The sequence below is a fragment of the Pongo abelii genome, chromosome 7 (assembly GCF_028885655.2).
Source record: "Pongo abelii isolate AG06213 chromosome 7, NHGRI_mPonAbe1-v2.0_pri, whole genome shotgun sequence".
In the NCBI taxonomy this organism is placed as follows: Eukaryota; Metazoa; Chordata; class Mammalia; order Primates; family Hominidae; genus Pongo; species Pongo abelii.
In genome coordinates, this window is record NC_071992.2 from 6,844,358 (window position 1) to 6,915,507 (window position 71,150).

Sequence of the window (71,150 nt, forward strand, 5' to 3'; positions counted from 1 at the left end):
GGGGTAAGTGGGTGGGAATGGGAGTGAGTGGGTGGGAAGGGTGGGGATGGAGGGTGGTTGGGTGGGAAAGGAGGGTGAATCTGGTGGAAATGGAGGGTGAGTGGGTGGAAATACCGGGAGAATCCGCACCCTGCTCACTATGGACTTGGAGAGTTCTCCCACGAGTATGGCTTTGCCTCGCATACTCCCTGCGTTGGGGAAAGGAGGAGGTCGTACCTCTCTCGGGACAGACGTGGTGACTCAAGCGGGAGCTTCTCACGCACTGGACGTGGCACAGCATGGGCAGGGCCGGCCCCTGTCCTTCCTGCGGGCCTGTGAGGAGCATCCCGCTACCTGCACTGGCTCAGCCTCGCCCTCGGGCAGGTGGGTCACAGTTGTGTGACCTTGGGCTTCTGTGATAGACACGGCTGTTTCCGCTTTCTCCGGACGTCAGTGTACGCTGTGGACAAATGCAGCCAGTCTACGTGAGGTCTGCTCTGCACTAAGGACGGGAAGGGCTGAAATGCAAACTCGGGTCCAGACATAGCTGGAGGATGAGTGAGCCGCTGCTGGGACTCAGGAAAAGCTACTGTTTCGGTTGTGATCCAATAGATAATATTTAGCCTACCAAACATCTACAAAACTACCACTAATCTAATGAAGAAAAGAGCAGTCCCTGAACTCTGGGACCTGGTCTGATGCTTAAGGCCGGCCCTGGTGTTCTCCTATTGGCCACAAAGCTTCTCACAGGACACCTCTGTGAGAAGCCTCTGACGTGGCCACTGGAGACCGTGACACAGCAAGACCAAAGGTCACCATGCAGCCACAAAACACCAGGCTCCCCCTTTCCCACTAAGTGGGTGATGACTGCTTCTTTACCCATGGCAGCTTTATGCTTGCTTGAGTCCCTCCCTACAGATGCAACTGACTGCAATACCCAGTCACAGCATTGCTCCCAACCCTGAGTAGACCTGGCTTCCCTAGACCCTCCCCAGATTCACCCAGCAAAGCCCAAATCCTGTAAGTCCTTTCCAATCTCCTTTCACGAGTGGCCCCACAGTCCCCCATGGCGTGTGTGCTTCTTTGCTGAGAAGAATCGTAAACCCAACTGGTTCAGTTACAGGGGGTTCCTGGTGGTGTTTGTCTGAAGGGCATTAGCACAGCTGTCTCCAAATGTCATGGTTGTGCTCCACGGGCCCAGCCACAAAGTTCCACATGGGGGCTAGTGAGGCCCAAGGCACCACCCAGTCCCTTCTCCCCAAGACAGCAGTGAATATTCAGTCCTGGGAGCTGGTGACAAGGAGAAGGCCCTTCTTCCATCCCCACTGAGGTCCTCTGTGTCCTTCCACAGGCAGAGGCATGAGTTCTCCTGGGGTGAAGCGTCATGGATACTCAAGGCTGGTTATCTTGGATAATTGCAAAACCTGACCCACAGAGGCTCCATGAGAGCAGGAAGCCGACGTGCTCGTCTTCAGGTCTCTCCCGATGCACTGGTTTTCATTCTCTGGTTCTTCCCTTCTTCTCGATAGTAGAAAATGGGCTGGGCACAGTGGCTCATGACTGCAATCTCAGCACATTGGGAGGCTGAGGTGGGTGGATCACCTGAGGTCAGGAGTTCAAGACCAGCCTGGCCAAAATGATGAAATGCCATCTCTACCAAAAAAGTAAAAATAAAAATAAAAGAATGGAAAATGTCCTGGAACAGACCTTAAAGTCTCCACCTGCTGTGTGCCTCCTTGCTACCCATGCCCAGCCACTGAAGCTCCAGGTCAGGACCTGGAAAGTCACTTTCAGCTGCATCTTCTAGTCCTTGAGGTTCCTTCTTAGTCATTTCACTAAGGGGCTGTTCTGGCTTTATGCACTCATCTCCAGGGACAGCCTTGTCCACCTTTGGGTAACTCTGTCTTAAAGATCCTGTCTGGAGCCCTAAGGAGTTTCTTCATGGCTCATAAGAAACTGCAGGAAGAAAATAGGATCTCTCCCTACAGAACAGTGTCAGGTCCCTGAAGATGACAATCATGCCCTTGTTAAGCTGACCTGCTGCGGGATCCTGCAGCTGTCTCAGAGGGGACTCCATAAAGCTCTCACCTGCTTCTCCCACTGACGCCGTGGGCACCTGGCACATTTCTTCTGTGTAGCTCTGTGATCCTAATGACTAGCATTCGATAGGTGCTCAGCAAGCATTTTTGAATTAAGTGTCCATTTATTAGTCTTCTCTAATAAATATAATGTATATTTTCTGATCCTTTTCATCACCGGGCAATATGCTTTCTGGAGGCATGAAGTGAGGAAGCCATTTGAGAAGCCCATGATGGTCCACGGGGCCTCGAACAGCAAGTACATGCCTTGATTTCTGCATACTCAGTGCCTGTCATACTCAACTAATATTCCTTAAATGAATGAATGAATGAAGAGTATTTCTAGCTTTCCAGGCTATTCAGGGCTAGAAAGTTTGAAAAGAACGAGCAAATTCAGCATATCTCACCCTTACTTTTACCCCATAACACAAATGCCGTTGAACCAGGATATGCACTCAAGCTGAAATTCATGCCCACAGCCCCGCTCGTGAGTGAATTCATGCTGTTGAATGCCCTAACGCCTACTTTTGCCAGACACTCTGCTGGACCTTGGAGTTAGCCCAGAATGAGGACTGCAACCGTTAATTAGCCTTCAGGGAGGCAGGGCTTCAAGTTTAGGAAGAGGTCACCAGAGGGCAAAGGGCAGTGGAGTACAACCTGGGGACAGAGGGTAGGTCTGGGACAGCTGGAGCCGGGGAGGGCCCAGAAAGGCACCAAGAGGTGATGTTTGAGTGGAGTCTTGGAGGACAAATGGGGAGGGCTGGTGAGGACTCAGGGAAGACGCTCATGCTCTCACCTGGCTGGGCAGGAGACTGCATGGAGGAAGGACTGAGATGCTGGGATAGCACAGTGAATGGAACTATGAATGATTTTGTTCTATTAACAAACTTTTTTTTTAGATAGAGTCTTGCTCTGTTGCCCAGGCTGGAATGCCATGGTACGATCTCAGCTCACTGCAACCTCTGCCTCCCAGTTCAACGATTCTCGTGCCTCAGCCTCTCGAGTAGCTGGGACTACAGGTGTGTGCCACCACACCAAGATAATTTTTGTATTTTTAGTAGTGGTGGGGTCTCACTACATTGCCCAGGCTGGTCTCGAACTTCTGGCCTCAAGTGATCTTCCCGCCTCAGCCCGTCAAAGTGTTGGGATTACTGGTGTGAGCCCCTGCATCCGACCCAAAGTCTCGTTATCTTCACCTGTTGTATGGAAAGTTTGTAGCCACTTGTCTGCCATCCCCAATTGGCTTATGTGGCTGGCCAGGAGGATGCTGATGGTCTGACAGCTTATCGCAGAAAGTGTCTGCACATGCCCTTAGTATGTGTCAGGCTGAGCTAAGTTATTCTACTATTCCTTGTTAGAGCTCTAATATTGTACCCTAATCCAAAAGTGTTTGGAGAGAATAAAAACGACCCATTCTGGCTGGGCACGGTGGCTCATGCCTATAATCCCAGCACTTTGGGAGGCCGAGGTGGGCAGATCGCTTGAGCTCAGGAATTGGAGACCAGCCTGGGCAACCTGGCAAGAACGTGTCTCTACAAAAAATACAAAAAAGTAGCTGGGCATGGTGCCCACCTGCCAGTAGTCCCAGCTACTCGAGAGGCTGAGGCGAGAGGATTGCTTAAGCCCTGGAAGTTGAGGCTGCAGTGAGCCATGATCATGCCACTACACTCCAGCCTGGGTGACAGAGGGGCCCTGTCTCAACAAATAAACAAATGAAATGAAACAAAACAAAACAAAAATACTCATCCCTAAATAGCATCCAGCTGTCTGTGTGCCTTTCTCTTTGATGGTTTATGACTGGACTTCCTTAATCAGCTACAAAGGAAGGCTTAAAGAAATGATGGAAATACCTAGCCACAAAGAACACTTTAGAGTGGAGGAGTCAGAGAGAAGGAGAGTGCGAGAGGAATGGACGTTTGCTCCCTTCTTATTGGATGGGCTTAAATCATGGATAGTGTCTCACATCGAATGGAAGTGGGAACAAAGCTTGGAGATAAAGGAGATGGGGTGGAAAGCAGCAGTGGGAGCTGGAAGGGAACTCCTGGCTGGCCAGCCTGCACGAAGGGGAGCTGCACATTTCACAGAAAAATACATTTATGCGCCTGGCCAGGAGGATGCTGATGGTCTGAGAGCAAATTGCAGAAAATGTGTACATGTGCCCTTAGCATGCGTGAGGCTGAGCTGAGTCTACCCTTCCTTTTTAAAAGCTCTAAGATTGTCCCCTAACCAAAAGATATGGGAACCTTAGAATGACATTTGCACTTTCAGTTATGTTAGTTATTGCAAGCACACAGGCCTTATCTACTCCCAGAAAGCATTCAAATTATCTTACCAGGAGATTTCATAACATAATGAAGTTAGAATATCTTAAAATGAGATTCATAACCACTAAGTGTGAGGCAAAGCTAATTGTAACAAGAATCTCAAATAAAATAGGAATCTGGGTTCTACCTTTGTGTTTCCTAGAAGCCACAGCCAAAAGATAAAATAAGGGAACCTACAGCTCATAAAAGGCAGCAGACAATTTTGACTGGAGTCTCTTTCTTCTCCTCTAAAGTGTGTTAGAGTCTCTCCTATGCATGGGTGAGGTCTGTGATGTTTACATTGGACCTGCGAAATCATCCAGCCCTGTTTCCTCATTTTGCAGGGATGCAGATGGAGATTCAGAGGTGACAGTGATGTGCCCAAGGACACAGGTGTCAGAAGTGGGATTTCTCCTCTCACTGCACCAAATGACCAGCTTGGTTTGTCAGCCTGTTGTCTTATCCCACAATGACTGTGGTCAGATGAAAAAACTCGGCTCTTGCTTCATCTGTTCCCTGCAGCTGCAGTCCGTTTGGATAGACTCAGACTTAGGGGTGGATGTGAGGCAGGGCTCATGGGCAGTCCTCAGCTGTGGCAACGACATCCACACATCAACAGCTGCATGGTGACTTAGGTCCCTTGTGGGCTCCTGTGGCTCCTCTAGCTCTGAGATACTGAGGGTTCTTCCAGGGAAGCCTGCACTGGGGCAGAAGCCTCTGCATGGGCCTGTGCCTAGGATGGGGCTAATGTCGGCCATGGTGACGGGGAAGGGCGCCAAGCCCACTGGGTGGGGCGATGTAGGCTGGGCAGGACTGCTGTTTCCCATCCTCCTTCCAGAGTGGGCCGTTTGCAGAGTAGCTGGGCTGCCTTCTTGTTGTGAGGATGTGGCCACTTCTGCAGTGGCGCTGAAGTACAATGTGGAACTCTGCTGTCCTTCCCCTCCTCTCTGCTGCCCACCTGTCCCCTTCCCCTGTGTCCCAGAAACAGCATTGGCTCCTTCCTTTGGGGTGCCCTCCCCCTGCATGGCTGCTGGGTTCTGGGTAGGTGCTTCATCCTGCTGATCGCTGGCAAAAGATACGTAACATGAGGTTTCCAATGGGTCGGCCTCTGCTTTAGGGACACCTTCAAATGCAGAGCCGTTCTCTAAGGTTGAGGGGTCACGGGATGAGGATGGGAGCTCTTGCTGGGCAGACAGGGCCTTCCTCTGCAGATCGTCCTGTTGACTCAACCCCCATGCAGGTGGACAATAGACAGGACTGTCATTTCCAAAGGCAGCATTGATCTTAGACACATTTCCTGTTTTTAGGGCAAGTTTCACCCACAGCCAGTGGTGATGACTGAGGAAAGAGTCCTCCACAGCAACCTGGGTCCCCAGCCCAGCCTCTGGGGGGACCTGCTCAGGGGTAGGGGGCTTCCCTAAAATGGTTAGCTCATAACTTGCCCCTTGGCATGAGCCTGAGCTCTTGGTTCTCTTCCCAGCTAGATCTGTGGCCCGGGGAGAAGCTCTTCTCTCTGTTTTATCACCTCCTGCAATGCCACAGGACTTCCTTAGGCAGCCCTGCCAGATGTCTGTGGATTTTGGATGCAGCAGGCTGTAATAAATTACCAGTGAAACACTGCCTGAAAAAGAACAAAAAGACCACAAGGTTATGTTCTTTGAAGTCTGCATCCTCCCTGTGGTGTGCAGTTTCAGGTTCTGGCCCTTTTGTGTAGAGGAAGATAATTTGGGATCCAAAATAGGACTCTTGTTGGAGCCTCAGAACTGGATATTTTGGGGGAATTTAAGTAGGTTCCAGCTTCTATAAGCTGTAAATGTTTCTAAACTTAAACATGAATAACAAGGCTTAAATCCGATTGATTCTATGCTTTTGAGGGCAGCTCCAGTTCAGTCATCTACATATGTGTGCGTGTGAGTGTGCATTCATGCATGTGTGTGTGTGTGTGTACACACAGGTACAAAATGTTTGGTAGAAATAAGCATTCTACTTTCACGTAACTGGACCATACACTGCAAATTCGACTGTCCGTACAGTGGTTGATGGGTTACAAAGCTGGGGGAAGGGAAGGCATAAGAAATAACCTCAAAAACAAGTAAGACCTAAACAGAGGTTAATCAGATTTATCAAAAACCCCATATCAAGGAATTTCCATGAACAACAACAACACTTCCTTTGTGCATAAACATCTTAATCACATTGTTGTCAGTTTAATTTATTTTGATCAGAAGTGTTGACTGCTGCAATAATTTCTTTAACAGAGCATTCCAGTAAGCCTCCCACGTTATTTCCAGTTTCCTGTTGTACTGGATAAAGTGCCTGGTTTCAGGGTGCTCATTATAAACAGCACAAAACCTGAAGTAATGCCTGAGAAGGCCAGGAGATTGCAGCATGAAGGAGCTAGAAAGAACCCCTGAAGGACACCCCCACCCCCAAATCCTCTCTTGTGTCTTGGGGGACTGGGAGACCCTGATCAAGCAGCTGGTTAGTGGCCAGGCTCAAACCCGGGAAAGGGAGGTGGACTTTCTCCATGTTCAGTGCCACCTCTGCAGTAGGTCCTGCTCAGCCAATTTCTGCACTGTTTTGAATTCTCACAATTGCCTGGTGAGGGACATATTGTCACCCTTCTTTTACAAGCAGCCACCCAAGGCCAGGAAAGACGAACAAAGGCCCCTGATCACAGAAGTCCTGGGCACACTTATTCAGTGAACACAGACTTTCCAGAGGCCACGTAGTTTGGGGCTTCTTGGTGACATCCCCAGGCTGGCATGCAGTTGGTACTCAGTGAATATTGGTCCCAGGATGGAAGGAAAAGGGGAGGAGCCTGGATGCAAGCTTGTGCTCCTTGGACTACAATTTGTGTTCGATCTTCCTGCTGAGGATTCCCAAGGGTCACCTGGGAGTCAGGGGTTTGGCAGCTCCATCAGAGGCCGGAGGAGGAGTGGCAGACAAGGCTCCGAGCCGGCGGTCACCTGGGTGCTGGGTGCTGTCCGTGGCTATGGGCTCCCTACTCACTGCCCGTGGCTATGGACTCCCTACTCACTGCCCTCCTGCTGTGCTGTGGGCCAGCATACTGGCCGTGAAAATCTCTTCTCACTTGAGTGGAACTGGAAGGAAACCAGGCGTCCACTCCCAGGAGTGTGACAGGTTTTCGGAGTGGTGTGGGACATCTTTTTTGAGTCAGTGTTAAAATCCAGAAAGTAGATGAGGGGACATTTTTCCCTCCCAGCACACTGTGCCCCCAGGACTCAGCTATACCTCCCGTGAACTGGGAAATCCAGATGAGTTGTTAGACCTCCCGGCTGGCAAGGCCCCTTCATTCCAAGTATCACATGGCCCCTCCCTGAAGGAAGGATTGCTTGGAATATGCCAGGAACACCCAGACCACGATGCAATGTGGCGAGAGTGGTGCTTCTCACCCGGGCAGCCCGATGTCCTCAGTTTCCCATAGGCCATTTATCCACACGCAAAGCTTAGAAATCAATGCTCTGCTACTCAAATGATTATTTTAAAAAGGATGAACCAGATGCCTGTCCATGGGTTGATGATGAAACAAGCTGTGGTCCGTCCAAATCATGGGATGCGACTCAGCTACGAAAAGCAAGGAGCTGCTGACGCACAGCAACCCGGGAGGCTCTCCGGAGAGCTCTGCCAAGTGAACAAGACTGATCCCCAGGGTGCACACACTGTGTGGTACTTTCACAAAGCATTCTCCAAGTGACAGAATAACAGAAATAGAGAACAGAAGAATGGTTGCCAGGAGGGAAGGAGGTGGCAGGGGCGAGAGGAAGGGGGCCATATGAAGGGTCCTCGTGGTACTGGAAGGGTTCTCCCTGCACCTCAGCGTACTACGTTGAGATCCTGGCTGTGATGTTGTGCTACTGTTTTGCAAGATGTTACCACTGGGGAAAAACCCAGTAATGGGTACAGGGAGCTCTGTATTATTTCTTAAAACTACAATTATCTAAAAAGTTTGATTTGAAAAAGAAGGGGTTGTCTCAGCTACCTGAAGCTAGAAGAAGTGTGGACCCGTGACATCTCATGAAGAAGGACAGAGCTGAAACCCAGGGTGGTCTGTGGCTCTCAAATGCTGGTTACAAGGCCACAGTGTATGACTTTTCTCTGACCCGTGAACAGCCCCTGCATCTCACTAAGTGCTTTGTGTCCAGGTCATTCCTTTCCCAGGTTCAGGCCACTCACACAGGCCATGTCCAATCCCTAGCTGCTGTGAGCAAGAAAAGAACCCGAGGCCGCTTCCAGGCACCTCTTCAGAGTGTGGGTGACAGAGAGCAGGCTCTAGAGTGAGGGCAGGAGTTGTTGCAGAGGACTGGGGAATCTGTGTCCTGGCCCATGTTGCAGAAGCACGAGCCCCCACGTAAGAGGTGCTGGTGCTGGCCTTGATGGTCCCACCGCAGGCCTGAGAGTGACAGTGGTGGAAGCCTGCTGTGCTGGGAGAGGAGGCTGGTGTCCGCACCTTTCAAGTGGGGAGCGGAATCCCTGCGGAACTCATGCCGATCTGGGAAGCGAGGTCATCACTGTGGGCACGACACAGACCTTGGGGCCATGCATTCATAAAACACGGCTGATGACAGTGCCAGGCCTGTGCTGAGGCCTGCACTGGAGCTGGGCTTGAATCTCAGCTCTATCTGTTACAAACCATCGGATCTTATGGGGACTCAACCTCCTCTGTGCCTCACCTTCCTCTCCTCCACTGCTAGGGCACCCACTTCCCACGGTGCTTGCCTATGGGCTGCAGGGGGTGCCATGTCAGGAAGATGCTAGGAGCTCCCCTAGGTGGGAGGGGAGAGGGAATTCACGTCCTTAACCCTGCAGGAAGCTCCGGGGAGGACGGGGGCTTTGGGGTAGAGAGGGACAGCCCCAGCTTTGCGTGAGGTTCTGGGCACAGTCGAGCAAGGCAGATGAGGCTGAGCTCAGTATCTTATGCTCTGATGGGGATGGGTCTGCCACCCACAGCGCAGTGAGCCTGGTTCATTGGTCTCCAGTTAACCATGTCCGAACTCAGTTTCTTGCCCTTTGAGCCCACTGTAAAAAAAAAAAAATATGTTGGGGAGAGGATGCAGATAAGAAGGTGACATTGGGACTTACCGATCAGAAATCCAGACAGGACCCCAGCTGTGGTCTGCAGGCTGGTCCACGATGCCCCCTGGAGAAAGTCGGTGGCCAACAGCAACAGGATGATGTTCTCCAACAGCATGACCTGTGGGACCCAGGGGAGAGGCACCACACCTTGTCAGGTGCACACTTCCCAGGGACCACCCTGTCCCGTGAGTCTGCAGTGGCTCCCCCTCGCCTCCATCCTGAGTGCCCACTGGAGACTCCAGGCTGCTGGGGCCTACCCGGGAGCAGGGCTATGTCCCACTGAGACCTTCTCTGGCAAAGACAGAGCCACCCTGAGAACAGGGTGGCTCATTAAAGTGTCTGCAGAATCATAAAGGCCCAGGAAATGTAAGGGCATCCCTCAAATGGCTGTGGGGCTGCCTTTAGAGAGTCAGTGTGGGCTGAGAGGAGACTTTTATTTTCTACTTTGCATATTTCTCCATCCTCATGCTAACTGCAGGCACTCATTAGTGTTATAATTAAAGATAGCTGCAGAGCTCATGATGTCACTGAATTCCAGGGAGCTAGGGTCACAAACTTTCTAACAACTTTAGGATTTTGTTTCCTTAAAATAATTGCTTTTGTGGCCACCAGGTGGCAGCCGGAGACGGGAGCTCGCAGACTGACAAAGGAGCCTGGCCTCGTGGCTACAGCTGGTCAAAATGGCAGATGGTCCAGAAGGCTCTTTGTATGCCCATCTGGGTCGGCTTATTAACTTTGTTTTCCAATTTTTAAATATAAAAACATACGTCTTCATTAAAATAAGTAAACAAACTCGACATAATTCAAAGACGATTTATTTAAATACTGTGTGTGTTATTTATTTAAAAATAACACTTAAATTATATACTGATTTGCTAAAACTCTTCAAAAGATTTGCCAGGGTTATTCATTGGCTTTGTTTCTCACTCTCAAAAATTCAAATAAGGAGAGAAATAAAAAAAAATTATGAGGAGCTGCTTCGTAATCCTACAAATGTCCATTCTCCCAGTCCCTCTGGTGCAATGGGCAGGGTTTCTGTCCTAAATGCCTTGGCCAGCAGCCAGTACAGAAGGCACCTTTCTCTCCCCACTCCTCAGCTGTGTGGTTCTGGTGGTTCAGATTCTTAAGTTTGTCCCAACTCCATCACCTGCCTCCTGTCTTTCCTGCCATTTTTGTGGTTCTGGCCCCATGCCTCCTGTCTAGGCAACCCCTATCTTCTTTCTCTCTCTGAAATCTCTCCTCCACACACACCAATGTCGGAGTGACCCACTTCACCCAGAGATTGCACCTTGCCATTCCTCCCTGATGCACCTTGAAACAGCCCCACCTTAACTTCAGGATCCAGTCCCTACTTCTCGACAGAGCAAATGGTCCTGTTTGCCACTTAGCCCAAGTTTTCCTTTCTGGGGTCATCCTCCAGCATGCTCTCCCCAAATGATATTCCACTGACAAACAGTGTTTCCTCAACCAAACTCCAGTCAGGCTTCTCTGAGCCTTCTTTTCCATGAGTCTTCAACCCTGGCCAACAAGAACTCCAGACTCAACACATATGATTCCCCTCACCTCCCCACACCGAGAGACTTGAACAAACACTGACCGAGTTTCCAGCAGCTCAAGGCCTCACCCCTACGATGCTGACCTCAGTCTCCTTTAAGTTCCTGCCTAAGAAAGCACAATGCTGCCAGGAGAAGGTAATGTTTGTTCCAGCCAAAACTTGGTGCTGGGCGGATAGGACCCTGGACTTCCTTTCCGAGCAGTTACTTTAGAAAGCTTGAAATTGCAAATCATTTTGCTGCGCTCTGAGATATACATTTTCTATTACCCAGAATGTCTCCTCAAGGACCCAAGAGCCATCTATTTAAATACAAACTCCAAGCCTGGTGGGTGCATTGCCCTAACAGGACTGACTCCTGCCTCCTGTCATAAAGAAATGAGAAATTTGTTTCTGCTCCCAACAAGTGACAAGCGCCAATGAACAAACGCAGATGGCACACTCACATTTACGATCCCACTTTCCTGCTTTTTGTAAATTTCCACTTCCCTGTCTCTGCCCAAGTCCCTGGATGTTCCTCCTCCTTCCTCTCTTTTTCTCCCTTTTAAGCCCTGTCACCTCTGCACAACTTGAAGGTGGGTTCAGTTCATGCAGGGCTCTTCCCTATGGCGATAGACTCAGTGCAATCTGTTTTCACTGCTTTTAACTAGCTCAGGGCTTTGTTTCCCTCTGACGCTGCGTGCACTCACTTTCCTGTGGATTTTCAGATACTCCAGGGTCTTTCTGTTACTTCTGCAGCTTTGCCTGAAACGTCCTAGCGCCCTCCACACCTTTTCTTCAGGTGAACCTTCCTCATCACACAGCACCTCGTGCAGGTCCCCTCTGTAAACCCTTCCCTGACTTTCCCAGGCTCTGCCTCTTGTGTCCCGTAGGGTTTTGATAGTGTCACTTCTCTGATCACAGAGGCTGCATGGATTTGCTTATGTCTTTGTGGCCACTGAGACATGACCCTCTCACACTGTGGTGTCTAACTCCATTTTCAGCACAGGAGGAAGCTGAATGTGTGCTGATATGAATAAACCCGTGACGGGTGAAAGAAGCGAGACCGGGTCTTATATTACATTCAGAAGTGATCGAGAGGCAGGCTTCCGCCTCTGAGCACGAGGTGAGGACAGGTGAGTAGCTCCTGAGCTAGGCCGGTCCTAGTGTCACCTGCAGCTGTCTCCAGACATGGATTCCCAGGTCGCACTCAGACCTACTGAGCCAGAATCTCTGAGGAGCCTGGGAATCTCCACTTTAGAAAAGCCCCCATGAGTGCCACTGACAACCAGCAGGGCTGAGGCCCAGCTGCACTGGAGGCTCCCAGTCCCCAGCCCCAGCCCCTGCGAGACCCTTCCAGCAGAAACCTCTGAACCCCTGCCAGGCGGTGGCCTGTTGGTTAAGGACCCTACGAAAAAGTATAAAAATTAACCAGATATGGTGGTATGCACCCGTGATCCCAGTGACTTAGGAGGCTGAGGTGAGAGGATCACTTGAGCCTAGAAGGTCGAGGCTGCAGTGAGCCGTGATGGCACTGCTGCATTCCAGCCTGGGCAAGAGGGCGAGCTCTGTCTCAGAAAAACAAAAGCAAAAACAAAACACCTTATGTTCCTACTTGAAGGGATGTGGGGGTGGTACACTCTCCAGTGGCCCAGGAATAGGCTCAACATAGGTGGGCGATGCTTGGGTTAGCCCTGGGCTGCGCTGCCCAAGGCTGGGGCTTGCAGACAGGAATTGCAGCTTCTTCAGGGGCCCACCCAGGGCCTGGGGTCTGGCAGCCTCTTTCCCGTGTGAGCTGCTGTCTCGAAGGCTGGGGCTGCGTGGGTCCAGGCACCCTCTGCAGAAGGTAATGCTTTCGGATGGCAGCACGGGTCTGTGCCAGCAGGGTGCACATCTCAGGGAGTGGCGCCCCAGTGTGTCCACTGCAGTGTGGCCTTTAGGCTTCCAAGATCACAGTCTGGGCATCGCTAACCTGCCCAGAGGCATTGGTTTCAGGTGCTGGCCACTCAGCCACATTGGATCAATGGAGATTAGCTGGAGGTGTTGAGGAAGAGTGGGAGAGGCTGCCTCGCACTCTGAATGGCCCATGCCACGGAGCCAGGGCTGCCCAGCACTGCCTGGCACAGGGAAGGGCCCAGACTCAGGTCTGGGCAGTATGCGTGGTAAAGTGTGGGGTGAGCATGCCCACCTGTCATCTCTGCTTTTCTTCAGTTTCATGGTTGCAGCCCCACCTTAGAATGTGACTGGCAGGCACTCTTGAAATGTCAGTAGTTTAATAGGTTATCCTGGAAGTTGTTATTTCACCTCTTTATGGTGATATTGGCAATCTTTACCCTCCACTTCCTTCCTCTTCCCTACCTTCCTTCCATCCCTCCCTTCCTTCCTTCCTTCCTTCTTTCCTTCCTTCCTTCCTTCCTTCCTTCCTTCCTTCCTTCCTTCTTTCCTTCTTTCTCTCCTTTCTTGCCCCCGATGTCTGTTTCATTTATTGTAAATTATTTATTTATCTTTCAGAGCATCTACATCTATCTATCTGTGCCAGGCACCAGGCTCTTTGCTTTCTGTCCATCACCTTACCAATCCTAGCAACAACCATTTCAGAGATGCAAAAACTGGGTGTGGGGGTGGAGGGAGCCCCGATGACTCTCATACAGTTCAGAACCGAAAGATCCTGGCATCAAGCCCTAGCTGGTTGGGCAGCAAGGCCTAAAGCCCATGTTCCCCATCACATGCTGCAGGGATCCAAGCCCCTGGGCTAGGACTGCCCAGCCTCGATGGGTCTGTGCACAGCGAGAGAGATAAGGATGCTCGTGTCACTGTGGTAGATCCCACTCTGAATGTAGTGGTGTCTGATTCCTGTTTTTCCTATGTAATCGCTCTTGACTCAGTGATCTAGTGACTGTATGAGACAGCTGGAGAGAATGAAGGATTTGCTTTCTTTCCTTCTGTAACAGCCCTCAAACTCCTGGGAGATGACATGGCAACTGAGGTGCGAACGTGACAAATGCAAGCAAACAAGGCGGCAGGTGTCAAACTCCTCCTTATTGAGCTCCTGCTTATCTGGGCATTGGCAGACGGGGTGTCCACCTATGAATAAGCCACTTCAGCAAATTGGATGAGAAAATCAATATTCCACTTTGTTCACATGGGGATCATGTTGGTTGGGAGGCTGCTTATGCATGACCTGGGCCCTGCCACATGTGAACCTATCTACAACACGTACGCTGTTATGCTCGGTGTTTAGATGTGGAAGCTGAGGTTGGTGAGGTTCAGTAATGTGTCCAACATCGCAAGTCCTGTGAGCTCTGTCTGGCTCCATAGCCTATGGGGTCACTGTGCTATACAGGTCCTAAAATCAGCAGGTGTCTAGGACGCTCCCCTTTCCTGGACAGGAGCTGCATCCTGCCTTTACCTTCACTCAGGTCTCTACCCTGGAATGCCTGACTGCTCCCACAGAAGTCTCACCTTTTCATATTAATAATGGCCACAATTTATGGGTTATTTTGTGCCAGCTACTTATGTATATTATTTTATTTGGTCTTTATAGGAACCCTGAAAAGTATGTAGATCTTATTTAATCTTCACAGGAACACTGAAAGGGGGGTGACTTATTCCTAGTGTGTGCATGAAAAAGTAGGTTCAGACAGTTTAAATTACTGGCTGAAGCCAGTTGATGGTAGCAGTCAGCAGAGCTGGGCTCCAGTGCAAGTTTTTCTGACTCTAAAACCCATGCCCCCACCAACGTGATTGTATTTTCTCTCCTTTGCCCATTATAATCCAGCTCAACCTCCACTGTCCAGCCAAAAGTGTCTGTGGTCATCCCGACGAGAGGTGATGCTGGCAGCTACTCCTATGAATCCCAGACATTTTTTTCTCTCCTGGCATCTAGCCACATTCTTTCTGATTTTGGTTATTTGGGTGCCTACTTACTTACCAAATATTATAATTTTTTTAAATACGAAGAAATCTCTACTGGACTCAAAGCAATCTGAAGAAGTATTAGGCCACTTTTGTGTTTCTGATACTCTCTAGGGCCATGCCTGGATCTTAATGATAAACCCCTAATAAAAATGGAGTTGATTAACAAAGACATTGAGTATATGATATAATACAGTTGAATTGTAATGATATTCAGCATGTGGGCTGATGTAGAGAAGACATCACCAAATATGCCTCAGTTGTTGCCACATTGAATGCAGGGCCACAACTGGAGGTTGGGTTACTATTTTCAAAGCCTGTCATCTCTGTTCAAGACTATAATCTCTTTAAGAATTTTTCTTAAACTAAGCTATTCCTTTTCAAGAGATAGGTGTGCACTGGTGCACACACACACACCCCACACACACCCACACACACACCACTTGCTGTATGCACTGTAAAAGTTAGGATAAAGAAAAGTGCCACTTGCCATGTAGAATGTGACCATCCTATTTCTAGAAGGGCTGTCCCAGAAGCTGAGGTAGCAGAGGATGTACACGGCCCCCACGAGCAGGTTGAACAGCCTCCAGTGGCAGGTGCTGTCGATGATGTCACTCTGCTGGGCGACAAGCCAGAATGTCATCACCAGCCAGTGGGCACCTGCAGAGAAGCCGGGTGCAGACGTCAGGGTCCATGCAGGGAGATGGAGGGACAAGCAAGGACACAGAGACCAGGGGCTGGAAGGCTTTCCGACCACATTTGACTCAGCATCCAAGAAGAGACATCAAAACCCAGAAGAGATTTGAGGGGGACAGAAAACCAACGCAGTTTATCTTTGCATGTATTATCCCATTTTATCCTTATAAAGGGTATCTGACCTAATTTGAAGTTGACAAAAGAAAGACTAGCTTCAATAACACTTGCCAAATATTGTATACCTATGCCCTTTTTATTCCAGAAAGTGTTTAAAGAGGCAGTTATAAAACTGACTGCCAATTATTTTAAAATTGTTACAAGAGCTAAAAACCTCCACATCCAAAGGAAAGAACTCTATGTGGTGCAGCTTTAATTTTTATTCCCATATTTTAAGACGATTAAATCATTTTGGATTTCAAGCTGAATTTTTTTAAAAAAGAATAACAAAATAGTTAATCTCTCTTTAGAAGCACAGTTTTTTTAATCAAAAAAATTATCTTTTTTGCCAATAACTGTATTTAATGTTTGCTCTAGGCCCAAGGGGCAAATATTTCTTAATGTCTCCAATTCTCTTAAAACAAGAGTACACTGTTCCTTCTTGCAGAATATATTCACTGATGACCAGAGATGACAGCTCTCCTTGGCAGGGACGCACAGGCCCTATTCAAGGAGTCTCCAGAGCCAGATAGACTCTCTGTCATTGCCATTCATATTGTGTGTGCCTAGACTGAGAGAGGAGGGAGGGCTTGGATTTAGTGGAGCTGTCCTATTTGCAACAGAGGAGATGTCCAAGATTCAGCATTCAAAGGAAATGGTGCACTTTTGGGAGCTATGTGCAGTACCACATATATACTGTATATTTTTATATCAGGTGAGGCAGGTGGGACCTTGTACCTCCCTCCTGTTTCAGTGATAGTTTTTCTACATAAAAGATTTTGGCCTGTAACACAGAACGGTCTCCTGAGAAGTTGTCTGCTCCAGATTTAGCTGGGAGTGTTGAGGGCTGGGATGTCTAAGCTATGGCAGAGTATCTCCCAAGAGAGCCAGCACGCGTTCCTTCCTGCTCTGGATGTGTACTCATCGGGAGCTGAAGTCTAGTCCTCCATGCTCTTGAATCTGGGCTGGCTGTGCTTGCTTTGACTGGCAGAATACAGCAGAAGCAATGCTGAGCCAGTTCTGAGCCTGTTTTTACAGAAGACTAGCAGTTTCCAGTTCCTCGCCATTGGAATTCTCAGCTGCTAATTCCTGTCAAGGCTCTTTATGAATCTGAACACCTGCTACCCCACTGCCATCTCTGAGGACCCCCCAAGCAAGATCCATTCAGCAGAGAGCCCAGTCAGCCTGCAGGCCTGGGATTGAGGCTCATAAGTGGGTATTCTTGAGACCTTCATTTCTGGGTTGGTTGGTTATGCAGCAAGAGATGACCAGATCATTAGCTCAGCTCACCTGCAACCACAAAAACCCAAAAGTGGTAGGCTTTGTAGAACAGAACCAGACTCAGCACGCGGGTTCCCAGCATGCCCATCCTCCAGAGCTGCTGGCAGAAGAGGGCGGCCCATGGCATGGCCAGGTGGCCTGGCTTCATGAAGCCCATGAAGCGAGTGTAGGACACCAGTGCCCAGGAGAGTGAGGACCAGGAGAACAGGGTGCTCACCCCTGCAAGGGAAGCAGAAAGACATGGTATGCTCTGAAGGTTCCGAAGTAACAGTACCTTGTGACGATTCACTCATGGCATTTCTTTAATGGGATGTGTAACCTCTTGTTAAAGCCTGGCTGCACAGAGAGTATGACTAATCCACCACTTTGACTAGTAGGTAACATAACAACTCTACGTCCAAATACACATGTCTATATTCAGGAAGAAACAGGGATATTCAGGAAATATTTCCACTGCCCAATGTACTAAATGCTCTTCCCAGCAAATGGACTGGACTCTTTCTTTCTATGCCCTTTAAGAAAAACGTCGCAGCTCCTGATCCTCTAAGTCCTTTGTATATAACAAAGCTGATTCTACAAGGCTCTGAACATGGTTCCACCCCAAATGTACTTTGCTGTTTTATCCATATGAAGGAGGTTTAATAAAAGAACCAAAACATCAAATGATGTCAGGCTCTTTGATAAAGATGGATGGAAGGACAGTGCAGGCATATATGTGAAGCATTTAATTTATGCATATGCAATTGTGGACACTCAGCAAAGAGGAAGGGAGAGATGAAGATGGAAGGGGAGAGGTGGGGAGGGAGAGAAGGGGGGAAGGGGAGGGGAGAAAAGGGGATAGCAGGAGGGAGAGGGAGAGGGAAACAAGAAGCAAGTGAGAGAAACAGGGAGAGACATAATGAGAATGTGAATGGCCTGAAATGAGTGGGAGCTGGAGACAAATGTTGCTGGGGCCTGAGTTGTTCTCACTTTCCACATGGCTTTGAAGGTATAAGCCTCTGGCTTTGTTAAGTATTATTATTATTATTATTATTATTATTATTATTATTATTATTATTTTTGAGACAGGGTCTCACTCTGTCACCTGGACTAGAGTGCAGTGGTGCAATCACGACTCACTGCAGCCTCAAACTCCTGGCCTCAAGTGATGCTCCCACCTCAGCCTCTTGAATAGCTGGGACTACAACTGCACGCCACCATGCCTGGCTAATTTTTGTATTTTTTGGTAGAGATGGGTTTTTGCCAAGCTGGTCTTCAGCTCCTGGGCTCAAGCAATCCGCCCACCTCAGCTTCCCAAAGTGCTGGGACTACAGGTGTGAGCATTGTGCCCGGCCAAGAATTAGTCTAATGATTAAAGACACAAGAAAAACATGTGCATTGAGTTTATGGAGAGGCAGTCTTTCCAAGGCATTTTGAGGACAATTTTGATTATGGGCAATTTCTATCTTATGGGCTGACTTTAGAACATGACCCTTAAGAAAGAAGGGAGCCAACTCTCTGTAAACTCAATGCACCAGCAAAAGCCAGTTTTAAGCATCATCTGTGCTAGTGAGCTCAAGATGCCCCTAATGCTCCTAAGCAGAGGAAATCTCAAAGGGAGAGTTTTGTTAAACAGGCTCACGTTCCTGTCCCCCTTCGGCAGTCAGACAGTCTGTGCTCTGTGGTGAAAGTTACTCACCTGGCACAATATCTGTGAAGTCTGAGGCTAGAAAAACATATGTCTGAAGCAGCAGGTGGGGCCCGGTCTGCAGCAAGGCCTCCAAGAGTCGAAGGGCCGACAGGTCGGCCTCCTGCAGCTGCAGCCAGCCTCGGTGGGGAGCCTCCTGTTTCTTCTGCAGAGCGGTCAGTGCAGCGTCCCAGTGCCTAGGGAACAGCAGAGGGCACGTGACATGGAGCCAGACTGTGGTGAGATTCAATAGGACCAGCTTTCATTTAGAGACACATTACATGTTAAGCAATATCCTATGCCCTTACTAGTCACCTAGAGTTACTAGTTAGGCTGTTGCCAGGCTCTGATTGCAAGCAGATGTCAATTCTATGTAAGTTCCCCGAGTCCTATGGTGCTCAGCCAGGCCACACTCTCCCCACGTCTGGTACCCCAGTACCTGACCTGGGGGCTCTTTGAGCTGCAGCAGCTGCATGGCAAGGGAACCCAGACTGCCAGCTCTGTGAGGCTCGGCAAGCACCCCGACCTGAGTCCCACCCCAGATCCTCTTGGGATGGGAATTCATTTATCGACAGATGTTTGTTGCAAGGTACTGTGTGTTGTCATCTCTTTGGAGGACAAAAAGATGAAAAAACCCTCGTCCCCATCCTCACAGAATGTAGAACTCTGTGCTGCTAAAACTGGGACACATGAAGAGCAGACAGGGAAGAAGGATCTGGAGGCTTTGCTGGGGGGTGGCCACAGGTCCAGGTGGCTGGAGTACCATGCGGAGCTTGGAGGCTGATGTGGTCCCAGTGAAGTAGATAAGGGCCCTGAACTTCAGGCTATGGGGTTTGGATTTTGCTCTGGAAAAGTGAGTTTGGCATAGGTAATATGTACTCTTTGGGGTATGAGATGAATGTGTATGGATTCGTGTGTCTCTGTATGTGTATGTGCATAGTGTATGTGCATGTATATGTGTGCACACATGTGGTGTACATGTGCTTGTGTGTGTACGTATCTGCATGTGCATGTATGCATGTGTGTGTGCAAGTGTGCAAAACATGTGCATATGTATATAGGCATTATGTGCTTGCATATGTATAGTGTGTATGTTTATATATGTGTGCATGAAGGTATAGTGTGTATATTCATGTATGTGTGCAGTTTGTATGTGTAACATGTGCAGTGTGTGTGTGTGTGCACACATGTAGTGTGTGTGTATGAACAGGGGATAGGAACATCAGGAGGAAATAGAACTAATAGAATAATTCCAGCAGTAATTGGTGAAGGGTGAGTTAGAAGGGAGTCCTAGGAATGGAAAGTAGGGAGCAGGTGCAGGAAATAGTGGGTTTGGAGATCAGGATTTGATGACTGAACATGGGAGATGAGGGAGGTTGCAATGGCTTTGAGGTTTCAGGCCTAAATGACTTGGAAATGGTGGTGCTACCGATGGAAATAAGCCAGGTGAGGAGTGCTGGATTGGCTAAGATATGAATTTCTTCAGCAGTGAGGAATGTGAGGATGGGTGGAGCCCCCATAAGGAGAGATCTGGATGACCAGTTATGGTTGAGGGACTGAAAGTGGCCAGAAGAAACTGTGTGAAGACAGCACAGGCCAAGGACAGCACCCTGGGGACTCTTCCCACTAAGGGGCCCGGATACGAAAGGGACACCAGCAAGGGTGAGTGGAGGCCAAGAACCAGGCAGCGGAGAGAGCTGCTGATGTCTGCACTGTGCATTACAGGATGGGGTGGCCCAGGGCCACAGGGACACATCTGCTCACCCAGCCTGGGTGGCCCTCCTAGGCTCTCGGAAAAGGAATCAAGCACCAGAGAAAGAAGTCAGAACATGTCCTTGCTTCAGTCTGTTTCCCGTGAGCCTATGCCAGACACCTTTACTGGAAACTTCATCTCGAGTAGAAAGTGGCACAGGCCGCCTTCCTTACAACCTGAAGAGCCACATAGAACCTATGACGACGAAGCCACTCCCCACCACACCTGCGGGCTCTCAGGCTTCGAGTCTCGCCTGGAGGTGAGATTTCACCACCACCCACCAATTCCTCTCTGGGTCTACCCAGCAGCAGCAACAAGGAGACGACCACAGCTGCCTGCACACGAGCCTGCTGCCCAGCAAACCGACCGGATTCTGCTTCTCTGTCTTGTCCAAGTTAAGAACTAGAGGTGACTTCAATTTAGCAACTCCTGAAGCCAAGCTGGATACATCTCGAAGGTCACCTGCAAAACTCCCTGTAGAGACCCCTAAGGCTCTGACTGGTGGGTGACAAGCTGGACCCTGATGGTTGGCAAACATTTCTATGTCCAGAGCAGAAGATTCAGGGACTCCTCTTTGAAATGGCTTTATTCATGGTGCTGAGATCCCAGGACAGATGTCTAAGAAAAACAACTTTCCTTTTTCATGATTTGGAATCCTGGAGTGAACCCATTTCTTACCGTGTCTTGATTCCTGATATAAACTTAATGTTAAGAAAAACATATGACACTAAAAAATGTAACCATGAGGTCAGGCAGTAGTTTTCTTTTCACTCTCAAATCATTTGTTCCTGACACGGGGTAGTTTCCTCTTCTTGCTCTTCCAGAAAGCTTTGTTTGTTCAATATGCATTTTTCTTGGGCTTTGAGAAGCCCACCTGCTACAGACCACAGGAGAAGTAAGAGAAATGAATTCCAGCTTTTTGGGAGGCCAATGCAGGAGGATTGCTTGAGCTTGGGAGTTTGAGACCAGCCCTGGCAACATAATGAGACCCCATGTCTACAAAACAAAACAAAAAAAATGAGCTGGGATAGTGGTGGGTGCCTGTAGTCCCAGCTACTCAGGAGGCTGAGGTAGGAGGATCACTTGAGCCCAGAAGGTCAAGGCTGCAAGTGAGGCATAATTATGCCACTGCACTCCAGCCTGGGTGACAGAGCAAGAAGACTCTCGCCAAAAAAAAAAAAAAAAAAAAAAAAGGAAGAGAAATGAAATAATGAAAAATGTCCTTTAGAAACCTAAGATTCAGTGTGGAAAGAAAACATACAAATGCGAAAAGCTTAAAGAGGAAGAAATATATCATAAGTATCAAAATGAGTGGCTTGGGTAGTGGTGGAATCAGAGTCACAGGCAGAGACAATAAGGTGGTCAGGGAACGCTTCCTGGAAGAGGAGGACAGGCAAACTCTGGACAGGTAGATGGCAGGAAGAGCCTAAAGGAGTGTCTGGGGTCAGTGGCACAGGGTACAAGGCACTGAAATGAAGGTCCGTGTCTGGAAATAGCGAATATCTGGTGCTTGGTAAGGCGGGGGCCGGGAGAGGCTGAGTTGTGGGGCTACTCTTGTAAGAAACAGAGGACCAGTGGGAAGGTGACTAGCCCAGTTTTCTGAAACGAGCTGTCTCGAACCCATTGCAGAGGGAGAAATTGAGGCTGAGACCCCTGGGCAGCCACTAGGGAAGCTGGAGTGAAAGCTGAGGCGGGATGGAGAGCGTGGGGATTTGGTCACTAGGTCCTATGAGATGGTGTCCGACATCTGTCCTCACGGTCACTGCATCATTCTAGGTCCTTATCAGCTCTTGCCTGGATTTCTGGCTGCCTGCATGGACCCCGTCCCTCCCAACTCTGTTCCATTTTATTGTCCCTGGTGCCATCTGTCTACAGGCTCATTTGCCCATATTATTCCTTTACTCAAACCCTTCCAACAGGTCTCCAATGCCTGAGGATAAAATCCAAACTCCTTAACCCAGTAGAAAAGTTTCTTCATGGTCCAGCCCATTTACCTCCTGCCACATTCCTGCCATCTAGGAAATTCTTACCCTTTAGTCTCAATAAGCTTATCCTAATTTCCCATACACACCACTTCTGGCACGCATCTATGTCTTTGCACCAGCGGCTGCAGCTTGCTGTGTCGGAAATGCCTGTTCCCTCCCTACGTTGATGGAAATCGCAACATCCTTCAAGCCTCACTCGAGGGAACCTGAGGCAGGACTGGGACCTCCAGGGCTAGGGCTATATTTTACATACTTTTAAATATTAAATCTCCACCCATTTATGCTGAACTTGTCTTACATACCTTTAGAGTTTACCTTAACTTTCCTTTTGAGAACCTTGAATTTTCACTAAAGAAAAATTGCTAAATCAAGATGCATGCTAAGGATGAGAAAGGCATTCTTCTGTCATCTCATGCTGAGTTTACAAATGGATTTGTGGGCTTAAAAAGAAAGATGAAAAAGATGTTGTAAAAAACCTAAGTAGAAAAGTAGAAGTAAAAAACCTAAGTAGAAAAAAGTAATGGTCTTTGTTTAAATAAGTAGTCACCAATGTCAGGTTCTCTTGAACAGTCAGACTTAAAATTAACATAGTATGTATTATTGGGAACGTTAAAAATAATACACTTATGGCTTAACTTCTTGCCTTTATTTATTTATTTATTTATTTATTTATTTATTTGAGACAGAGTCTCATTTTGTTGCCTAGGTTGGAGTGCAGTGGCACAATCTCAGCTCACTGTAACCTCTACTTCCCAGGTTCAAGCGATTCTCATGCCTCAGCCTCCTGAGTAGGTGGCATTACAGGTGTGCGCGACCAAGCCTGGCTAATTTTTCTATTTTTAGTAGAGATGGGGTTTCAACCATGTTGGCCAGGCTGGTTTAAAACTCCTGACCTCAAGAGATCAGCCTGCCTCTACCTCCTAAAGCACTGGGATTACAGGTGTGAGCCATCACGCCGGGCCAAATCCTTGCTTTTTTTTTGTTTTTTTTCACTTTTTTGAGACAGAGTCTCGCTCTTTCTCCCAGGCTGGAGTCCAGTGGCGCGATCTCAGCTCACTGCAACCTCCGCCTCCCAGGTTCATGCCATTCTCGTGCCTCAGCCTCCTGAGTAGCTGGGACAACAGGCGCCCGCCACCACAACCGGCTAATTTTTTGTATTTTTAGTAGAGACGGGGTTTCACTATGTTAGCCAGGATGGTCTCGATCTCCTGACCTCGTGATCCGCCAGCCTCGGCCTCCCAAAGTGCTGGGATTACAGGCGTGAACCACCGTGCCAGGCCTCAATCCTTGCATTTTTATAAGCAACTTTGTGTTTTACTGGATTCTCAGTTAGCAGATTCTTTTGTATTTTGCTATGAGGACACTCAAAGGGACCTATATTCTTAGGCAATTCAAAATTGTGCAAAACGCAATTGTTTTGGCTCCCCCTACAGGTCCCTTTGCAGAACTGCAATTTGGAAAGCTGGATTGCTTCACTAAAAACACTACTCAGTGTTGTCTTTCAACCCAATGTGCTAGTTTCAGGATGAGGAATAGATCTACTGCTGTCTATTTTAACTTTCAAAGCTTTCCTCTATGGAAGTAAATTTCTGTTTTTTGGCTCATGTTTAACCTGAGAAACACTGCAAATCTTGCGGCTTTTATGCTTGCACTGGCTGTTATAAACCTTACGGCCAAATTGTTACCCGCTTCCAATAACTGCGCGTTCTGGCTCTGTCTTGTTTTCTAACATTTCATCTCGATACCTGGCCTTTCTCACTTCTTTTCTTTTCTTTTTTGTTCTTTTAAGGATGTGTATTTTTAAAGTCACCTTAACTTCTTTTTAAAAACAAGAATAAATATATATGACTAATGGTTTCTCCTAATTTATAATTTTCATGTATCTCTTCACTTATCTATAGGAGCTCACTAGTATATACCAGATTATTCAAGTTAGTTTTTTTATATACCCCAGAAAATCATGGCATCACTTAAGAAAATTAAGAGTGCATGGGAAAAACAGTGTGGGGTCCACTGTGAAATACCAGCAGCATGAATTTGGACACACCGTGGTCCCCTGGCAGCCCCCATCTCTGAGGAAGGCAGTGGATTCCATGGGGCCTGAGGGTCCACACAGCCTCAGAAGGCAGATTTGTCTAACCATTACCCAGGAAGCTTCTCTAAGTGACCACCTGGGCTTACCTCTCTCTTTGGGTTGCCAAACATGGGCTTATGGTAGCTGACTCACTCAACAGGCCTCTGTCCTCAGGGGCTCATGCCTTGCGACTGTGATGGTCAAAGCCAGGTAATACCCAGAGCCCTTATCGATTGATTACCGGGCTGGGCCGATCAGGGAAGGGGACGACAATGGCAGCTAGGGTACAGGAGAGGCTCTAACCCTACGAGGCCCTCCGAAAGATCCTTCTCTGCCTTCTCCGCCATGGAAGGAAGGGCCCTATCTTTTCAGAAGAACGGCACTGCTTGAACACAAAGGCCCAGCTTTTGGCAAAATGCCTGTGGCTGCAAATATGCTTTTGGTGCTGTTAGAGGTTTAGGGTCCAACTCTGAGGGTCCAGTGAAATTGACAGTGGGTGCTTGAAGTCTTTCTCAGAAGCACCCTCTACCTCCTAGCTGAGATTCTACTCTGGGCGGGGCGGCATCATTCCCTGCTTGCAATGATGCTTTATGTGGGGCTCATCACTCATTTTAGTGCCTGCAGAGAAAGTCTTGGGAATAGCTTGCAGGCATAAACCCCCAGGACACAGAGCAGCGTTGGCCACGACCCCTTGATCACCCTTCCAACCCTCAGTGCCTATGATTTAATGAACACTTGAGCTGCAGGGCTTCGCTGCTCTGATCCCTACATTTTTCTCCCTTAAAAAAAATCCTGTGGCCAGGCACGGTGGCTCATGCCTGTAATCCCAGCACTTTGGGAGGCCAAGGTGGGCGGATCATGAGGTCAGCAGATCGAGACCATGCTGGCTAACACAGTGAAACGCTGTTTCTACTAAAAATACAAAAAATTAGCCGGGCATGGTGGCACGTGCCTGTAGTCCCAGCTACTCGAGAGGCTGAAGCAGGAGAATCGCTTGAACCCAGGAGGCGGAGGTTGCAGTGAGCTGAGATCACACCACTGCACTCCAGCCTGGGTGACAGAGTGAGACTCCATCTCAAAAAAAAAAAAAAAAAAAAAAAATCCCTATCAACCCAATGGAATTATGAGGCAGCAGCTGACAGCTGAAATGTGCCCTTGATATAAACTCACTGACACATCTCTTCTCATAGCTCCTTGAATCCAGGTTCTCAAAGTAGAAAAAATCAGCCCTCACCTGTCGAGATGGTCTGTGGATCACGGATAAGCCCGCTGGGCCCCAGAACTATCCCTGGCTACTTCTTTAGAGAAAAAACTAGCCCTGGCATCCAAATGACTTTTTCCTGAGATGAAGTCTTGAAGCAAATGTCAACAGGCTGGCTTCATTGTCTAGTCTGTTGTTCACTAAAGCTAGGCCACCTTCCTGTTCTAAGGTGACAGGTGCGCAGATGGAACTGCCTTAAGCAAGTTGCTTTATATGGAACTAACGGCTCAATCAACAAATCAAAACAGCAAGACAGGACTTCAACTGAAGACAAGAAAAAGCCTTTTGTAAGGTCACAGCTGCACAGAGAAAGAGCCCCTGTGGTTGGAGATGCTCAACAACGTGCAGGCTGGACCCAGCCATGCCAATATCAGAGCAGGGGTTTGCCGTGGCAGCTTTGAACCTCTTCCCAATGCTGAACTTTTATGACCTTGAGGACAGAATCCACATGGACGGAAGATTCCTCTCACTGCACTTGTGCAATTGTGCTCCAGAGGTGAAAGAGGCAGCTGTTCTTACCGCTTCCAAACACCAAGCTGTAGGAGGTGCAGCATCACCAAGGAGCAATGCCCTGGATGCCCGTCTGCTCGGAACCACAGGTAGCTCAGGGCCTGGACCAAGAACCCGGGCAGGAGGACAGCAAGGGCCAGCCACCCCCACAGAAGCCGTCCTGTGGTGAAGTAGTAAGCCATGGTGTAAAGGCCTGCGGGAGAAGGGGAAAGGCAAGCAGGTTGTTGGAAGGCTAGAGTGAGACTGGGTACCTGCATTTTAAACAATTTAATATTTTCTGGATGTTATGATGTTCTGACCTCTTAAAATTTTTCTGGCTGGGGAGTGACTGCCCCTCCCAAGGCTAGCAATTATTTGAGCTAGCAAAGGGCCCAGCCAGGAGTTTGCTTTGACATGCGAACTAAATCTAGCCAGAGCCAGACCTCCCCTACCTGGCCCATATCCCCGCAGAAGGCAATCTTCTTTTGCCTTAATCATCCCAGGGCCCAGTGCCAGGCAACTAGGGACCACCCTTATACCCTAAAGCCACAGAAATTATTCAAAGAGCTAATCTGAAGCTGGTGCCCTGCCCAAGCAAAGGGTCTGGCCTCAACTTCCCCTGGTTCCTGTCTCCTGCCTCCTTACCACCCTGGTGACATTCCCCTGTGGCCTGGCATGGTGTGCCATGCCTCCTGTCCTGTACCTGTGAGTACAGCAAACTTTGCTTTCCAGAGTCTCTCCTGTGTCTCATCTTGTGGCCACACCTAACTATCTCATTAAAAACAAAACCAAAGCACTTTGGGAGGCCGAGGTGGGCAGATCACTTGACGTCAGGAGTTCAAGACCAGTCTGGGCCACATGGTGAAACCCCCTCTCTACTAAAAATACAAAAATTAGCAAGTGTGGTGGCTGCGTGCCTGTAATACCAGCTACTCGGGATGGCTGAGGCACCAGAATGGCTTCAACTCAGGAGGCAGAGTTTGCAGTGAGTCGAGATTCCGCCACTGCCTTCCAGCCTGGGCCACAGAGCGAGACTCTTGTCTCAAAACAAAACAAAACAGTAACCAACCAACACAGTGTCCCCATTACCAGCAAGGGTATCCTAGGAGCAGCCTGGGAGCCAGCAGAGCCTCTGGCAACAGGGACAGGCATTCACTAAATGATATTGTCAGGGCTTTCCAGAGCTGTTGGGCAATATACCACATGTGCGAAGCGCCTAGCATCTTGTACATCCTTGAGAAGGATGAAACCTCCTCTCCCGTTTGTTTGCTTGTTTGTTTTTGATGGTGGTTACGCAGTGGAGAGAGAATCTGCACTCCCCAATCAGTAACTCCGCACTACTGAACCGTTAGTCCCTGTGGGGTCACAGCTCGCTCTGTGGGGTCCCTCTTCTCCTACTTTCACATGGGGAACTCCCTGGCCTGGAACTCTGGGCCTCCCCAATACTCCTAGCACCCCCTCCTGAGGGTTGTCTGAGGCTGATCGTGGAGGCGGTGCGCTGGTAGAGGCACCGCACACAGGCATCCTTTCACACAACTGTTACTTAGGTTTTCCAATAGTAAAGTTCTAAGTGGATGAATGAACACAAGCCGCGGATTTTAGAGAAACTGGGAAAACTGCCCTGAGGTACAGCTGCAGAGGCTGCAGCTCTAGACCGCGGGGTCCGGGCTCAGGCAGCCCTTCCTTAGCGCCCAGGCTGGGTTCGGCTCTCACCACCCCGAGCGTCCTGCGGCAGCCTCCCTTGCACAAAAAGCCTTGGGTGCTGCAGGGCTGGGGAATGCTGACACCCAGTCCATGCCCAGCTGGAGGGCAAGGGAGGACACCTAGGGTGGGTGCCGACCCCCGCAGGTCCTGTCTCAGCCCTTCCAGTCCGGGGCGCGGAGCCAGAGCGCTTGCGCGTCCTCCGTGTGCGTCCTGTTCTGCGCGCCTCGGAAGCAGCGGGACCTGCGGGGACGCCCGCGAACTCAGGGAAAAGTCCCGAGGCGGCGTTCCCAGAGTCCCCAGTCTTCTACCCCAGGGACTCTACCCCGGAAGAGGCTTCCGCAGGGAGCCCGGCGGAAGTGGGCGGAGACGCTCTTCCCGGCACTGAAGGAGTTAACGAGTTCAAACCAGAAGGGCGCGAAAAATGGGGCCATCTTGCTCCGCCGCGGCTGGCGGGCTCTGGGCTCCCCCTGCGACGGAGGTGGCCCCGGAGGGCCGCGTCCCGCCCCGTCCTAAACCCCGAAGCGGAGTCGCCGTCCTACAGGGCCGCGTGGATGCGGAGCCCTGTCCCCCTCCCCCCGCCACCCCTCCTGCGAGCGGCCTCCAAGTCGCAGGGTCCCCCTGGCCGGCCGGGGGAGGCCCCAGACTTGCGCTCAGCACATCTTGGCATCGCAGCACTTTGCAAAGCTTGTGATGGAAGGAAAGGCGGATATATCTCCCCTGGTTCTGCGAGGGGATCTTGCATGCGTGGGGCCGAGAGATCGTGCATGGGCGGGAGGAAGTCAAGCACCAGTCGGGAGGCGGGGGACCGAGCATGGGTGGAGGAAAATCATGCATCCTTGGGGGGATGGTGCATGCGTGGGCATCTACTAAGGACGGGAGGACGTGCTCTGCAGATGGGGTGGCCACCACCGTGCGTCACCGGCGCGCAGTGCTGGGCGCAGGCCGGGGCAGTGCCCGCCCGGGCATAGGCAGCCTGTGCTGCTCCCGGCGCCGGGGTGGGGTTGGGGGCTGCAGGGGTGAGCACAGCCTCCGGCTGCCGCACTCACGCGCGCTCTGCTCGGCCGCCTGCAGCAGGGCCGAGAGCCCCAGGAGCCCCGCGTGCATCCTCCGTGCCGACCCCGCAGCCTGCGCCCGCCCCTTCCCCTGCCCGCGGCCCCGCGTCGGGGAGGTTTCCGGCCCGGGGCCCGACTGCGGGTAGCATTTCTGCCTAAGCCGTTAGGCGCGAAGTGTAGGTCTAGTTTATTCGTAGTGGCCAGCAGGGGAGGGAGGGAGGAGGCTTGGGGTTTCTGGCTTCCAGGGTGGGTGGGGACGGGGTGGTGGATTCCAGCTCAGGTCCGGGCTCCTGATAAGGGCAGAAGCGGGTTCTGCGCTGCCCCCAACCCTGTAACCGCCAGGAAAGCGCTTGGTGAGCGTCGGGACTGCGCAGGTTCCTCGGGAGGTGGCTAAACTGGCCACCGCCTCTGGGGCCGCCGAAAGCAAGTCCGTTAACCACTAGTCAAGGAGTAATACTGTGTTTGAGTAAATGTATGTAGAGTTGGGTTAGAATCGTTGATTGGGTCTTTTTGAAATCTTACAGTTGTGTGGCCAGAAAACACAGGGCACGTTACCCGGTATCGTGGTCTGCACCTCCCCCACAAATCCATCCCAGGCTGTATCCTCAAAGCTTTTTCCATATGTGCTTGAGGGTTAAGATCCCAATGTGCAAGAAGAAAAACTGCACATTGGAAAACCTTCTCTTCGGATATATCTATATCTATATTTATATATATTTACAGATATAGAGATCTATACACACACGTATCTGAAAACATTCTGACATTTTAAAAACGGCAAGACAGACTTTTATTCAGAACCATCGCCTTAGATGTAAGGAACTGCACTGAGGTTTTGCAGCAGGGGAGAGAGATTGGGGTCCGAAAATAATAAGGAAAAGTGGGGATTTATAGCCAAGGAGCAGGGTGGGGGATGGTGGATGGAAAGTCATTGAGAAGGGGACATCAAGTGGGGGTTCTGGCTCCCCTGACCTAACAGGATTCTTGCTGAGGATGGGCCAAGGTGATCCACATCGGGGATGGGGGCGGGGGGGAGGTGGAACAGGTGTTGGAATTTGGTCAGATATGGAGGGTATTCAGACACCTGGGGTGGGGAATTGGGGTTAAATTGACTTAGCAGGATTCTTGCTAAAACTAGACTCTGCAGGGACAGAGAAAGGAATGCCCAGGTTGGGCCCAATCGTGCAGAGAGCTCGGAGGAGGCTGTCCAAAGTCTGATCAAGGAGACATTGTCATTCATGTATATACCCATATATTGTAATAGGCGGTTCTTGTATGACTATAAAGAAATACCTGAGACTGGGTAATTTATAAGAAAAGAAGTTTGATTGGCTCACAGTTCTTCAGGATTTACAGGAAGCATGGTGCTGGCATCTGCTCGGCTTCTAGGAAGGCCTGGGGAGCTTATGCTCATGACGGAAGGTGAAAGGGGAGCAGGCACATCCCATGGCGAAAGCATGTTCAAATTAGCATAAGAAGAAAGAGAACTTGGCCAGGCGCGATGGCTCATGCGTGTAATCCCAGCATTTTGAGATGCCAAGGCAGGCGGATCACCTGAGGTCAGGAGTTCAAGACCAGCCTGGCCAACATGGCGAAACGCTGTCTCTACTAAAAATACAAAAATTAGCCGGGTGTTGTTGTGGACACCTGTAATCCCAGCTACTCGGGAGGCTGAGACAGGAGAACCGCTTGAACGCGGGAGGTGGAGGTTGCAGTGAGCCGAGATTGTGCCATTGCACTCCAGCCTGGGTGACAGAGGGAGACTCCATCTCAAAAAAAAAAAAAAAAAAAAAGAAAGAAAAAGAAAAAAAAAAAAAAGAGAGAACTTGAATAGCCCAGTGAGTGTTAGAGAAATTAAACTGGTAGTCAAAGACTATTCAGGTCTAGGTAGTTTTACAGATTAATTCTGCCAAAGTTTCAATTAACAGTTAACTGCTTCCTAATATAATTTGCTCCAGGAAACAAAGACCAAACTTTACCCAGCTTATTTTAAAAGACTGCTGTAGTTTTGATTGTAAACAAAGATATACGTAGAAGGAAAATTATTTTAATGACAAGCACAGATGCAAAAATCCTAGGTAAAATGGTAAATTCAAAATATATTAAAATAGTATGATATGATAAGGTGGGGTTTACTATGAATTTTCACAACCCAGAAATCCTTTGATGTCACTCCATTATCATTGTGAACAAGAAAAATCCTTTTTTTTTCTTTCTTTCTTGAGGCAGAGTCTCACTCTGACATGAGGCTGGAGTGAATAGGTGCAATCTCGGCTCACTGCAACCTCTACCTCCTGGGTTCAAGCCCCGTTCTCATGTCTCAGCCTCCCAAGTAGCTGGAATTGCAGGCGTATGCTACCAGACTCAGCTAATTTTTGTATTTTTAGTAGAGATGGGGTTTCTTCATGTTGCCCAGGCTGGTCTCGAACTCCTGAGCTGAAGTGATCTGCCTGCCTCGGCCTCCCCAAGTGCTAGGATTGAAATAATCAAATGATTTTTCTTGGTTGGGCACAGTGGCTCACAGATAAGAAGACAAGCATGCTCAGTATCACAACTACTGTTTAATATTGTGTTGGATAGTATACCTAATGTACAAGGAAACTGAAGGAAATAAGATCATGTAACTAGCAGAAGGGAAGAGTGAGACACTCATCATCTGCAGATGCTTGTCTACCTAGAACAATCAACCTTGTCAAGCTGATAAAATAGTTCAAAAGGCAGCCGGGTGCTGTGGCTCACACTTGTAATCCCAGCACTTTGGGAGGCCGAGGCGGGTGGATCATGAGGTCAGGAGATCAAGACCATCCTGGCTAACATGGTGAAACCCCATCTCTACTAAAAAAAGAAAAAATAGCTAGGTGTGGTGGTGGGCACCTGTAGTCCCAGCTACTCGGGAGGCTGAGGCAGGAGAATGGCGTGAACCCGGCAGGCGGAGCTTGCAGTGAGCCGAGATCGCACCACTGCACTCCAGCCTGGGCAACAGAGCGAGACTCCGTCTCAAAAAAAAAAAAAGTTCAAAAGGCCTAATATAACTTACAAAAACCAATAGCATTTCTCTGTACACCTACTATACAAAACTGGAAAAATTGAGATAGTTGTAATAGTTACAATGTGTATAAAGTGCTTAGGAATTGATTTAAAACATACATAAGATTTGTCTGGAGCACACCATAAACTCTAACAAAGAACATAAGAAATGATCTGAGTAGATATATTCTTGTTTTTGATTCAAACAACTTAATAAAGTTGTCAATTCTTCCTTAATTTATACATTCAGTGCAAACTTATTAAAAATTCCAACATGATCTTTATGAAACTTGATAGACTTAATCTAAAATGTGAATGAAGAGAGGAGGTCCACAAATTAGCCGACTTTGTAAAGAAGGATAAAGAGGGATTTCTGCCCTTCTAGATATTAAGATATATCAAGAAAAACTCATGTTTATAGAACATTATGGTATTGGCACAGAACAGACAAAAAATCTATAGAATGCAGTGGAGAGCTCAGAAGCTGACCTACAAATATGTAGAACTTAAAATATATGACCAATAGCGGCACCACAAATCAATGGAGAAATACAAATTGTTTAGTGAGTGTGTGATAAAATGAGCTCATTAGATCCAAACAATAAAACTAGATCTCCACCTAGCACATGCCCACAGGTGGACGCCAGGTAAAGACCTACATATGAAAGATAAGACTTTAACAGAAAGAAGTATAAAAAATAGCAGAATATTTTTATGACTTAGTAATGGAGAAGGATGTCTTAAACAACACCTCAAAACAAACCACAAGGGAAAAATGGATTGCATTTTTTTGTGTGTAAAAACTGAAGGCTTCTGTTTAATGAAGGACCTTGTGGACGTTAACGGACAGAAGTTAGATACAGTGGGAGAAGTGTTTTGCAATGTCTCAAACTGACAAGTCATTAATATATGAAATATACAAGTAACTCCTATATTTCAACAAAAACGAGGAGGCAGCAACCTTAGTAAAAAAGGGGAAAAGGCAATTTATGGAAGAGAAAAACCTGAAAAGGCCTAATTTACTGAAGAAAATGTTCCCAAAGTGAAGATAATTTAAGTGATGCTTAAACCTATCAGTATTTTAAAAAGTGCAAAGTGAATGACATCACTTTATTTATTTATTAGACAAGATCTTGCCCTGCCGTCCAGACTGGAGTGCAATGGCGCGATCTCAGCTCACTGCAACCTCCACCTCCCAGGTTCAAGCGATTCTCCTGCCTCCGTCTTACGAGTAGCTTGGATTACAGGCACGTGCCACTGTGCCTGGGTAATTTTTTTATTTTTAGTAGAGACAGGGTTTCCCTATGTTGGCCAGGCTGGTCTTGAATTCCTGACCTCAAGTGATCTGTCTGCCTCCATCTCCCAAAGTGCTGGGATTACAGGCGTGATCCACCACTCCCGGCCTGACATCACATTACTTCTTTAGATTGGCAAAAATTACAAATTTGGTGATGCCTAGCCTCAGTAGAAACATAAGGTCCCAGGATCCAGGGACCTCTGGCATTGCTGATGTGATTAGAACAGTTCAGGTTAAGTGTGGTACAGTCTGATTAAAAATCAGAAGCAGTGTCTTCATAATTAAGGCAATTCTTATTTTAATGTTGGGCATACATTTTCTAGTCTTTATCTGTCTATCTTTTCTGTTACATTACTGAAATAAGAATGAGCCTTGAAGTTAATATTCTGCCTTTTACACTTAACGCATCAGGAATACATTCAAATATTTGTATAGTACTTATTATTGTCAGCAAATCCTACACAGCTGAAGATTTTATTTGTTTACCTATTTTTGTAGTGTTGATACCACTGCAACAACCATTTGTGGAACATATTTCCTCCACTGTCCTCTGCTGGAATGTTTGCTTTTAGATAAATTTCCAGGAATACGTTATTAGAAATGAGAGTAAACGGAATGTTTTGGCTCTATAAATTTGTAGCAATAGTTGAAGGAGTTGATGTGGAAGATACTGGTATCTTCTGTTGTCGCTAACCCTGGGATGATCCACGAGCCAGTAGGGCCACCCAACTTCTTAAGCATCCCTCTTCCAGTGCGTAGGAGAAAGCCATGGTTGCCAAGGCTCTTCTTTCCCCCTCCTCCAAGCCATGTAAATAAATCCTCCCTCAAGCCCATCTGGACCCTGTAATGCCATGGCTTGTTTGCACCTGCATAGATAGCAGATCATGAGAGTGTGCACAGCATATAATGCCTTCTCAGTGCATGTTGGGTGTATGAATAAATAAGTGAATAAACAAGTAAGTGAATGAATGAAAGAAAGCAAAGAGGAAGCGCTGCAGCTCAGTCTAGTCTTATCCCAGGGCAAATACCCAGTAGGTGGCGCTGTTGCACCGGCCGTTGCAAACCCTCACAGCACGTTTAAACAGAGCTCTCCGACTCTAGGACAGAGGAAGTGGAAAACCTGTGTCTTCAAATCACGTCATTTGATTTGAAGATGACTTAATGTGAAAATACATGTATTTTAACGTCATTAAAATAATCCTTAGTACTTGAAAATCTCAGCTAGCTTCTGAATGCTTTGGGAATACTTTCTCCATAGTTACTGCACACAAGCCCGTGGGGTGGGCAGGGCAGGTATTTGCTCACTGAGTTCCAGAGAGGGCGGTTTCTCGGCTGGTAGAGGCAGAGCTGGATGCAGAGCCAGGCACAGAGCCAAGGCGTGTCTGACCCCAGTCTAGCGGGATCTCCTGCAAGCTGCAGTGTTTCCAGAGGCACACTTCAGTGTGTGGAGTGAGAGTCTCTGGACATGAGAAGAGCTGCTCTGAGCAGTGTGGCTGCCCGTTTTTGTTTCCTTTCTCTTTCTCCTCCTGGGGCTAGGCAGACACCAGGCACAAAGAAGGAAACAGGCCTTCTGTGAGTGCAGTAGTAATCAATAAGGGAGAAGCCCAGAGCGGCCATCCCTCTTCTGTCTGCTGTGATTCTCTGGCCCAGGTGTCCCTGGGGCTGCCCTCCCCAGGGCCTGTGTGTTGCGTATATGGAATGGGATGAGGGCAGCTGGAATTGAGATGGGGACCCTGCGATTGTGAGGGGCTGCGGGGCAGAGGTGGGTGGCTCTCGCAGGCCTCTTCCTGGACACTTGCACCCCCTCATCCTGCTCTCTTTTTCTTCCTGCACTTACATCATCTCATTTGTTTATTTTCTCATTGTCCATCTCCCTCTACAGGAGCACCAGAGGAGGGGGACTTCATCTGACTTGTTCACCACTGTCTCCCAGGCCCTGGCACAGAGGGAGCACTCAATACACACCGATGGGCTGAAGGCGTGAATGGATCTGGGGACTGGAGTGATGGTTATTTGGCAGACAGCATGCTGCATGCCCCTCCTGGGCAGTAGCCGTGAAGGCTCTTCTTTTCCTCTCCTCGCCTGCACTCTTTAGGATTGAACAGCATTAGTTCAATGCATATTCTGGGAGCACAGAGAAAAAAGGGATGAAGTTCCACCATTATGAGAAAGAGGCTCCTGTAAGCCAGGTGAAGAAGGGGCAAGCCCCTTCCTGGTCAGCAGGGATAAGGCAGTTGTGTGGGAGACCATGCGAGGAGGGCGAGGGCTGGGGGAGATGGAGCAGGAACATTTGGTTGGGGCTCTGAGGCACTGTTCTGCTTGGGGAGTGTGTGGGCAAAGGTAGGGGCTGTGCAGGAAGGATTTAGCTAAAGCCATAAAGCTGGAAGAGGGTTTGGGGAATGGCTTTGAAGTTACATTTGTTTTGCAAGTTCTTTGTTTTTATCAATATTTGCATGTTATTTGCGTACCTGTAGGGAGTAGGTTTTTGGGGAGTTAAAGTGCACTCTCTTACCCCTCCTTCAGTCTTACTACTGCCCCTAGATACACAATCACCTCAAGTGACTTTCACGTCACCAGGAATGGGCAAAGTCTAGATTTTGGAACAGAAAATATTTTAGGTCCCCGTCCCTCTCTGTAACCAATAACCAATGCAATATAAATGGAAAAGTATAAAGAAGTCCAGAAATTCTTATTTTCCCCTCAACAACTAGTCACGCATGACATTTTAAAACTAATACTTCACTGGCATCAGCGCTCCTGGGCTGTGCTTGATCAGACTCTTGGGATCTGGCTCTGAAGCACATCCTTGATCTATACAGATTTTTGTCAGAGAATCTTCTGCTTGAAAGGCAGAGTTCGTGGTCTTCCAAGGCACACTGAGCTATGTTAAGCCCCTCATACACACACAAAGTACGTAAGGCAGAAGGAACCTGGATACTCTTTGTGGTCGATGGCGAGGCGGGCCGCCATTGTGGCCCTGAATCCCCCCCTGAATCAGACCCTTTGTGATCTGACTCTGCAGCTCTTCCCATCTGTAGTGGTGTCTGTTTCCCCAGCTCAGGAATCTAGTTGGCCTTTTGACTTGTTTTGACCAATAACAGCAGCAGAAGGGGCCAGTTATGAACCTAGGCCTCAAGACACCTTGCACGTGGCTCTACAATTCACATTGCCTTGGCAGCAGCCAGCCCCCAGTGGACCTGGAAGCTAACTGCAGGTGCAGCGGTAAGCCCGGTGGGAAGGGCTGAATTGTGTGCACCCGAATTCCTATGTGGAAGTCTTAACTCCCAGTACCTCAGAATGTAACCGTATTTGGAAATAGGGTCTGTGCATAGGTTATTAAGTTAAAATGAGGCCTTTAAGGTGGCCCCAATTCAGTAGGACTGGCGTCCTTACAAGAAAAGGAAATTTGGATACTGACACACACATGCACAAAGAGACGAACACACAAAGATACAGGAAGACGGCCATCTAGGAACCAAATCAACCCTGCCAATAACCGGATGTCAGACTTCTAGCCTCTGGGACTGAGAGAAGTAACCTGAGGTTATTCCTCATGCACACACAGTATTCCTTCCTTCTCTGCATCTAGATACGTGTCTCTCCCAAACATGCATTGTAATCGCCATTCCTAAATCCAGCACCTGGTCACTTATTTATTTTCAAAAGGTAATACGGTAGAACCTTTAGATCTAAAGTGAGCGTTCTATTTCGCTCTCCAGGTTCCCTGTGCTCAAGTGATCTTCAGCCCATCACAGGCCCTGGCTGCATTTCTTTCTTCCACTGTAACAGGAACCAATGGGGATCTGCCGTATTGTGCAAGAAAATATACATTGGCCGCCATTCTGGAAGCACTCAGGGGTTTCAGAAGGCATTGGCTATCGCCTGTGGGGAGGGAAGTATATTTCAGCTCCTCAGCTGAGAATGGTATTCCCTATGAAGCCTGCGCTGTGGTCTGTGTCAATGTGTGCCATGCTGTCAGTGGTTCTTGGCTTGCAGGACAGCCTCAACTCTAAAAACGCCAGATTCCATAGTATCTGCCCCAAATGCTGACTCTTAGCTCCCTCTTGCACCCCAGCTTCCAGTCCCTGCTAAAGAGATAGAATGGGGTGGAGATTCCATAACAGGAATCTCTGCAACCTTCTATGAGTGTGAAGACAAGCCAGAGCATAGCCCCTACTTGCCCTAGGCGTAGAAAGGCAGGAGGCACTGGGCAGAAAGAGTGGACAGGACTCGGGGGACTGGGACCCCATAGGCCACTGAGCTACATCCACGGCCTCAGGAGGCCGGCGTGGTGGGCCGGCTTGGCAGAAGAGGAGGCAGAGAATACAGAAAACAGAAGCCGGAAAGCAACAGCAACAGAAACACCGCCAGTACCTCCAATGTCTGTGATGCTTTAAGAGGCTCTGCCTGAGCTTAGCCTCAGGTGTCATCAATGAAACCCTCTGTGCCACGTGGGGTTTTTTATTCCTGTTTTACAAAGACAGGGTTGAATTTGAGGACAACTCAGTGACTTGCAGGAAGGCCCACTGCGAGTGAGTGTCAGAACTGGGAACCACACACTGTACTTTGGCTCCCAGGCCGAGCCCTCTTCTGTATCCTGCACTTTCTCCCAGGCCGAGCCCTCTTCTGTATCCTGCACTTTCTCCCAGGCCGAGAAATGAATCAGGTGGGAAATGAGCCCTGGGGACAGGTGCCTCCTATGAGGCAGTTATCTGCAAGGCCTATTTCTAGCGCTAACCATATCTGCTGTCCTAAAAGCCTGGCTCATTCCTTTCACTGTCTCCCTGGTAACTCGGTTCTTATTCCAGGGAAGCAACCCTCAGTCTAAAGAGATCCTGGAGGATGTCTCAGTAAGTTGAAAAAGTATATAAGCATTTTCCTTGAGTCTGTATTATTTTGATCCTCTCCCTGATGCTTAGATTTATTACTTATTTCTAGACCCTGAGCCACTGTCAAAATACAGCTTAATCCCCATTCCCTGGGCCCGAGACCCTGCAGCCCCCACGCTGCCCGGCTTCGGGTCTTACCTGGGGCAACCTGACCAACAAGAACGCACAAGGCCGGGAGCCAAAAACAGAGACTCCTGATGGGTAACGGAAGGAAAAGGTATGTGCCCTGCTGAGACCACGAGGCTCGCTGGAAGAGTCTCTGTTTATACTGCTTCTGGCTGCTTACACAACAGATCTGGAAATGTTGCCTGTTATGAGACTTAATTATAGAGAATGATTCTTTTTTTTTTAATTTTTTTATTTCTCTTTTTAAAAATTTTATTATTATTATACTTTAAGTTTTAGGGTACATGTGCACAATGTGCAGGTTAGTTACATATGTATACATGTGCCATGCTGGTGCGCTGCACCCATTAACTCGTCATTTAGCATTAGGCATATCTCCTAATGCTATCCCTCCCCCCCCACCCCACAACAGTCCCCGAAGTATGATGTTCCCCTTCCTGTGTCCATGTGTTCTCATTGTTCAATTCCCACCTATGAGTGAGAACATGCGGTGTTTAGTTTTTTGGTCCTTGCGATAGTTTGCTGAGAATGATGGTTTCCAGTTTCATCCATGTCCCTAAAAAGGACATGAACTTAATTTTTTATGGCTGCATAGTATTCCATGGTGTATATGTGCCACATTTTCTTAATCCAGTCTATCGTTGTTGGACATTTGGGTTGGTTCCAAGTCTTTGCTATTGTGAATAGTGCCGCAATAAACATACGTGTGCATGTGTCTTTATAGCAGCATGATTTATAATCCTTTGGGTATATACCCAGTAATGGGATGGCTGGGTCAAGTGGTATTTCCACTGACTTCCACAATGGTTGAACTAGTTTACAGTCCCACCAACAGTGTAAAAGTGTTCCTATTTCTCCACATCCTCTCCAGCACCTGTTGTTTCCTGACTTTTTAATGATGTCCATTCTAACTGGTGTGAGATGGTATCTCATTGTGGTTTTGATTTGCATTTCTCTGGTGGACAGTGATGATGAGCATTTTTTCATGTGTTTGTTGGCTGCATAAATGTCTTCTTTTTTTTTTTTTTCTGAAATCACGTTTTATTCTCAAACCATTCTGGAAGGGCAGAAACAGATTCTTTTTTTTTATTTTATTTATTTATTTTTTTAATTATTATTATACTTTAAGTTTTAGGGTACATGTGCACAATGTGCAGGTTAGTTACATAGGTATACATGTGGCATGCTGGTGTGCTGCACCCATTAACTCGTCATTTAGCATCAGGTATATCTCCTAATGCTATCCCTCCCCCCTCCCCCCACCCCACAACAGTCCCCAGAGTGTGATGTTCCCCTTCCTGTGTCCGTGTGTTCTCATTGTTCAATTCCCATTTATGAGTGAGAACATGCGGTGTTTGGTTTTTTGTCCTTGCGATAGTTTACTGAGAATGATGATTTCCAGTTTCATCCATGTCCCTACAAAGGACATGAACTCATCATATTTTATGGCTGCGTGGTATTCCATGGTGTATATGTACCACATTTTCTTAATCCAGTCTATCATTGTTGGACATTGGGGTTGGTTCCAAGTCTTTGCTATTGTGAATAGTGCCGCAATAAACATACGTGTGCATGTGTCTTTATAGCAGAATGATTTATAGTCCTTTGGGTATATACCCAGTAATGGGATGGGTGGGTCAAATGGTATTTCTAGTTCTAGATCCCTGAGGAATAGCCACACCGACTTCCACAATGGTTGAACTAGTTTACAGTCCCACCAACAGTGTAAAAGTGTTCCTATTTCTCCACATTCTCTTCAGCACCTGTTTCCTGACTTTTTAATGATCACCATTCTAACTGGTGTGAGATGGTATCTCATTGTGGTTTTGATTTGCTTTTCTCTGATGGCCAGTGATGATGAGCATTTTTTCATGTATTTGTTGGCTGCATAAATGTCTTCTTTTGAGAAGTGTCTGTTCATATCCTTTGCCTACTTTTTGATGGGGTTACTTTTTCTTGTCGATTTGTTTGGGTTCATTGTAGATTCTGGATATTAGCCCTTTGTCAGATGCTTAGGTTGCGAAAATTTTCTCCCATTTTGTAGGTTACCTGTTCACTCTGATGGTAGTTTCTTTTGCTGTGCAGAAGCTCTTTAGTTTAATTAGATCCCATTTGTCAATTTTGGCTTTTGTTGCCATTGCTTTTGGTGTTTTAGACATGAAGTCCTTGCCCATGTCTATGTCCTGAGTGGTATTGCCTAGGTTTTCTTCTAGAGTTTTTATAGTTTTAGGTCTAACATGTAAGTCTTTAATCCATCTTGAATTAATTTTTGTATAAGGTGTAAGGGAGGGATCCAGTTTCAGCTTTCTCCATATGGCTAGCCAGTTTTCCCAGCACCATTTATTAAATAGGGAATCCTTTCCCCATTGCTTGTTTGTGTCAGGTTTGTCAAAGATCAGATGGTTGTAGATATGTGGCATTATTTCTGAGGGCTCTGTTCTGTTCCATTGGTCTATATCTCTGTTTTGGTACCAGTACCATGCTGTTTTGGTTACTGTAGCCTTGTAGTATAGTTTGAAGTTAGGTGGCGTGATGCCTCCAGCTTTGTTCTTTTGGCTTAGGATTGGCTTGGCAATGTGGGCTCTTGGTTCCATATGAACTTTAAAGTAGTTTTTTCCAATTCTGTGAAGAAAGTCATTTGTAGCTTGATGAGGATGGCATTGAACCTATAAATTACCTTGGGCAGTATGGCCATTTTCACGATATTGATTCTTCCTATCCATGAGCATGGAATGTTCTTCCATTTGTTTGTGTCCTCTTTTATTTCACTGAGTAGTGGTTTGTGGTCTCCTTGAAGAGGTCCTTCACATCCCTTGTAAGTTGGATTCCTAAGTATTTTATTCTCTTTGAAGCAATTGTGAATGGGAGTTCACTCATGATTTGGCTGTCTGTCTGTTGTTGGTGTATAAGAATGCTTGTGATTTTTGTACATTGATTTTGTATCCTGAGACTTTGCTGAAGTTGCTTATCAGCTTAAGGATATTTTGGGCTGAGACCATGGGGTTTTCTAGATATACAGTCATGTCATCTGCAAACAGGGACAACTTGACTTCCTCTTTCCCTAATTGAATACCCTTTATTTCCTTCTGCTGCCTAATTACCCTGGCCAGAGCTTCCAACACTTTGTTGAATAGGAGTGGTGAGAGAGGGCATCCCTGTCTTGTGCCAGTCTTCAAAGGGAATGCTTCCAGTTTTTGCCCATTCAGTATGATATTGGCTGTGAGTTTGTCATAGATAGCTCTTATTATTTTGAGATACATCCCATCAATACCTAATTTATTGAGAGTTTTTATCATGAAAGGTTGTTGAATTTTGTCAAAGGCCTTTTCTGCATCTATTGAGATAATCATGTGGTTTTTGTCTTTGGTTCTGTTTATATGCTGGATTACATTTATTGATTTGCATATGTTGAACCAGCCTTGCATCCCAGGGATGAAGCCCACTTGATCATGGTGGATAAGATTTTGATGTGCTGCTGGATTCAGTTTGCCAGTATTTTATTGGGGATTTTTGCATCAATGTTCATCAAGGATATTGGTCTAAAATTCTCTTTTTTGGTTGTGTCTCTGCCCGGCTTTGGTATCAGGATGATGCTGGCCTCATAAAATGAGTTAGGGAGGATTCCTTCTTTTTCTATTGATTGGAATAGTTTCAGAAGGAATGGTACCAGCTCCTCCTTGTACCTCTGGTAGAATTCGGCTGTGAATCCATCTGGTCCTGGACTTTTTTTGGTTGGTAAGCTATTGATTATTGCCACAATTTCAGAGCCTGTTATTGGTCTATTCAGAGATTCAACTTCTTCCTGGTTTAGTCTTGGGAGGGTGGATGTGTCGAGGAATTTATCCATTTCTTCTAGATTTTCTAGTTCATTTGCGTAGAGGTGTTTGTAGTATTCCCTGATGGTAGTTTGTATTTCTGTGGGATCGGTGGTGATATCCCCTTTATCATTTTTTATTGTGTCTATTTGATTCTTCTCTCTTTTTTTCTTTATTAGTCTTGCTAGCAGTCTATCAATTTTGTTGATCTTTTCAAAAAACCAGCTCCTGGATTCATTAATTTTTTGAAGGGTTTTTGTGTCTCTAATTCCTTCAGTTCTGCTCTGATTTTAATTATTTCTTGCCTTCTGCTAGCTTTTGAATGTGTTTGCTCTTGCTTTTCTAGTTCTTTAATTGTGATGTTAGGGTGTCAATTTTGGATCTTTCCTGCTTTCTCTTGTGGGCATTTCGTGCTATAAATTTCCCTCTACACACTGCTTCGAATGTGTCCCAGAGATTCTTGTATATTGTGTCTTTGTTCTCGTTGGCTTCAAAGAACATCTTTATTTCTGCCTTCATTTTGTTATGTACCCAGTAGTCATTCAGGAGCAGGTTGTTCAGTTTCCATGTAGTTGAGCGCTTTTGAGTGAGTTTCTTAATCCTGAGTTCTAGCTTGATTGCACTGTGGTCTGAGAGACAGTTTTTTTTATAATTTCTGTTCTTTTACATTTGCTGAGTAGTGCTTTACTTCCAACTATGTGGTCAATTTTGGAATAGGTGTGGTGTGATGCTAAAAAAATGTATATTCTGTTGATTTGGGGTGGAGAGTTCTGTAGACGTCTATTAGGTCTGCTTGGTGCAGAGCTGAGTTCAATTCCTGGATATCCTTGTTAACTTTCTGTCTTGTTGATCTGTCTAATGTTGACAGTGGGGTGTGAAAGTCTCCCATTATTGTGTGGGAGTCTAAGTCTCTTTGTAGGTCACTAAGGACTTGCTTTATGAATCTGGGTGCTCCTGTATTGCGTGCATATATATTTAGGATAGTTAGGTCTTCTTGTTGAATTGATCCTTTTACCATTATGTAATGGCCTTCTTTGTCTCTTTTGATCTTTGTTGGTTTAAAGTCTGTTTTATCAGAGACTAGGACTGCAACCCCTGCCTTTTTTTGTTTTCCATTTGCTTGGTAGATCTTCCTTCATCCCTTTATTTTGAGCCTATGTGTGTCTCTGCACATGAGATGGGTTTCCTGAATACAGCACACTGATGGGTCTTGACTCTTTATCCAATTTGCCAGTCTGTGTCTTTTAATTGGAGCATTTAGCCCATTTACATTTAAAGTTAATATTGTTATGTGTGAATTTGGTCCTGTCATTATGATGTTAGCTGGTTGTTTTCCTCATTAGTTGATGCAGTTTCTTCCTAGCCTTGATGGTCTTTACATTTTGGCATGTTTTTGCAGTGGCTAGTACCGGTTGTTCCTTTCCATGTTTAGTGCTTCCTTCAGGAGCTCTTTTAGGGCAGGCCTGCTGGTGACAAAATCTCTCAGCATTTGCTTGTCTGTAAAGTATTTTGTTTCTCCTTCACTTATGAAGCTTAGTTTGGGTGGATATGAAATTCTGGGTTGAAAATTCTTTTCTTTAAGAATGTTGAAGATTGGCCCCCACTCTCTCCTGGCTTGTAGAGTTTCTGCCGAGAGATCTGCTGTTAGTCTGATGGGCTTCCCTTTGTGGGTAACCCAACCTTTCTCTCTGGCTGCCCTTAACACTTTTTCCTTCATTTCAACTTTGGTGAATCTGACAATTATGTGTCTTTGAGTTGCTCTTCTCGAGGAGTATCTTTGTGGCATTCTCTGTATTTCCTGAATCTGAATGCTGGCCTGCCTTGCTAGATTGGGGAAGTTCTCCTGGATAATATCCTTCAGAGTGTTTTCCAACTTGGTTCCATTCTCCCCATCACTTTCAGGTACACCAATCAGACGTAGATTTGGTCTTTTCACATAGTCCCATATTTCTTGGAGGCTTTGTTCATTTCTTTTTATTCTTTTTTCTCTAAACTTCCCTTCTCGCTTCATTTCATTCATTTCGTCTTCCATCACTGATACCCTTTCTTCCAGTTGATCGCATTGGCTCCTGAGGCATCTGCTTTCTTCATGTAGTTCTTGAGCCTTGGCTTTCAGCTCCATCAGCTCCTTTAACGACTTCTCTGCATTGGTTATTCTAGTTATCCATTCGTCTAATTTTTTTTACAGTTTTTAACTTCTTTGCCATTGGTTTGAATTTCCTCTTGTAGCTCGGAGTAGTTTGATCGTCTGGAGCCTTCTTTTCTCAACTCGTCAAAGTCATTCTCCATCCAGCTTTGTTCCGTTGCTAGTGAGGAGCTGCATTCCTCAGATGGAAATGCAGAAATCACCCGTCTTCTGCGTCGCTCACGCTGGGAGCTGTAGACCAGAGCTGTTCCTATTCAGCCATCTTGGTGCCACCCGAGAATGATTCTTATCTGCACAGGGAGTGCTTTCCGATTGAGCAGCTCCATTCCTACCCTTCTGCTGGCCAGCCACACGTTTAGATGGGAACGGCCTCATATTTAGCTCCAAGGCTGGACGCTTGGCCCACGTACCTGACCGTAGAGGTCAATGGGCCTCAGGGAACACAGACAGCCAGGGCCAGAAGAGGGATGGAAATGTCTGTCAACTTCTCATTTAAAGAATTTGAAGGTGATCTCTGTCGTGGCCCAGCGCAGAACCAACCTGCTTGGTGCTGACTTCTGCAGTGAGAAGTCAGCTCACTGCAGAAGTTAGTACCAAGTGTCCACCTGTTCCACAAAGCCAGATTCTAGGACAGCTGGTGACAGACAACTCAGCAAGGGGACACCAGGGGCCCAGGGCAGGTCACTGCAAGGAGAAATCCCACACACCAGAACCTGCTTCCCACCATACATATGCAGATGCACATACCCATAGCTGCACATGTATGTGTGCAGTCACACATGCACACACACACACACATACCCAGTCACACCAGAACATGTGCACATGAACATACATGCATGCCTGCACACACCTACATGCACATACACCCCATACACACACCTGCACATGCACACCTGCACATATACACACATGCACACCTGCACACACCTACCTGCACATGCACCCCATACACTCACACCTGCACATATACACACATGCACATATACACACATGCACACCTGCACACACCTACGTGCACACACACACCACATACACTCATACCTGCACATTCACCCCTGCACATATACACATATGCACACCTGCACATAGAAACAAATGCACACCTGCACACACCTACATGCACACACACACCACATATACTCATACCTGCACATGCGCCCCTGCACATAGACACATATGCACACCTGCACATAGAAACAAATGCACACCTGCACACACCTACATGCACACACACACCACATACACTCATAGCTGCACATGCGCCCCTGCACATGGACACATATGCACACCTGCACATAGAAACAAATGCACACCTGCACACACCTACATGCACACACACACCACATACACTCATACCTGCACATGTGCCCCTGCACATATACACACATGCACACCTGCACACACCTACATGCACACACACCCCACACACTTACTCCTGCACATGTGCACCTGCACATATACACACATGCACACCTGCACTTCCTGCACTTGCGTGCACACACACCCCATACACTCCTGCACATGCACACCTGCACATATACACATATGCATACCTGCACACACCTACCTGCACATGCACCCCATACACTCACACCTGCACATATACACATATGCACACCTGCACACACCTACCTGCACATGCACCCCATACACTCACACCTGCACATGTGCCCCTGCACATATACACACATGTGCACCTGCACACACCTACATGCACACACACACCCCATACACTCACACTGGCACATGCGCACCTGCACATATACACACATGCACACCGCACAAACCTATATCCACACACACCCTGTACAGTCACTCCTGCACATACACACACATGCATACCTGCGCACACCTACATGCACACTCGTACCCTCAAATGCAGATGCACACATACATGCACACTTGCACACACTCATACACACACTTGCACATGCACACATGTCGATACATACACACCTGCATAAACCTACATGCATACATGCACACTTATACACTCATATACATGCAGATACACGTGCACACATGCACACACTCAAGCATGCATGCACGCACACCCCCATACACTCACACACATCCACATGCACACACATGCACACCTGCAAACACCCACACCCACACATGCGCACGCACACACACACATGGTCTGAGTGTCTGTTTTCCCATTTACTAGTAGGAGGGTGTCTGCAGAGGGCATCTCTGTCACCTGCAGGAATCCGTTTTCACCTTAGCTGGATCAGGGTTACCCCGTGACTCCTTCTCTTAACCTGGGAAGCTTTCTGAATCCAACCTTTGGGGCCAAGTGGAAACTTCTTTGGGCCTCCTCGTCTCTGTACCAGCTGGAGACCCAGGCAAGAGGGGTTCTGCTCGGGCCTGGGGTTAAGAGGTCTTCTCTCTGGCCAGATCTATGTCCCTTCTCATTAATCATTCTCTGGGTTCCTATGACCTAAGAATTACTTGCCCCCAGCCTTCATCTAGGGCCTTTGGAAGTTTCTTCCTTGGGTTGGAACCCCAAGGTGAGACATGCTCCCAGGGTGTGTCATAGGCCCAAGTGGTGGCTGCTGTGAGACTGTGACACAGCTTAGATATGCAAGCCAAGAGGTCCTGTGTGGGAGTGCGTGAGACCCTGGAGGCTGAGGATGGTCTTGGCTGTAGGGAGAGAAAGGGGAGGGGCTGCAGGCCAAGGCCCTGCCCTCTCTGTGCTGTCTGATTCTGGTGCGGGACTTGTGGGAGTCCAAGGATCCTACATTTTTCCTGGAGGTCCAGGTTGTCTTGGAAGTATATTTGTTTGGGGTGGGAGGATAGAACATGTTTTAGTCAACAGTGTGATAGTTTGATTTATAGCTGTTAAATATTAGTCTCTTGGCACATAGGTCTCTTTGTGTTCTTCCCACTGTTCTCAAATATTTGTGGTGGGACTGGGCGGCCTGCAGGAAAAATCACTCATCCATCCCAGGGCAGGACTGCAGCTTCTGCCTGCATTGACAGTAGGGCTCAGTGCTTCTCAAATCATGGGTGTTTCCTAAGGCTCTAAACCTCGGAGTCTTTGTGCACTTCTACAACCTCCTCACTTGGCTTCTCCCTCTGATCAGCTGCTAAGTTCACACAGCCGGTCAAAGGGAGAAAGACGTGTTTCTAACTGCCCACATTCTGCTCTGCTGCATTTCTCATGGTTCATCTGATCTCTGAACTGGGCCCCATCCCAGGGAGCCGGAGAAGCTGGCTTCTGCCCTGGAGGAGAACCACTGCCTTCAAAACAGCCCCAACCCTTCATGTCTTGTTCCAGGAAACTTTCCCCAAGGGGAGACCACAAGTTAAATCTTCTCCACCTGGTTCTTTCACTATCTTGTTTCAAGAACAAACAAGTCAAATTGCAACACCCACTGAAAAGAGTGGAGCAGGATGGAGTTTGCAATGCCTACCTGCCTGGGGAGCCCATGGTCCAAGCACCTCCATAGACTTTCTACAACCTTCAGACAAAGCTTTCAGGACTTGACCATGGGGAATCCATCAACTCCCTGCTTAGCCTTGAATGTCTTCCTTACGCTCCTTGGTCTAGAAACAGCAGTGAGTTTGGAGTGCTCCATCTGGCCTGTGAACCCCAAAAATCTGAGACAGGTCTCAGTTAATTTATAAAGTTTATTTTGTCAAAGTTGAGGTTGTGCGCCTGGGAAACTGCCTCAGGAGGTCCTGAGGACCTGTGCCCAAGGTGGTCAGAACACAGTTTGGTTTTCTACATTCTAGGGAGACATGAGACATCAATCAACATGTGCAAGATGAACATCGGTCCGGTCTGGAAAGGCAGAACAACTTGAAGCAAAGGCGAGAAGATAAAGTGAGGAGGGGCTTCCAAATCATAGGAAGGGCTTCCAAGAATGCAAATGGTTGTGTTCTTTTGAATTTCTGATGAGCCTCTCCAAAGGAGGGAATCAGATATGTATTTATCTCAGTGAGCAGAGGGGTGACTTTGAATAGAATGGGAGGCAGGTTGGCCCTAAGCAGTTCCCAGCTGGAACTTTCCCTTTAGCTTAGTGATTTGTGGGGGGACCCCAAGACATATTTTCCTTTTGCAGGCCCTAGATACTTCTGCTGAATTTTCCATTCTGCAGATACAGCACCTGGGTTCAGTGAGGCTTCTGTCATCCCCTAGATTTGAGTTTTTGGTGTGTCAAGGGGATATGAAATTTTAGGATGCTGTGATAGAATCAGAGTTTTGCTGGCTTTAAAATACAGCATCAGAGATACAGTAAGGCCAATGGATCGGGACACAGTGCCATTGAAAAGGGAGTTTGTTAGACTCACAGATCCCAGGAGGGGCACACAGAGCATGGGGGCCACATGGGGAAGCCTGGGGTTAGGAAGTAGATGGAGAGAGAAGGAACTGTGGGTGAGAGCGTTTCTTGTGATTTCCATGGGAAGAAATGAGAAGACAGGGCAAGCAGGTTTGGGATTTGCTAGTATGAATAATTTCAGCAGTTCTGGGGCACAGAGGCTGTCCCTAGTCGTCTGGTACCTGGCACCGGGGAGATAAGGGCTGGTGGATAGAGACCAGAGTGTGAGAGCCTCCTGAAGAGGGCAATTGAGGGTGTGGACTTTTGATTGGTTGGTTTGCATTTGAAAGGGGTGCTCCTGGGAGACTTGTCTACTGTCTCTAAGAATTGGCTAACTCTGAGGGGGCAAGTCCCCAGATATCAAGGCATGAGAATTCAGACAAGAGATACGGCTAATCCACTGCTCCAACATGCCTTCCCTCAGCCATGGCTTTGCAGTGGCTCTCAGCAGGTAAACTGTACTCCCTGACCCGCTGACGCAGGGCCTGACAGTGTGCCTTGTGTCGATCAGCAGGAAGCAGTGGCTGCATGCCTGTTCCAGAAAGGACAGTGTGTGTCTCAGCCCACAGCCTTCAGCCCTCAGCTCCCGTGGGAAGAGCGTGTCATAGGCAGCCCCTGTTCACTGAGCATGTGTCCCTGAGAGGGCCACACATGGAGCAGCCCTGAGCCCAGTCCAGAGACGGCTGCAGAGGCCACAGAGCCAACTGTGAATGGTGACGTGAGTGTCTGTGATTTCCAGAATCTGAGATTGGGGGATGTTTGTTCTCGCAGCAAAAGGCGATCAGTACAGACACCTGGGATTTTGGATGTGCGGGAATCTCCAAGAGCTGCAGGGGCTTCATATCTATACTGCAGGCTTCACCTTTTCCCGCCACCTTGAAAACTGCTCTTGGTCCTGTGGGACTTCCAGACTGCAGGAGGAGATCTTCGAGACCGTCTTTGTCTTTGACCTCACACGACTCACTGAAACAAGTTTACCTTGCCTGCTTTTACCTCCTAAATATTTCTCGAATCTTTGTCCTCCTCTCTGTTCTTAGTATCTTAGGTCTGGCTTCCATTGTTTCTCCCAGGATCAATACAAGAGGCTCCCACATGGGCTCCCCCCCTCCAGAATTTCCTTTGGACCTCACATCTGTACTCCACCCAGCTGTTAGAGGGATCCCTCCAGGATTAGTGTCCTTGGGCTGCTGTAACAAAGTATGAGAAACTGGGTGGCTCAAAACCACAAAAATGTATTGCCTCACTGTTCTGGAGGTCACAAGTCTGAAATCTGGTGTTGGCCGGGCCATGCTCCATCTCACAATGCTGGGAGAGGATCCCATCTTGTCTCTTCCAGCTTCTGTTAATGGCTGGCAATCCCTGCCTTCCCTGGCTTGTAGAGGCATCATGTCCAGTCACACGGCCCTGTATGTCTTCACGTCGTCCTCTCTCTGTACGCCCCTCTCTCTGGGTCCAATTTCTCCTTTATATAAGGACACCAGTCCTATTGGATTAGGGCCTCCCAAATGACTCCATTACAGGTTGGTTATCTATGCAAAGTCCCTATACCCAGATAAAGTCACACTCTGAGGGGCTGGAGTTAGGACTTGAATGTCTCTTTTCTTGGGGACACAATTCATGCCACAGCATCATGTATCTGAACTTCATGTCTGACTGTGTGACCTCTTCAAGGACCCAAAGCTTCCTGAGGCTCCTCATCTCCCAGGCTGTGCCCCTACCAAAGGTCAGGAGCTGTCTCCTGGAGCTTTGACAGCAACAGGCAGACATGGTCTACCTTCCTGGAACATTATTTTTCCTCTCAGGATTCAAAAACGATTACTTTGCAATGCAATGGAATGGAACAGAATGGAAGGGACACATGCCTTTGCCTGATAAGATGCGGCTTATGGTATTTTGAACATCCAGCAGGTAGCCCCTTTGGCACCAGTGGGGCCTTTGTTCTCATTTGCCCACGCAGGGTGAAGCATGTTGCAGAGCATTTGAACAGCTCTGGCCTATAGGAAAAGGCCCAACTTTGTTAAATTATGCAAGATTATGCTGCACAGATTATCTAATCTTAGCTCAACTCAGCCATCGGCTCTCTTGCTAACGCTTTCCAATGAGGCACCATCAAACCGTTCTTGCTCATGCCTCGGCTCCTGGACTGTTTGCTGATGCCAACTTTTCCCTTTTCCAACAGGCCTGACTCCCAGTCAGCTAAAGAACGCCTTCTCTGATCCTCTAGGTCCTTCCTACTTTGTGACAGTTACATTCCCAGTGCTTGCAAAAGACATTGATAACGTCTTCATCTTTGTATGTTCTGTATCATATTACAATTTGTAATTACCTTTGGAATGTGACAGCTCACATTAGCAGGTGAATTCTTTAAGGAAAGCAATTTTTAAAAATATTTTAAATTCTTCATGTCCTTGATATTCAGTGGAGTTGACTTCCTGGGATATACTAGACACTTAACACATGTTTGTGGAAAGCTGGTGATGTTTTACTTCCTGACACTACAATTAAAAAAATATCTATCTCACTTTTCAAAACCTTAAAAATAATGCAAAAAAACCTTTGAGGCAAAAATACATCATTTTGTACTAATATTCAGAAGACTTATACAAGTATTATGACATAATTGATTTGTTGGAATTTTTTCATTTCCAATTACAATAACATCCATTTTTTATAATAGAAAAATTATGAATACATATAAAAGGAAAGTAAAAATCACAGAGAAAAATAAGTCCAAATGGATTAAGGATTTGTTTGTGAAGGCAGAAATTTAAGTTAATTTGAGTAGTGTGCGATCTTGATTACCTTAAGTAGGAAAGAATTTTTTTTTTTTTTTTTTTTTTTTTGGGTGAGATGGAATTTCTCTCTTGTTGCCCAGGATGGAGTGCAATGGTGCAATCTTGGGTCACTGCAACCTCTGCCTCCCAGATTCAAGCGATTCTCCTGCCTCAGCCTCCCAAGTAGCTGGGATTACAGGCATGAGCCACCATGCCCGGCTAATTTTATATTTTTAGTGGAGATGGGGTTTTACTGTATTGGTCAGACTGGCCTTGAATTCCTGACCTCAGGTGATCCACCTGCCTTGGCCTCCCAAAGTGTTGGGATTACAGAAGTGAGCCACCATGCTTGTCTGAGGAAATAATTTTTCTGAAGTCACAAAAACTACAAACTGATGGGAAAAAGTCTGATATGTTCTACTCCGTTAAAATCAAGAATTTCCTTTTTATGCTAAAGACACTGTAATGGAAGTGAAAGCCAATTCAAAACTGGAGGAAGATACTCTTACAAATATATTTTACAAAATGTAAGTATGTCTGAATGCAGAAATGACAGAAAGCCAGTTCACTGCAACCCTCCCCAATGAAAGCGTATCTTCTGCCAAGTGGTGAATTTGCTAAAAGTGGACTAATCAAATGACCGGTGTGCTGGACGTAAGAATTTCCAAAGTCCTTAGCTTTTCTGTGTCTTCACCATATCAGTTTTGTTTCTGTGATTTGTCACAAATATCTGTTTCATATTTCAAATCCAGGTGCATCAAAAATGCTCAGTGTTGGCCGGGCGCAGTGGCTCATGCCTGTAATCCCAGCACTTTGGGAGGCCGAGGTGGGCAGATCACTTGAGTTCAGGGGTTTGAGACCAGCCTGGCCAACATGGTGAAATCCCATCTCTACTAAAAACACAAAAATTAGCCAGGCGCAGTGGCACACGCCTGTAATCCCAGCTACTCGGGAGGCTGAAACAGGAGAACTGCTTGAACCTGGAAGGCAGAGGTTGCAGTGAGCTGAGATCATGCCAGTGCACTCCAGCCTGGGTGACAGAGTGCGACTCCATATCCAAAAAGTAAATAAATATAAATGCCCAGTTTTATAGATAGGTGTGTGAGGTTGTCCTGAAATGAAGTTTGCGATCTGCATTTTGGCAGGTTCATGCCTGCCTGGGCCCTGTGCTATTCCCACCTCTGATCTTGGTCACCTCTGATCTTGCTCTGGTGCCTGCCTCTGCCCCTCCAATTCCACCCTCGTCCCAGGGACTGCCCTACTCCCCTCCTTCCCCATCTCCAGCACCCCTTCCCCCTCCCTCATCCAGCCCTGTTTCACCCTGGTCCTTTGCTCTGGAGGTTAAAAGAATCTGGTGACTTGTCTTAGGCACAATTTAAAGTTGCGGGACAATAGGTCATTGGGAAAAATGTATTCAGTGAGTTTTTTTTTTGAAAATTAAATAATGGAAAATCAGCCATTCAGAGATTTGACTTGGAGCCCTGGGGAAGAGACCTGGAGCCCAGATTACCCAGGTTACCCTTACTGGCCACTAGAAGGCGGCCTTGAGAAAGCGAAGATGTGGACCCTGCAGAAACCAGCTCTTCTTCCACCAAACTTTCTGTAAAGAGAGGGTGCCTGAAGCCCATGAGTTTTGCATTAAAAAATGAAATGCAAGGCCAGATGCGGTGGCTCACGCCTGTAATCCCAGCACTTTGGGAGGCTGAGGTGGGAGGATCACGAGGTCAAGAGATCAAGACCATCCTGGCCAACATGGTGAAACCCCCTCTCTACTAAAAATACAAAAGTTAGCTGGGCGTGGTGGTGCGCACCTGTAGTCCCAGCTACTTGGGAGGCTGAGGCAGGAGAATCGCTCGAACCTGGGAGGCAGAGGTTGCAGTGAGCCGAGATCATGCCACTGCACCCTAGCCTGGTGATAGAGCAAGACTCTGTCTCAAAAAAAAAAAAAAAAAAAAAATGCAGGTGCTCACCTGAAATTGCAGGGTGAGGTAACGTGGAATCTGAGACCTAGGACTACCTCATTTAAAATGTCGTGTAAACAAGAATGGCGAAGGAGGTGGTTTTCTCTTAACAGTGCCCTGTGAAGGTTCCCTGGTAGGGGCGGTGGGTGGATGAGGGGCCCCTATAGCTACAGATGGACAGATGGACAGCACAGCAATCTCCTGTGTCATATCCACCTTCTGAGTCTTTTCTCGTTTAGTTGGTAACAGGGCTGTTCACTGGTAAGAAGGAAAAGGAAAGGGTTTTAAGAGATTCACAGAAAAACACAGGAATGATTTAATTTTGTTGAACAGATTTAGAATTCAAATTTGTTAAGAGCTTAACTTTAAAAGTTGCCTTTCAAGAGGACAGCAGGAAAGGTTAAGGATGCTCCATGCAGAAGTGGATTTCTACTAATCTGAGAGGTTAGCCCCCAGGACCCGGGATGTCAGTGGTCCTGTTGCTTGGTTGCCCAGGGGGAGTTTGTTATTCAGGATTTATGACTCTGTAGGTTAAAGGACTTTTATGGTCCTCTGTGATTGTTTTCTTTGTTCTGCCAAATACCCAATCATGATGATGCCTATAAAAAAAGAAAAGAATAATCAGTGTCAAAAAGATCAGACTAAAATTCATGCTTTTCTTTCCTTCATACTTTTTTCTTTCTTTTCCTCACTCCCTTCTTTCTTCCCGCTTTTTTCTCCTTCCTTCTTTTTCTTTCTGTTTTTCCTTCCACCTCTTTATTTGCTTTCTTTTCTCTTTTCTTCTCTTTCCTTTTATTTTCTCTCCTCTTTTTTCCTTGTCAAATGATTTGATTACTTTTTCCTTACATGCTGGAACATTTTAACTAATTGCATCTAGTTTTCAATATCATGTTTCTCTAAATTACTTCATTCAAATTAAGACTTTTCAGGTTCTGTTTTTCCGTTTGTTTGTTTGTTTGTTTGTTTGTTTTTCCGACGGAGTCGCACTCTGTTACCCAGGCTGGAGTACAATGACAGGATCCTGTCTCACCACAACCTCTGTCTCCCGGGTTCAAGCAATTATCCTATCTCAGCTTCCTGAGTAGCTGGGATACAGGCGCCCACCACCATGCCCAGCTAATTTTTGTATTTGTAGTAGAGACAGGGTTTCACTATGTTGGCCAGGCTGGTCTTGAACTCCGGACCTCAAGTGATTCTCCCTCCTCGGTCTCCCAAAGTGCTGGGATCACAGGCGTGAGCCACCGTGCCCGGCCCAAGTTCTCTTTTGAATTCATTGCCATTGGCCTTTGTGTTTTTGGTAAATTTGGCACTCTCTGTCTTTGTGATGTCACCAGCCTTTGCAGATCTGGAATGTCCCACTCCTCTGCCAGTGTGGAGCCCAAATACACATCATGTCCTTTTTCTCTTTGCAAGCCTGGAGGGCATCCTTAGACTAGGCTAACTTGGGCTCAGCTCTTGTCTGGACATTGCTGACTGTGTGGAGTCGATTATTCTGGGGTGGAAAGGGAGGAGCAGGGAGGGAGGGGCTGAGAGCTGAGGTTTGCGTTGGGGTGGGTGGTCTAAACACCTGCTGCTTGCATTCAAGGATCTGTTAGTTTCTGCTCGAGTCACAGTGAAAGCGGCTGGACTTAGATCATTTAGTTGACATGTTGTCCTGTAACTATCCAATGGGTTCACCCTGCCTGCTCTCTAGACAGAGCCAATTTATCAAGACAGGGGAACTGCAATGAAGAAAAAGTAATTCATGCAGAGACTGGAGTTTTGTTGTTACTGAACTCAGCATCCCTGGCATTTGGGGTCAGAGGTTTTAAGTATAATTTGGCAGGTATGGACTCAGAAAGTGGGGAGTGCTGACTGGTCAGGTTGAAGATGAAATCACAGGGGGTCAAAGTGAGTTCTTGCTGACTTCTGTTCCTGGGTGGGATCACAGAACTGGTTGAGCCAGATTATCAGTCTGGGTGGTGTCATCTGCTGCACCAGAATATAGGGTCTGCAAAATATTTCAAGCACTGATCTTAGGTTTTACTATAGTGATGTTATTCCCAGGAGCAATTGGGAGAGGTCCAGACTCTTGTAGCCAGAGGCTGCGTGGTCCCTAAACCATGATATCTAACTGTGTAGCTAATTTGTTCCTACACAGGCAGATTGGTCCCCAGGCAAGAAGGAGTTTTTCTGTTATCTAATCTTTTAGCTAATTTGTTAGTCCTACAAAGGCAGACTGGTCCCCAGGCACAAAGGGGTTTTTTGGGGGAAAGGGCTATTATCCATTTTGTTTCAGAGTTTAAACTATAAACTAAATTCCTTCTCAAGGCTAGCTCGGTTTAGGGGGGTTGGGGGAATGAACAAAGACAGTTTAGAGGTTAGAAGGAAGATGGGGGTCTTGGGGGTCCATTAGGTCTGATCTCTTTCACTGGTATAATTTCCTCAGTTATAATTTTGCAAAGGCGGTTTCGGTCCTGCCTCTCATTAGAGGGCCACTTGTTGAGTGAAAGGGTCTCAAAAGATAAAGATATTGCCTTTGATGGGGGTGATGGAGGAGAGAGGCTGAGCCTGACCCCATGTCCCATGCCAGTGAGTGGGGCATCAGGAAAAAGAAGGAGATTCTTTAACAATGGAAAGCTGCTAAAAAGCTATGGAATTGGACTGAGAGACCATTATCAGTTTTTGGAAGAAGAAACCATTTCAGGTTTGCTCCCTGGGAAAGAAAAATATCTTGGGCCCCGAAAACTCACTAAGCTAAAAGGAAAACTCAAGCTGGAAACTGCTTAGGGCCAACCTGCCTCTCATTCTATTCAACCTACCTCCCATTCTATTCAATCCGCCTCCCATTCTAGTCAACCTATCTCCCATTCTATTCAACCTACCTCCCATTCTAGTCAACCTACCTCCCCTTCTATTCCACCTACCTCCCATTCTAGTCAACCTACCTCCCATTCTAGTCAACCTGCCTCGCATTCTAGTCAAAGTTATCTCCCCGCTCATTGAGATGAATGCGTATCTGATTGCCTCTTTTGGAAAAGCTAATCAGAAACTCAAAATAAGGCAAGTTTGTATTTCACCTATCTGTGATCTGGAAGCCCCTCCCTGCTTCGAGTCTTCCTGGCTTTCCTTCAAATTTTCGCATCTTTCCAGACCAAACCAATGTACTTTTCACATATACTGATTGATGTCTTATGTCTGCCTAAAATGTGTAAAACCAAACTGTGCTCCAACCACCTTGGGTACATGTCGTCAGGACTTCCTGAGGCTGTGTCACGGGTAAGCGTCCTCCACCTTGACAAAATAAACTTTCTAAATTAACCGAAACCTGTCTCAAATTTTGGGGGTTCACATACCTAATGAGTCACATCAGTCAAATCAGTTATAACACTTTGCTGAGTAAGTTCCCATAAATGTTTTACAGTTCTATTACCATGTTTGCCATAATTTTAAGGGAGAAAAACAAGGGCCCGACAGTTTTAAGTTCTTGTCTAGGTAGACACACTGGTGGGTGGTGGAAGAGGAACTGGACTCAAGGTCTTCGCCTTCACCTCTCTGGATGGTTTCTAGTCTGTTCAGCTTCAACTGTGACATCCTTTCTGCTCCAAAGCCTTTCAAGTTTCCAGTTGTACTTGACTTCTGTCTTCTTGTACATATATTCTGATTCAGCCCTGACTCATACTCTAGGCCACAGTTGGAGGCTCTTCAATCCACAGAAGCAGCAAAACCACCTTACGAGATATAGAGGCAGATGGAGGCAGCCAAGGAAACCATGTGTGGATGGGCCAGTCAGGCTCCTTCATGCTGGCTGGCTGGACGAGGTGACTCAGGTGTCCCGTCCATGACACCTCCAAGAGCAAGATGGAGAATGAGGAAGGAGACTGCGATGAGCTGAGTTCTGATTGCATGTCAGGGGCTGGCTGGGTTGGATGAGTGCCACACAAAGGTTATCTCACTGAGTTCTCACACCAGTCCGGGGGGTCCATTTATTCTACTCACTTTTATACACCCAAGAATGCAAGAATCAGAGAAGTCGAGCAGCTTGTCCAAAGGCCAAGGTCTGTCTGACTTGAGAGTCAGCCTGTGGTTTCCCTGCCCCACGTGGGGTTCAGGGTGACCTGCTTTGGTGCTGGGTCATAGTCCCTGGATGAGAGATTCTGTAGTAGCTGGAGGGAGGGGATCTAAGGGGAGCTGGGCTCACAGAGCATGGGGAGGTGAGGAAAAGCACACTAGAAGCTCTGGCTCAGGTGGAGGCAGGAACGCTCTGGGGTAAAATGTGTTGTCAACCACGGGCTGATGGCTGCCCCGGGACAGGACATCTCTAATCACCCTCTGCCCTGGTTTCTAGAAGAGTCACTGGGCTGGTTACGAAGCTATTGTTTCTCAGCCCCAAGCTCCCTACTCAGTACCTGCTTTCCAGTGGGGCGGACCTGGGAAGGGCCAGCTCAGCTCTGCCCACAGGGCAGGGAGGGAGTAGGGAGGCTGGTAGGAAGTGGGGGAGGCCGGTGGGGAGTAGGGGAGGCTGGAGGGGACGTGGGTAAGCTCGTGGGGAAAGGGGAGGCTGACAGGGAGTGGGGAGGCTGGGAGGGAGTAGGGGAAGCTGGCGGGAGGCAGGAGGCTTGCGGGGAGTGGAAAAGCTGGCGGGGAGTAGGGAGGCTGATAGGGAGTGGGGAGGCTGGCGTGGAGGTGGGGATGCTGGCAGGGAGTGGAGAGGCTGGAGGGGATGGGGGAGGCTGGCGGAGAGTAGGGGAGGCTGGCAGGGAGTGGGAGAGGCTGGCAGGGAGTGGGAGAGGCTGGAGGGAGTTGGGGAGGCTGGTGGGGAGTTGGGGAGGCTGACGGGGAGTGGGGAGGCTGGTGCAGAGGTGGGGAAGCTGGCGGGGAGTTGGGGAGGCTGGTGGGGAGGGAGGCTGGCTGGGAGGTGGGGAGGCTGGTGGGGACGGAGGAGGCTGGTGGGGAGTGGAAAGGCTGGTGGGGATGTGGGAGGCTGGTGGGGACAGGGGAGCCTGGCGGGGACAAGGGAGGCTGGCGAGGAGGGGCTCCTTCTGTGGCTGCTTCCTGAGGTCTCCACAGTCTGTGAGCAGCTCCCCCTACCCTACATGTACCCCGACCTGGCAGCAGCAGTTTCTTCTTGTGGCAGCAGCTGGATTTGATTTTGCAGCATTTCCAACCTAGAATCAGCCTCATAACACCCTTTTGGGAATCAGTAAGGGCCTGTAGGGTGAGACAGGCATGTTGGCTGGGTCTGCATCTGCAGTTCTTCCTGCCACTAGCAGACTGCCTCTAGGCAAGTAGCAGACCCAGAAGCATGATTTACCCCCAGGGGGTGGTCTGTTTTTCACCCCTTGTTAGGTCGCTATCAGTCTGCATGGAAAGTCTGCTGTGAACAGGACTCTGCTAGACCCAGGGGTACAAAGTGCTCTGAGACACAGGGCTGCTCTTGGCTGCGCTGGGGTCCAGGTGTGAGAGGCAGTAGAAGGCGCAGGGTGCGTGTGCAAGTAGAGGATGCTCAGGAGGTTTGGGTGGTTTAAGGGGAGACTGTGTCAACTTAACATAATAGAAAGGGTCAGAAACTAGTTTACAGAGGGTTTATTCAAGTGCAGAGGTTGAAAACAGGACATCTCTGGGAAGCACAGATTCCAAAGAATGGAAGTCAGTGTTACCAAGTGTAGAGATTTGGGATTGCTTTATATAAACAAAGCTTAGGGGAATTTCACAGAATTTCAACGTCTGTGTAAGGCTTAATGCATAGTTCCAATGATCTGATTACTTGAGGGGGGCCTCTTTTGGAAAGGTATATCTAACATTCCACACTGCCATCTAGGCTGAGTTAGGGTCAGGATTCTTAAAGAGGTAGTTAATCTGTAACAAACGTCTGTGATTAGACGGCGGAGGTCTGGTCTCTGGTGTTTCCTAGTCATTACAGAACAAGAAGAATGAGGAAGAGTTAAGCTGTAATCCAAGCAACAGAATTGCAAAACATGTTCCATGACCCAGATCATAGCCACACCTCTCTCAAGGCTTGAAGAGTCCTGGAAGTTCCAACAGCTTTTAAATTTAATTTATTTTCACAAATGCAAATATATATTTAAATATCCTGGCTAGGAAATGTCCAGGAATGCCTGGATCATATATTTTAGAATACTCTGTAAGACTAATTAACAGGGGAGAAATGCCCAGAACGGGTTTGGAGGCACAGGTTGGGGGACAGAGAGCCATGCCCAGAGCGGAAGGAAAGTGGAGTGCTGCCTGGGAAAGGCCCAGAGGGGAGGAGCTCTTAGTGAAGGAGGTGAAATGGGATGTGAGGTTTATGGGATTTAAGACACCAGGAGAAAGTTAAGCTTTGCCCCGTAGGACTCCATAGGGAGCTACAGTGATCACTGTGGTGACTGCTGCCTTGAACAAATGTTAGGTGACTTTGTTAAAGGTGGGAGTTGAGCTTATCTAGCCAGGTATATTAGCCAGTATGTGAAAGCCAGGTGAAAGTTCAGTGTATTTATAGTTGCAATGGGTGTTTCTAAACCAAGTCTACTGTGCCCAGCAAAGTGACATCAGGGAATTTAGGCAGAATGCCCCACAGGCGTGGGGTGGGGAGGGAGCAGTGCTGGCACCAAGAGTGGATGCTTACTGTGTGCTGAGAGTAAGTGGGGTTCTGCCTGGGGGGCTGCAGAGGCAGCAGAAAAAGCTATCTTTAGAGTCCCTTACAGGAGACCTGTTTTTGTGACTTGTCTGAAAAAGACCTGTCAGGTCAGACAGGACTAAGCCCAGGAGCGATCATTTCGGCAAGTGTTCCCGTGTGTTTATCAGTGAGCCTGGTTTTTAGAAAACAGCAAAACAAAACTGAAACAAAAACAAAATCAGAAACCCAATTAAGCAAGACCCTTTACTTACCTCTGTAGGTGTCTAGTCTCTATGGGTAGAATGAGTCCGGGGAGCTGGGAGGGGCCAGTGATGACACCTCTCTGCATGCCTGGTCTGATGTCAGTTACAATAGTCAAACACGGGCTGGGCACAGTGGCTCATGCCTGTAATCCCAGCACTTTGGGAGTCGGAGGAGGGTGGATCACAAGGTCAAGAGATCGAGACCATCCTGGCCAACATGGTGAAACCCTGTCTCTACTAAAAATACAAAAATCAGCTGGGCGTGATGACAGATGCATATGATCCCAGCTGCTCGGGAGGCTGAGGCAGGAGAATTGCTTGAACCTGGGAGGAGGAGGTTGCAGTGAGCCGAGATCGTGCCACTGCACTCCAGCCTGGTGACAGAGCAAGACTCCATCTCAAGAAACAAAAACAGAAAAAACAAAAATAATAATAAACACACAGCAGAACCCCTGGCCAGCTGGGGAGGGGGCCAGTGTGGGCGTGTCTTCCTGGGGCCAGCCTAGGAGAAAGTGCTTTTCCTGGGTGTGTGCCCAGGTCACTTGGCTGTGGGACACGCTTCAAGGAATGGGTCTGCCAGGTCACAGTGTTCCTGGACCAAACTGTGGGTCAGGCTGCTATTTCTTGTGGCCCGATAATGAGATGTAGATGAGCTGGGGAGGAAGAGAGTTTTTATTTCTGTAACCAGTTACAGGAAGAAGGCCTGGAAATGACAACCATACCAACTCAAAATTACACAGTTTTCCAGAGCTTATTTACCTTCTAAACTATATGTCTACATGTAAGTGTGCATTCATCTAAAGACATAAGTGATTAACTTCTTTTAATCTATAACTAAGGTCTCAGTCCTGAAGACTTTCTTCTGGATCCTCACTAAGTTTACTTAATCTAAATGGGTCTAGATGGTGGGGTGATTACCCTTATCTTGTCTCCTGATGAATCATAAAGGTTTGGGGAGTTCCTTTAGACCCCAACAAACTTGTCTGTGGAGGCCTGGGGAGTTTATTCAGACCCCCAATAAAACTTGTTTAAACTTAAAGGTCCTGTTAAGAATCCCTTCATTATTTTGTCATGCTTCAAGGCCCACGAAAAGCCTAGAGAAAACTTTTGGTGGGCTCTTTGTTACGTTCCAGCCTTTGTATAAGGGCACTGGCTCAATTAGCTTTAATGTTTAATGTAGCTACTCAGTCAGTGCTGGGACAGTTGTAATGGAGGCCTGCATTAGTGAGACCTGACCCACCACAACAGGGCAGCAAGGGAGGCAGGGGAGAACCAGGTAAGTTAAGGCTGAGGTGGGGGGTCAGTCCCCAGCCCCATGGTGGACCTCTGGTCCTCCTGCACCTGGGTGAGCTCCAGCGAGAGCCATGTGGCTTTCCTCTAGAGAAGAGCCTGTCTCCCATCCTATTATGGGAGTCTCTTCCTCCTCTTCCAGGTCTTGTGGATAATGACCAGCAGGGTGATCCCCAGTGGGCACCAGTGTATTTGCCTGTCAACAAGGGAACAAGTGAATCAAGTCCCTGTGTGGTTCACGGAGGGGGAAGATCAGGTTTCACTTGTAAAGAATGGCGGGTGAGTGCACTTGGAGACTATGCTAGTGAACGTGGAGGGCTGCACTCTGTCTAGGCAGTAACAGGGTGTTTAGTCTGCACACGTTTGGTTAAAACATTCTACACTGTTCATTTTTCAGAAAGGAGTCTTCCTTTAGGTGGATGAGGCACTGTCAGAGGGAGCCACTCTGAGTTCTGAGTCACTGTTCAGTCTGGCTGGTTGGAAGAAATTGGGTTGAATCTCAGCATTCAGGTTTGACATGTTCGGGGCAAGGATTGCTCTAAATGGAAACTTTTCCCTTTCCATTCCTTAAGGATGTGAAGAACCCAGCAGCCTTTCCTTAGGTCATCTCTTCTGTGCACAGCATCTCCTAAGGCCATTCTAAAACACCCCTCCATGGATCTTAAAGCACCCCCTTTTTCCCTTAGGAGGGGGAGTTCTGCAGCTCCTTAATCTAAAGCCAGATGGATGCAACTAAGCGAGAAGACAGAACTCCAGGCTGCCCCCTTGGTGAATAGGCTGGGCCCAGCATGGTGCGGTCCTTAAAGAGGACCACGGTGGATGAGATGAAGCCACCAGGGCACTGTGTGTACAGAAACAGCAGGAATCAAAATGGCATATACCCAATGAGCGCAATGCTGAAAAAAAAATTGATGTGCCAACTCAGATTGGAGAAGTATACTGGGAAAAACAGGCCAATAGTAGATTTGATTGGAAGAGAAGTATTTTGAGCAATTTTTGTTATAGCACTGTTTTCTATTTTGACTGATTGTGACAAGAGTATATTTTTCTGCTGATATTTGTGGGTTCTCAGGCTTTGGTGGAATAAAACAACCTTGATCAAAAATGTGAATGGTATAAGAAGTTAGTGAATCAGCTTTCATGCCTGTCCAGAACAGAACAAAGGGGCACCCACCCGACAGCTCACTAAATTTCTTTTAAAAACTTGTTGTCTTCCAAGATTTGGGACTAATAATAAAAAAGCCTCAGGTGGTTTTTGTTCATAAATTACCATCAGTCTGTGATCTAACAGAGGAGATAAAAGCAGGGGAATAAGTATTTCTCCCAGGCCTTTTTATTATTATGATTTTAAAAACTATTATTTTTCAATATTTTGGATACTTCATGTATTTTCAGAAGAAAGCAGCCATGAACAAGTGTATGTATATTGGGAGTTAACTAGAAATATCCATTTTCATGGAAGTTTTCCTTCTAAACATTGGACAGAATCAGTTCTATCCCCTAAACCAGAGGTTGGAAAACGATGACCCTTGGCCAAATCTGGCTTGCTGCCTGTTCTTTTGAACAGTTTTATCGAAGCACAGCCACTCCCATTTACTTATGTGTCAGGCAAGGATTCTTTCACTCTGCAGCGGCAGAGTTGAGTACTTGCGACAGATGGGATATGACTCACAGAATCGAAAATAGTTATTATCTGGCCCCTTAGAAATATTTCCCAACCCATGTGCTGAGCCACTGACATCGCCATCTAATCCCATGTGGCAACCACTGGCAGTAGATCTGTGGTTTAAAGTCCTCCTGGCCACTAATAAAAGTGTAATCAGGGTCCATTGATACAGGAAGACTTTTTTTTTTTTTTTTTTGACAGAGTCTTGCTCTATCGCCCAGGCTGGAGTGCAATGGCACAATCGTAGCTCACTACAACCTCTGCCACCCGGGCTCAAACAATTCTCCTGCCTCAGCCTCCCAAGTAGCTGGGATTACAGGCGCCCGCCACCAGGCCCGGCTATTTTTTATTTTTTTTTCAGTAAAGATGGGGTTTCACCATGTTGGCCAGGCTGGTCTCGAATTCCTGACCTCAGGTGATCCACCCTCCTTGGCCTCCCAAAGTGCTGGGATTACAGGTGTGAGCCACCACACCCAGCCAGGAGGTCTGTTCAATATAGGGGCCACACAAGGCCACATGCTGGCTGTTTTGTCTCTTTTCTCTCTTTTTCAACAATCATGCTCCTTCTTTTTCGTCATGGCATTGGTTTCTTGGAGAAACGAGGTTATTTTTCCTGTAGAATGTCTCACACTCTGGATTTGACCCACTGCTTCCTGTGCTGTTGTTTCGCTTGTTTCCGAAAGTCCTGTATTTTCCGTAAACTAGTAGTTAGATCTAGAAACTCAATTAGTTTCAGGTTCCATTTCTTTGGGCAAGAATAGTTCATGAGTGGTGCTGTGTAATTCTTATTACATCACAACAGGAAATCCATTAATGTCTGGTTGTCTCAGTTTTAGGGAGGGTAAGACTGATGATCGAGTGCACCCTTAACCCTTGCTTATCAAATTCCCTACCAAGCTTTTCACCAAATGGTTCTAAAACAGTCCATTGATGATTGCTTTAGACCTATAATTTCATTCAAGGTTGCAATATGGTGATTTTATTATTCTATCATCCCTTTTTCATTTATTAGTTGGGGAAATTCTATAAAGAAGGCATTTCCTTAACTATTGTTCACCCTAAAACACAGTTTGTACTGAAAATGCAGAATAAATTTCTGGAGTGATAAGTTGGTGCTGTAACAAGCTCTAATTATAAATGAAACTATTTAATTGTCATTATGAACTCATGGATGTTTATATATTTGTGTGCATCAATCGTTATCATTAGTCACTGCAGTTAGGAAAAATGTCTCATCTGTGGCCATTGGGCTCCCCTTCGATATGGAGCTGGTGTTCTTTTGGTGTGACCCTTCAGTCTTTGAGAGGTCTTCTTTCTAGCACAACAAAATAACTCAGGCTTGTCTTGTACATCTTATGTTCCAGACTTGGAGGCTGCCGTTTCTCCAAGTAGTCCTGGAGATTCTCGTATGCTAAAGTTAACCAACACACTGCCCTAAGACCAGAAAGGAGAAAAAATGGAAGTTCTGGGTTCTGTCAAAGACTAATTCACTGAGCAGACTGCTGAGACCTCTGAATTATGTGGACACTGAGAATCAGTCACGTGTTGGGGCCGGCGTGGTGGCTCATGCCTGTAATCCCAGCACTTTGGCATTTTGGGAGGCCAAGGCGGGTGGATTACCTGTGGTCTGGAGTTCGAGACCAGCCTGGTTAACATGGTGAAACCCTGTCTCTACTAAAAACAAAGACAAAAGCAAATCCCAAAAATTAGCTGGGTGCGGTGGCAGGCACCTGTAATGCCAGCTAGTCGGGAGGCTGAGGCAGGAGAACTGCTTGGGCCTGGGAGGCAGAGGTTGCAGTGAGCCGAGATTGTGCCACTGCACTTCAGCCTGGGTGAAAAGAGTGAAACACCATCTCAAAAAAAAAAAAAAAAAAAAGAATCAGTCATGTGTTGGTTTGCGGATCAAGCAAAGTGGAGGTAACATCACTCAAGCCTAGGTCATCACTCCCCTGTTCCAGGCAGGCTTTGTGGTTCGACCTGTCTCACCTTCCAACCCATGCACCCTAACCCCCTACTTCTTTACCTATTCCAATTGAGACACAAGATTCATTTTGGCCCAAAGGAGGTATGCTTCAAAAACAATTTTCCTTTATTAAAAGAATGCTTATAAAAAATTCATTTCACTTTTGCATCATTTCTTCCAGTCACTCCCAGCTCACTTGCAGCACTTGGCCTTCCCTTTGTAACAGGTGCCTTGAGTTTTGGTAAAGACTGGGCAGGCGGAATAGAGACATTGCCCTCCACTCCTGACGCAATTGTAATGGTCAGATCTGTGGCCAAGACCTGTGAGAAAGTTACCACCTGTAAGGAGGGAACACAGACACTTCAGATTCATGGCTTGTAGCTGCAACGATTTGAGAACATCTCGTGAAAGTAGAACAAATAACTACAAAACACTGGAGAGTCTTCTCTTCCAAGAAATTTGCACATGATTGATCTTTGGGGCTACTCATGAAATGAGGTGTCTGAAGAGCTTACTCAGTCCGGGGCTATGCCAGCTGTGGCCAAATACAAGCCGAGGAATGAACAATGGGGTTCTGAGTGGGGTTTTCTTATGCTGAGAGATTTTGAGTGTGCAGGGAATTCAAGTTATTTTTCCAAACAAGTTTTCTGCCTTGTCTCAACACACCCCAAAATCACATCCTGTGTTTTAGAAATGTGGAAGCAGGTGCCGCTCTTCAAACACAGCCTACACTTCCCTCCTTCCATGCCTTCAGTTACACTGTTCCCTCTGCCTTGAATCCTGGCTCCCCCACTTCCCACATCAGTCTTTCAGCTGAAATCTAGGATCGTTTCATATCAGGCTGAAATTGTGGTTACTCTCTAAAACTTTCATAGCTTTTTTTTTCTACTTGGACTTTATTTTGCCCTTCTGCCAGTATCCCAGATCTCATAAATAGAGACAGTACTCTGGACTAGCCTTCTATTCCATGCAACAGGGAATAGTCGCCGTGATATTCCTGGCCAGGGACCAGCAGACCATCATTTTGCAAGCCTCCACTGGTAGGCGTTTTGGACTGAACTGAATCCCTTAGGAAAATAATTCCTGTGTCGAAGCCCTAACAGTGCCTCAGAAGGTGATTGTATTTGGAGAGAGAAACTTTAAAGAGGTGATTCAAGTTAAACACGGTCATTGGGGCTTGCTCTGATCCATACGACTTGCATCCTTATAAGAAGAGATTGGAACAGACACACACAGAGGAAAGACCATGTGAGGACCCAGGGAGGCGGCAGTCATCTACCAGCCAAGGAGAGAGATCTGAGAAGAAGCCAACCCTGCTGCCACCTTGATTGCAGACTTCCTGCCTCCAGGACCGCGAGGAAATACATTTCTGTTGTTTAAACTGCCTGGTCTGTTTATGGGCAGTTTAAACCATAAACCTGGTAGCCTGAGCAGACTAATACAAGAGGACATTGCCACCCTAGGAGACAGTACATTCTCATGTCACAGATCTCTGTTGGAAAGATGGCTTTCACACCTATGGAAATTGTCCTGTCAGTAACTTCCATCCAGCGGCTATTTTTCCACTTTTTGCAGTAATTCCACTTTTGAAAAACTCTTCTCATTGTCCTCAATGCCTGGTTTCTGGGCCCTTCCCAAACCTCTTCATTCTCCTGTGGATGTGTTTAAGTTGGCCAATACACTTCCCAATGTTTGAAGCCTGGTATCAATACAGAGTCCCTTCAATGTGTTCCACCAGCCAAGGTAAATAAAGGCTTCCTTTCTCTCATTTTGTTCTCAAAGCAGCACCATCCAATATGGCAGCCACATGCTCCCTGTGGCTGTTCTCATTTAGGTTAATTGAAATCACCCTAGCTGCGTTGCAAGTGCTCATGAGTCCTATGTGGCTAGTGGGTGCTGCATTCATCGAACAGCAGATATAGAATCTTTTTACCACTGCAGAATGTTCTATTGAACTTCATTTCAATAGAAGGGACTCTGTATTGATACCAGGCTTCAAACGTTGGGAAGTCTATTGGCCAACTTAAACACATCCACAGGAGAATGAAGAGGTTTGGGAAGGGCCCGGAAACCAGGCATTGAGGACAATGAGAAAAGAAGAGTTTTTTTGTGTTGCTGTGGAGATGGAAGGGAATTGAGAGGCACTCTGGTTCTCCCATCCCAGTACTCAGGGAAGCATCTTGGGCCAAGGCCACTCATTTGTTCACACAAAACACAGTCTCTTGATTGCCAGCTTATATTCTTTTTCTCTGATTGATTCCTAATGAGGCTGTCTGAGATTGTACTATGTTGTAATAATCTCACCATAATGTTGACCTCAAGTAAGATCATGACCAGCTAGACTCTGCCAAAGTCTCCACTTTCTGCTTTAGTCTCCCTGCACTGGAGGCTCCCAGTGCTGGAAAGATACTTAGAGGATGACTACTCCAACACACGCTGCAAGATGGAACCTCTCCAAGTGATTATCTGTTATTAGAGAGATCAACTGAGCATACAAATTTGAAAGCACTTTGAAATTGTGAAGGTTTACACATCTTTGTTCTTGATTGTTCTCCTCAGTAATCAAATTGTTGGGTATATATATGCTAAGTAAGCAGAGGAGGCCCAAATTTAATATGGGTGTAGCTTTTTAGAGCCAAGGTGGACTTCAGAACTCAATTAATTCAACCTCTCTGTGATCCTCTCCCCAGATGAAGGAACAAGGTCCAGCGATGTCTCCAGAGCATGTATCTGGTCAAAGACCAACCCCAGACCAGAATGGATGCCTCCTGATCTCACTTCAGTTCTCATTCCACTTCACCACACAGCTGGTTGACTGTGGTGTCATGGTGCATAACCAGAACTAATTTCTGGCATTACCTTCCAGGATCTAGTACATTATGGGACACAAAAGGAATTGCAGCAAAGTTAGTGAAAGGGTACTTTGGTTACATTCTGCGTTCCACAACTAATCTACTGTGTGATCTTTTGCAAACCACTCAACCTCTCTAGGCAGCAGCTTCTCAAATTTAAAATGGAGGAGACTATGCAGCCATAAAAAAGAATGAAAGTGTGTCCTTTGCAGCAACATGGATGCAGCTGGAGGCCAATATCCTAAGCAAATTAACACAGGAAAAGAAAGCCAAATACCACATGTTCTCAGTTATAAGTGGGGGCTAAACACTGAGACACCGGGGGCTACTAGAAGGGAAAGGAGGCAGGGGAGTGTGGACAACTAACTGTGGGGTACTATGCTCATTACCTGGGTGACAAGATCATATTCCAGTCCTCAGCATCTGAGTGGGTCTGGGTTGGGGCTGATAATTTGCATTTTAAAACAAGCTCCCAGGTGACACTGAAGCTTCTGGTCCAGAGGCCATACTTTTAGAACCTTTGGTCTGGAATATTGAGGTTCCTTCCTGTTGGAGCAGTCTATGCTGCTTTCAGTCTAGGGGCCTTTTAAAAGCACTTGCCTTTACCATTTTCATGACATTTGCCTTCCCCCTTGTGTTAGATATTGCTGTGCGTGTGTCTGTTTCTCTTACTTGCTTCTTAAGGATGTTTGTGTAATCTAAATGCTTCTGAAGGTTTTTGTTTTCCAATAATTGTGGACCAGGCAGCCCAAAAAGAACAGCTAGAATATCTGACATACACACACACACACACACGCACGCACATGTGCACTTTGTAGGTATTAGAGAACCAACAGTAAAGAATTAGTAGGTCAAGATTTGAGAGAAAGACAGAAACAAAAGCAGGAACATCACATCCTACTAACATAAAAAAAGTTATTATGAAGGCATGAAACATTTTGAAATAAAGAAGACCTAAATGAGTGGAAATGCTCTGTTTAAACATTTGAAGATTACTTTTTTTAAAAAATTAATCTTCTGGTTCAACCAAATACCATGGGAATCCCCAGAGGTTCTAATTTGACAAAGTGATTCTAAATTTTATTTGGAAATTCAAAGGGCCGAGAATAGCCAAGACACATTTGGAAAAAAGGTGAGACATCTTGCTTTACTGTATTTCAAGACTAAGTATAGAGCCACTGTAATTAAGGCAATGTGCTGATGACACAAGGACAGAAAAATGTCCAAATGGAATAAGATAAAGAGTGTAGAAAGAGGCTCATGCATACATGGAGAACTGATGTAGAATAGTACTGGCTCAGCAGAACAGTGGGGAAAAATAGTCTTATCAACAGTTGGTTCTGGGCTAGGCATGGTGGCTCATGGCTGTAATCCTAGCACTTTGTGAGGCAGAGGCAGGCGGATAACTTGAGGTCAGGTGTTTGAGACCATCCTGGCCAACATGGTGAAACCTGGTCTCTACTAAAAATACAAAAATTAGCCAGGTGTGGTGACAGGCGCCTGTAATCCCAGCCACTCGGGAGGCTGAGGCAGGAGAATCTCTTGAACCCGGGAGGGAGAGGTTGCGGTTAGCCAAGATTGTGCCACTGCACTACAGCCTGGGTGACAGAGCGAGACTCAGTCTCAAAAAAAAAAAGTTGGTTCTGGACAATCAGATATTCATATTGGGGAAAAAAATAACTTGACCCTTACTTCATACCGAAGACACACACACACACACACACACACACACACACCCCATTGCCAGATGGATTATAAGCCTAAATGTAAAAAGAAAAAGGATAAGCTTTTAGAAGACAATATTGGGGACTGTCTTCATGTCTTTGATGTAAAGAAAGTCTTCTTAAACAAGATACAAAGTGCAGTAACCTTAGGGAAAAAGACGTGACACATTCGACTACATTGAAATCATGATAAAAGCCTCTGTTCTAGGAAAGTTTCCATTAAGAGAGTGAAAAATCAAAACACAAAGCAAGAGAAGATATTTGCGATGTATATAATTGACAGAAGGCTTGCATAGAAAATACATAAAGAACTACAAACGAATAAGAAAAGACAGATAATCCGATAGAAAACACGGAGAGAAGACAAACAGATATTTTACAAAAAATAACCCAGTTGCCTGTAACTATATATAAAAGGGTCCAACTTATTATTTATCAGGGAAATGCAAATTAAAACTCCAATGAGCTATTGCTACACTCACCACGTGGCTAAAATTTAAAAATAATTGATGTTATCAAATGTTGGCAAGGATACAGAGCAAGAGGAACTCTTATTCACTGCTTGTGGGAGTGCAAATTGGTGTAAACAATTTTGGAAAACAGTTTGGCATTGTCCAATACGATTGAATATATGCATATCCTATGATCCAGTGATGCAACTTTTCAGCATGTAGAAATAGAGGCATAAGGGCACCTACTGGCCAATAGAAATGTGTGCACAAACCAAGCTGTAGTATTCAACCTGAATATTAGTGTGGCAAAAGTGTAAAGAATATGAAAAGTTATCACCATAAAAGTCAAGTGAGTGATTATTCTTGGGGGTAGGAGGGAGTTGTGACTAGGAAGCCTCGAGAATAGCTTCTCGTAATTCAATTTAGATATAATAGACTGAAAACAAAAATTCTTTATGTTAACAAAGTGCCTTTCAAACCCTTTTGAGTTTGGACTGAACCACCATAAGAAAGAAATTTCTCACTGCTACTCAGTAAAAACATATGTACACACCCCAAACTGAAATATGGGTGTAATTAAACAGCATCTACTTTTACTACATGGCACGGAGTAATATTTTCTATTCCTTTAAAAAAACATGGGCCGGGTGTGGTGGCTCATGGCTGTAATCCCAGCACTTTGGGAGGCGGAGGCAGGTGGACCATGAGGTCGGGAGTTCAAGACCAGCATGACCAACATGGTGAAACCCCATCTCTCCTAAAAAATACAAAAATTAGCCAGGCTTGGTGGCACGCACCTGTAATCCCAGCTACTCAGGAGGCTGAGGCAGGAGAATTGCTTGAACCCAGGAGGTGGAGGTTGCAGTGAGCTGAGATTGTGCCATTGCACTCCAGCCTGGGTGACAGAGCAAGACTCCATCTCAAAAAAACAAAAGAAAACAAAACAAAACAAAAAACAT

General features: G+C 47.0%; 2 protein-coding genes and 1 long non-coding RNA gene across 4 annotated transcripts in view; 1 reads left to right on the forward strand and 2 right to left on the reverse strand.

The window, feature by feature from the left end:
• Positions 1-2,162: 2,162 nt before the first annotated feature.
• XKR5 (XK related 5) lies at positions 2,163-29,120 on the reverse strand. 2 transcript variants are annotated; one of them, XM_024251668.3, is made up of 7 exons: positions 29,015-29,120; positions 26,295-26,478; positions 18,715-18,899; positions 17,046-17,255; positions 15,394-15,563; positions 9,464-9,575; positions 2,163-5,981 (listed from the first exon to the last, which is right to left on the reverse strand). In XM_024251668.3, exons 1-7 carry the CDS (start codon positions 29,070-29,072, stop codon positions 4,840-4,842), a joined length of 2,061 nt encoding a protein of 686 aa, XP_024107436.3. In that variant the 5' UTR covers positions 29,073-29,120; the 3' UTR covers positions 2,163-4,839. The 2 variants fall into 2 exon arrangements, with proteins under 2 accessions (XP_024107436.3, XP_054417136.2); XM_054561161.2 differs by lacking the exon at positions 29,015-29,120 and having other exon boundaries at positions 26,295-28,479.
• On the forward strand, positions 29,100-36,018 carry LOC129060872 (uncharacterized). The gene is made up of 2 exons (XR_008527732.1): positions 29,100-29,196; positions 35,227-36,018. It is a non-coding gene; the product is annotated as an uncharacterized LOC129060872 (long non-coding RNA).
• Positions 36,019-65,206: 29,188 nt separating this feature from the next.
• The window catches only part of DEFB1 (defensin beta 1), a 7,454-nt gene continuing 1,510 nt past the window's right edge, over positions 65,207-71,150 (reverse strand). The window contains exon 2 of the mRNA XM_002818778.4: positions 65,207-65,501. Within this exon, the coding sequence (XP_002818824.1) occupies positions 65,356-65,501 (146 nt within the window). The 3' untranslated portion in view covers positions 65,207-65,355. The remainder of the gene's footprint in view (positions 65,502-71,150) is intronic.

Bases quoted from the DNA above. Each gene is read 5' to 3' on its own strand.
- XKR5 (XM_054561161.2), bottom strand. From the start codon at position 26,542: ATGCAGGTACCCAGTCTCACTCTAGCCTTCCAACAACCTGCTTGCCTT. The intron at 18,900-26,294 runs GTAAGAACAGCT...GCTGTTCCCTAG, and splicing joins CAGCTTGGTGTTTGGAAGCG to GCACTGGGACGCTGCACTGA. The intron at 5,982-9,463 runs GTAAGTCCCAAT...GTTCTTTTTCAG, and splicing joins CCTGTCTGGATTTCTGATCG to GCAGTGTTTCACTGGTAATT.